The sequence below is a fragment of the Rhopalosiphum padi genome, chromosome 2 (genome assembly GCF_020882245.1).
Source record: "Rhopalosiphum padi isolate XX-2018 chromosome 2, ASM2088224v1, whole genome shotgun sequence".
NCBI lineage: Eukaryota > Metazoa > Arthropoda > Insecta > Hemiptera > Aphididae > Rhopalosiphum > Rhopalosiphum padi.
Window position 1 is genome coordinate 74,338,050 of NC_083598.1, and position 72,089 is coordinate 74,410,138.

At 33.9% G+C, this 72,089-nt stretch overlaps 1 protein-coding gene across 1 annotated transcript; it reads right to left on the reverse strand.

Moving 5' to 3' along the window:
- Window positions 1–4,373: 4,373 nt before the first annotated feature.
- Window positions 4,374–58,685, reverse strand: LOC132920717 (homeobox protein Hox-B1-like). Its single transcript, XM_060983344.1, has 2 exons — window positions 57,160–58,685; window positions 4,374–6,397 (listed from the first exon to the last, which is right to left on the reverse strand). The coding sequence occupies exons 1-2, from the start codon at window positions 58,256–58,258 to the stop codon at window positions 5,970–5,972; spliced, it is 1,527 nt and encodes a 508-aa protein (XP_060839327.1). The 5' UTR covers window positions 58,259–58,685; the 3' UTR covers window positions 4,374–5,969.
- Between the last annotated feature and the right edge of the window lie 13,404 nt (window positions 58,686–72,089).

Genomic DNA, 72,089 nt, shown 5'->3' on the forward strand with positions numbered 1-72,089 from the left:
CCCTAGTCATAACTAACAGTACGTTACTTACCGATCTACTGATGCCTAAATGTAAACCTGTATTTATCCAATATTAATTTTACCTAACCTACATGTTATTTAGACATTTTAGTTAAGATATGTTATTTTAAAAGAGTGAAATTTTAAAGGGCTTTTCAATATATTAATATATAATATAATAATATAATATATCATATTATCATATCATTGCTAAAGTTAAAAAGTTAATTTTTTTCACTTTTTTTTTTGTTCTAATGGTTATTTTTACAAATGTCTTCGAACTCAACGTCTCAAATGACTAACATTTTTATAGAAAGTGCATAAAATTCAGGTTCATTTCACATCATAATTTTGTTGGCACTTTATTGATAATTCTGTTACCTATCTTTATTAATTTCTACAGTTACCACATAACTTAACTGTACGCGTTATAATTTATATGTGATGAGTATATACAATAATATTATATTCCTCTATAATCTATGTTCATAAATATTGAAATTTATCATTTAAAAGTAATTATTTAAACTTCCGGTATTATCTTATATATATTATAAAACGCGCTAAGAAGTTGATCTCTTTGTACTAAAGACACAATATAATTTATTTATTTTCTTTTAAATCAATTTTAGCACCACGTTTCTTTGATTAAAATAAAAAATAGAATAATTAGACTAATATTTAATATGTATTTTTAAATGTATTGAGTTTTTATATATTATACGTAAAGGCAATTGTAAACTCCGCCAGAATATCGGTTAAGATAAAAAGGTAATAAAAGGTCTAATGTAAACTCCGCCAGTTTTAAATTCAACGGATATAGTTGTTGATTTTGAATTAGTAATTCATAATACATGCAAAAAAATATGTCCTAATACTCCTATTGTTAGTTTAGTAGGATGTTGATTTCATCTCAGTCAATCATGGTGGAGGACAACTCATAACTTTGGATTGAGTGTTGAATACAATAATTTAAAAGTGAATCAGAAATAACTAATAAGTAAGTGGCTTCATCTATATTTTGGATTATTGTTTATAATTATATATATATATATATATACTATATTATAATATATTTATTTAAACTGTACGAATACAATTAGTTTTAGTCAAATATAAACTACAACTCTGGGTGTCTATTAAAATGTGTGCTTTAAGCTAACTCGATGAGTTAGTTTTGTCCAATGACTATATTGACCATATTTCATCTTTATATATATTATATATATATGTTTTATTTAGTATTCAAGTAATTATAAAATAAATTCAAATTTGTAGTAGGTACAATAACTTACTTACTTACTTACTTACTTACTTACAGATAATACGTTTATATTATAATCATTATATCAAACGACGAATTGCTAATGGAAATAACTGTAGGTACATCCGTAAAATTCCACAGATTAATACCAGTGTAATGTCGGTACCTACTTAAATAGATAATATACTATTTAATCCCTTTGCGTTTAGTAAAGGACTACATGTATAATATAATATTTACCTATATAATGCATAATGTATATCTCACACTCGACTTCTCACGCAACCGATCTGGAATGAGTATTAATCTCTCAAATGTCAACTATCATTCTGGAGTATCTGCGCGTAGTTACAGTAAAGTTGTAAGTTGTAATCGGTAGACACCTAATAGATTCTATTAAATAGAAGACATAGTATAGTAAATGTATACAAATACACAATAGTTGTTATACTATTATTAACATATTATAATATTATGGTTATTACCAACCTTTTGTTTTATAATATGTGATCAAATATGTACAGTCATTTTTTTTGTCATTATCTTTTTGATAGGATCGAATTTCAACTAATAATTCGACTTTACACAATATTGAATTTCACATTTTCAGCTGATTTTTTTTTAATCACGACATTGTTGATGGGAGGGCGGACGGCATCTCGGCCCCACCCTTAAATACGCCCCTGGTTATCGCATTATTTCTATGTAAATCGTTATTGTATAAAATAATAGTAATAAAGATAGAGAAATATAATAATATAACTATGGTGATATTGTATTAGGAATCGCGATAATGACGTTGCTGGGACAATTTAAAAAAAAAAATGAAAATATTAACACACATATTATTTTAATTGCATGTTATCGTGTAGATAAATAAATTCACTGAAGTAATTTTCAGGGTTTTTATACGGGTTAATGTTAGCAGGCCAATACGCCATTATATGCCACACACTATACAGTGCAGTGAACGTGATGTTTAACCGTTGCGGCTCTTTTGAGTTTTGTACGAGCCACAGCAAAGACTATATATATATAGCATCACGTGCAATAAAGTTATTATGTCCGTATAGGTCGTAAATTAAGGCCATAGTCGGATAACAAGTATAGGTATAGGTTATGGTGTTGTTTATTAATATTCTTACTTGGTCATAAACGGACTAGTCAGCTTCTACTCAAACAATTTATCTGTCTATAAATTTAAAAAATATAAATGAACTATTTTAAAAAGAAACATATTTAAAAGTTAAGATTAAAGTATAATACCTATGCGTAATAGTAACTATCTAGTGAAGTAGTGAAAAAAGCTATTCATTGAATTAAATCAAAATTTCACCTGAAAAATTAAACACAAAATTAATTTTAAGCTCATCGACTATAATTATGATAATAATGCATGATAATTTCAATGTTTTTTTAATTAAAATATTGCATGAAAAATTGTGTTTATCAACCGAGTAATTTATAATAATATATACACATGTTTTTTATAATAAACATTTAACTATGATTATTTATATGAAAAATATAAAAATTATTTATAACTATTTAAAATGCCCAAATTGGCGTAAAAAATACAACGGGATAAGGGAGGGGGGGGGGGCAATAAATAATACCTATTGTAAGTTAAGAGGACGTTATACCCGCACGTGTTGTCTCTGTCTTACTAATGTAGATCATAGCAAATTTATGTTCAGCAGAACACATTTTGTGATGTTAGTTTTAATATTAGAGTAAATTTACTTATTATCAAATTTAAAGGTAAGAATATTATCTAGAAAATGTCATATGCTTTTATTGATATTATCATTTTAAAGTGAATATTTTACATAGCTATAACTCATACGTTATGAGCACCGTAGTAACTGGTAAATATTATACAGTATATAAGTACTTACATTCGGAGTGTTCAGGTTGATATTTGGAATTCGGTAATATTGTAGTCTATATATTAACTAGAACCGTGTTTGACATGTTCGGATCTCAGCTGTCATACGATATATGCAATGAAACCGACCCGTTCGTCGTATAATATTGATGACAATTATATACCTAACGCAGGATGTAACTATTTTTTAAATCATCATATTATTATAGTAGGTATATTATGTGCACCACGCGGAGGCCGTTTCCTATATGCGAATTGAAACAATAGCGGTCGCATGTCGATTGAACAATTATTATAATATTTATCAATAATAACATATAACATTTCTATAATTGAATATTATTTATCGGCAGTGTAACGCGATTGCAAGCTTTCTAAATACAATACAAAGGAATGCGTGCCACCACAATAATAACATAATAATATTATATGAATAAGATATATAATAATATAATGCATACGAGTAATATTGTATACGCGCGAGTACATAATGTTATCATTATATTATATTAATAATATTTGTACGCATTTCGGTGGACGCGCGTGACTTACGACTGCAGTGTATGGCGCAACAGTGAAGCTCGTGTGTATATATATATAATAATATTGTATTATTATATTATAATATTGCATTATGTACCATCTCCGTTTACATATACAATAACCACGGAAACATACGAGTATATAGCAAAATACCACTACGTGAAATCGAAATCATGATTTCTGGAGTTTAGGTTATTACGCGTGTAAGAATTTAAACGTCCGTTGTCAAATTATTTGAAGACGAGACTACAATCGAGATAATGCCGTATGATTTTGTACTATTAAAATGAACATTACAATTTGGATTTCACTTAGTGGCATTTTGTAGTAGAAAAATTGTCCAGTTGGATAGACTGCAGAGATATATTATTGCAGACGTCATTATGTATTTTGTGGTACACGGACGATTATCTTATAATATATCATCTATTATATTGCAACGATGGTTTCGATGTTTGTGGCAAAGGGAAGTCTATGATAAATTGCAGTCATATTTTATTTTTTCCGCCGACTCCTCTAAAACTACCTTCAACTGGAACCGATATTTACTTTTATATCATAATTGTATACAATTTGTACAAAAAATAAAATATTATTTATCATTTTCAGTTATCAGACGATAAATTCACCATGGAAATTGATTGGGTTATAATAAGAATTTGTTTTATAATGCGTGTGTATAATATATATATATAATATATTATGACAATTGTAATATAATTATATGTACAAATATTATAATTTATATAGTATATAGTAGTAGTTAATGGATATAATAATATAATATTGTAAACAAATATGAATACGAACAAAGTGCAAAAAATCTAAAAAAATTTTTTTGTGTTTTTTTTTTTTTGGTATTGGGTTAACGAAAAACTAAGTACGAACAAAATATAATATATATAACAAACAAACAAAATATAACAAGCGCGTAGTAATGATTTATACTATATACATTACATAATATATCTTATATGTATATTTTATATAATAATAGTGTATGAACAATTTATTAGTATAATATATAATATAAGTTTAAATTACGGGTCATTTACAAAATTAGGTACACATATACAATATTATAATATACGAGCAATCTAAAAATATATTATACAAGTTGTATGTGCATTTAGTGGCCGTCGTCTAAGCCAACGCGTTTGTACAAAAAAAAAAATTAATTTAATTTTTTTAATAAGGATAATAATATATAATAATGTATATAAATTGATCTAGTTCCTTAAATCTACTTTGGTTTTACCGAACATTAATATAATATGGTCATACACAACTTACTGGCATATAATAAATATAATATAACTATAGTAACTACACACATAATAATAATAATAATAATGAAGATTACTATGATTATTGTACTAATAACAATCTCTTAAAAACAACAAAAATTGTAATACTTATATGCCTTTAATATAAAATTAACTCGAAACGATGCATATTATATATTATATCAATCTCCCATGATATTATTATTATTATTATTATTATCATGCAACCCTACACACACTAATATCAATATTAATACCATCAAAAATTGTTCTATAAAATACGTCTATTTAGATTATTAATTTACATTTCATATTTTATTTATGCATAATGCTAATAATATTATAGTCGTATATAAAATATATATAGTGAGAAAGACTAGGACGCACGTGTCAATTAAACTTTTTGTCCGGTAGTTTCGGACAAGCGTTACAGCACTATACCATCATCTCCACCTCATCCCCTTCGTCATTATTATAATAATATACTCTTTAATCTTTATACACACAGCGGCCGAAATATATGCTATTTGAAATTTTTTGATTTTTGTTCCCGACCGATCAGATATGAACACTAAACAGTAAATACTATATTGAGACGTGGAACGTTATATTTCACACACCGATATCGTATAGGTACAGTATACCTGTTCTACTACGGTATGTAAAATAACAATTAGAAATGAGATCTCGATATCATTGTCGACCACTCCGCGGTCGACCAGCGATTGTGTTAGGAGTTGCATCGGAAGACTCGGTGGATTTAACTGTATTTATTTGAGATTGTTTATTTTTCAGAAAAATAAGAAAACCTACGAGGAACGTTATTATTTTTTTTTCTTAAATTATATATAATAATAATTATAAAATCAATGCAGGCTAAACACGTATAACGTGTACCAGGCAGCTTCACACGCGGTTGATGCACAGTTTTTTCCGGTGAAGACTCACAATATAGTAGGTATACTCGCAATATTAACGGACGAGTCGCTCATTCGTCGTATTTGACCGGCTGCTGCTGTTGCTGTTGCTGCAACAGGTGATCTGTGGGTGAACTGCACGCGGCCGACACAGCCGACGACGGTTGTGGTTTCTTCTTGAGTATTCCCATGTTCTGAGCCGTCTCCAAGAATATCTTGTGCTCGCTGAGCGCGGCCAGCGTCTCCCGGTCCTTCTTCTGCTCCTCGTAGTCGCGCTTCATCTTGGCCCGGCGGTTCTGGAACCACGTGATGACCTGCGCATTTGTCAGGCCGAGGCTGGACGCGATCTCGTCCCTGTCGGCCGGCGACAAGTACTTTTGGTACAGGAACCGTTTTTCCAACTCGAATATCTGGTGATTGGTGAACGCAGTGCGCGACTTGCGCTTCTTTTTGGGCTGCGACCGCGAGTTGAACAGGTTCAGATGACTGGAACTGGTGTCTGCGAAAAGAGGAAAAACACATTTTGTTATTAATAAAACGATTCATATAGAACGCGCAACATAATAATAATATATATATATATATTGAGTTGATGGCCCGAAAGTCACCATAGCATAAAGCACTGGATAATAGTCTGATATCGTTTATATGTAGATCGTCATCGGGGAGACTAAAATTCTGATCGGTCGTATAAAAGAAATAAAGTGTACGCGAGGACCACTGTACTAAATATTATAGATGTTAACAACTCCGATATCCGTGAGAAGATGTGCGAAGAGTGCAGGTTTTGCCCGTCTTTTTGACACGCTCTCGACTGAGTTTTTGTCCGCGATTCGTGGTTGTAGCGCCGATAAACACGAGCTCCGGATTATCGATTATCCGCGACCGCGTCGAAACGAAATTCGAACGTTCGGTGATGATTATATATTAACAGCGTAGTAGCATCGCGTACCTGTAATAGTTGCGGTGCGATATCGGACGGTTGCGCGATTCGCCAATACGACACGGAGCCCCGGCACGGCATTCGTAAATAATATTATATAGGTATGTATAATTAGGTTAAGCACTTTATAGATGGGATTTTACATATATATATATATATATATATATATTATGTGTATACTAACAGAGTATATATAACAATGTACATACAGACATTTATGTATATATTTATTTTGCCATGTATCATCGTTTGCATGTAAACCGGGTGTGCACAATCGATTGACCCGCGGCCGGCCGTGCACGATTCGGTCCGAAACGCGCGATTCCGGGCGCAGACGTTTTCGATATAATCGCGCCGCGGACACGGCTGATATAATACATATAACGAGTGACGGACTGACGACGACGACGACGAACGTATTAAAAACGGTGGCATGAAATAAGTATGAAATATGCATAATGTATAAAATACAAGACAGACGTATAACGACCGACCGACCGTCTTAGTGTGGTCTAATAATAATATTCGCGATGTTGTCGATGGCGAAACGTAAATCAAAGATATGGGACAGCGGCGCGAGAACATGGCGAAAAATATTTGAAAAAAATATAATATATAGGTACGAACATATTATATACGATATACGATCGCTCGCAAAAAAGACTTATCGCCGCGGCGGCCGTAAAAATGTAAGAGAAGTGTTCGTTTTGTCAAACGCGCTTTGCACGAGAAAACCCGTTAAAAATGTCAATTCCGATAAAACAGCACCGCGACTAATCCGCCGTTCGGACGAATAAATCACATTTCGTCCTTGCGCATAATAACACGCACGCCGTTTTAATGTTTTACTGCAGGCGGTCGCTATTAATTATTATTGTTATTATTATTATTATATTACAACTGTAATATACAAACTATACGACGTTACGTCGTCGTTTTTCGCAAATGTGAGACTCGTAAGGAGTTCTTCAATATACAAACGACGCGTAACAGATGCACTAAACCTACTAAATACGATCCCCAAGATAGACGCTCTAAGTTTGGCGGCAGGAATAGTGTTATATTATGAAGGATGATACACCATAGGATGACGCATACCGTCTTTTTATTCTTGAATAATACAGTAATTCAAAATCTTATTTTTAAATTTTCAAACATACTAGAAAATAGTAAAATTGAAGAATTTTTTAAAAATAGAAACATCAATATAATGTGTTTTGTGGATGACATAATGTTTTTAAATATATTATAATAATGTATTAGACCTAAATTTTAAAAAAAATTTCGCTGAAATTTCCTTGAGTAATCTGAATCCCCTTGGTCGTTTCCACCCACAATAAATACGAGTTTGCAGGTCAGACCTCTTATAACCAAGGTTTTGACTTTTTGTACTAAGTTTTTTAAACGTGCGCGTGCCGTTTATAAAAATATGCAATAACAAAATTAATAAACGGTAAAAAGTAGGTATCTTTATAGGCAAATAATAAAAAAAAGCGACCAGGCGCATGGTTGTGTTTTATTGCCCGAGAAGAAGCGATCTACCGACCAACCGAATTCCACAGCTAATTTGTAATCTGTGAATTTATACGAACGGTGTATAGTAGGAATTCATAATTTAACTAACGAGCAAACGACAAGCGAAACGTCTCTCTCTCTCTCTCTCTGATTTAATAGCCAAAGATTTTCGAATATAATATGTGAAGGCCGACGGCGCGGTGCGTAGTTTATGTTCGAGAAAAAAAAAATGCACTTTCACATGTATACACCGTATAAGTATAATATTTGTAGGTAGTATAAATTATTGTAAAATGTGCATTTGATAAGCAAGAAAAAAATACTTTTCCCCCCACACACACACACACCACTCACACACCATTAATTGGACGTCTTTCACGTCTCTCGGCGGCGGCATTAGTAGTGGGTGGCAAAAGATTTGTATTTTATTTTTCCTTATATTCCTTTGTGTCTGCGTTTTTACACGATTATTACTACTAAACAACACTATACACAACAACTACCCCGCGTAATGCCGACCAATGCCACGGTCCGGTAATCACTCTATAGAGGCGGCGGTCACTTCACACTTATTTTGATCCGTGGTATTTTTCGGTCCTCCTCGGCGACGTGTATAATGTTAAGCGTAAGTATTGTGTATGCCCTGAGAATATTTCTGTTTTTGGACGTCTTAACGATTTTTTTTTTTTTTTTGGAATTTGACATCGGTCAGAGAACGATTGTATTATTGTCTTACAACATATATTTATAATTATTATAGTATTATACATTATTATACTTATATAAATTTATAATAATATATATATGTATATAATAACGCGGAAAACAGCTATCTATCTCATACACGACGGTGATGGCAATTAATATGCGCTTACCGTCTTGGAAAATGGCAAACAACAGAGGCCCTTTCAAATAGCCGGGTGACTAATGACGGCTTCTCGCTCAACCGCGTAGGCAGCAGAAATGGTGCGGTTGAAAATTCCTGATTATTATCGTCGTTGTCGCCGGGCTCGATGATTTTTCTTCGTTTAACAGAGAGGTTCTTTATTAATATTGTTATTATTATAAGTAGTAGAATAAGTTTATTTTATTTTTTTGTTTTAGAATATACCGAAAATCTGGCGAGTAAACGGTATGATAATTTTTATTGTTCCAACAACAAACTGCAACCGGGAATATGACGTGTGTGTGCAATTTTTTTTTCACGATTTCAATCAATATAAAACGAGTGTTTTTGTAATCGACGTACTCGTATTTTTGACTGATTGAAAAAAATGTTTAAGTGTAATACATATGGATATAAAAGTACGTTCCTACGTTTTTTTGTAATAAATGCGATGAGATAAATTACAAAAATTAAAAAAAAACTATACGTAATTACAAAGAACTAATCTGTAGACACGCCACGTACACTGCAAGTATATGTGCTTTATTAATATATTATTGTAAAGGTATTGATACATATTTGATTATTGTTTATGACGTTCACTGCACACGACCATTTATAGTGGACGATTATCGCGAGACGCGTTCATAACTTTTAATATGCCTCTATATATTATAATATTATGATGACTGTTCTACCATACAGATGCAGACGATATTAAATTAAATTATTTACTATATATTAAACATTGTATAAGCACGATAATAACCACTTCTATTCCGTTATATAACTTGTAAAGTTAACATATAACATAACAGATACCTATTGTACACCTATACTATTGAATAATTATTAGAAAATCGATATCGATGTACATTATATATAATATAATAATAATTAATTATTAGAAAATCGATCAAAAATTATAAACAATTGTTCATCAATACCTAAATATTATAAAAGTTCTATACGACTATAATATGACGTAAAGATTAAAATATTACTGTATCTCGAAGAAAAAACATACTTAGTAATAAGTTGTATTTCATTTTTCCTCAGTGTTGGGTTGGATCATTATTTTATATTCATTGATGTGATTATCTACATGACTTAAAAATAATTAATTTCTATTAATTATTAAAACATGCATTTAATATAATAGCAGAACGGACATTTTGCGTGTAATACCAATACAAAAAATATCATCATAATTCATAATGTTTATATTGTCGTAAGTGTATTTCGCTTCTAATCTGTATGCCAACAGTCAATTACTGATGTATAACAATTAGCAATATAATATTATATAATATTATCAAGTGTATAATATTGTTATTATTATGTTATATACGTGCGGGGTCGGTGGTGGCGGCGGCGACGGCCGAACCGAGCCGAGTCCAGCCGAGCAACGCGTTACGGCGCTACGGTAAGTTACGCGGCGTGCCTCGGCGGTGGGTAATAGCCGCGGGGCGCGCCGTCTCATGTCGGCGGCCACATCAAAGGTCCCGCGCATGGCAGGTGTGACTAAACAGCAGAGGCGGCTCCTCTGATCGTATCGCTTCTTATTACCACCGCCGCCGACACCGGGGCCCGACATTCCGGTGCGCGGGTTCTCAAAATTGTGTTTGTGTGTGTGTACGCGCGCGCGCCCGTCAGGTACACGACGAAAAAAGCAATATTAGAGATAGAGGCGAGCACCGCCGCAACAGTCGTATTATAATACTATTATAATACTAGTGTCTCGCGTCAAGTCCGTTGTATATTAAAATGTATATAGTTAGAGTTTGTGTTCAGGCCAATCGACGCGATATATTTCTTTTACTACACCGGATCCGTATAATATCTACACCTACTACACCGGATAAAACCGACGAGTCTAAAAAAGAAAAAAAAATAGTTGCGGGGAGAGGCAAATTTCCATATTATTATAAGTATTTTGTATACGCCGATAATCACCGAATTCGGAGACAAGAACACGTGGTATCTTTGTAATAATACTTATGATTCTTCGACTGTTGCACGCATTATAATATGGTTATGTTTTAATTTTAAGAACATACTAACGTATTATATATTGCGAGTTGCGACTGCTATAATTACTAGTACATTTTACGAGATTATAAATATATATATAGAATGTTTTAAATATTTAAACATTTAATGATTGGCTAATTTATTTTAATGTTATACATATAAATACTAGTTATTATACAAAATAATGAGTTATAACTTATAAGTATTATAAATACTCTTAAAATAAAATAAATACATTTGACTACTTAAAATCCAGTTATGGTTTATTTTTGGTTTTTTTTATAACATATTTTTAATCACTGCTAAAATGGAATAATAATAATCAAATATTGTTAATCAACAAATTAATAAGAAAGATAGATTGTTGAAGTGCTAACACATATTAGTAGTTCTTCTTCACGTAAAAAATCCCTAGAATCATACATCTCGTATGTGTATTGTACTAATGTTCACGGATTACCTATACAATTTTCTAAATGAAAATTAAAAAAAAAAAAATTTTAATGAGTCAAATAGTAGAACAAATATTGTTTTGTGAACAAACGTAATTTGTTTTTCTTCTGATCGTATTGCAATATTTATTGAAAGTTTCATAAATAATTTGTATATATAGGTATTTGGACTTTGGACAAATACAATTTAAACATTCAAATCTTCAACGTTCGTTACTTATTTGAATAAAAACGAAATCCCAATTAAATGAACTGTACATTTTCCTTACTATATATATAATCCGGACCTTGCTGTTTAGTTTTGAGCAAAAAATTCTCCAAAGGTTTCCTTCTTATATCTTTCCCGCCCACCTGGTGAGGTTATATGATCTCGTTCAGTTTTTATTATATACTCTAACGGCCTATGTCTGCTGGTGAATATACACGCGCAATGCGCACATACATATATACACACATAATATTAATACATATTACATATATTACGCATACGATATTAAAATTGTTATAGAAGTGAACGGCTGTGCTAGTGTGCGTGTACGTAAAATTGAACTTTTTTACGATCGTCCCGTAGGATTTGCCCATATTATGTATTATTACTATTATGACGTTATTAACGAGGCCGGAAATTGTGCGGGACTCATGCACAGAGTAACCGTGACGACAAAAACGATAAAAAACAAAAACAAAAAAAAATCCGATCGGCTTCACGACCCGCATGCGAAAAGCCCGTGCCGCGCCGTAGACGTGTCCCTGTGTAAATATTTAGGTATATACGCCAGAGACAAAACACTTACTTATATTTTCGGTTTTACATTATTTGTCAATACGTGTTATCATAATAATATTATATTATATTATATTATATTATTATGTATAAAATATCATGCGTGTACACAGATCGAAGGCATATTATCCACGGTACCTAATGCCTATAAATATATATATATATAGCTAGAGTATACATATACATATACTGAATATATATATATGATATACACTACACTAGCAATGTCAACCCGATCGAGTTGATATTATACACGTATATCAATATTATCGCGTCGAATAATAATAATACAATATTTTACCTTATTATTATAAATTTTTTTTTTTTTTTTTGGTTTGAAAACGTGATCTATAATGGACCTTCAGCCGGCGCGTGGCGTGACAGACAGGCAGCAAATGCGCTCGACCTGCAGCAATAGCCGTAGAATAATATACGTTTATTAATATAATATATACGCAACACCGTAAAATTTTAGTTTACCGGTGCGAAATAGCATACTCTTGTCGTCATAGGTACGTCGTACGGACTACAGATATACTGTACAACACAAGACAACAAAAGCGACCAAAATCGGCTAACCATATCACGACGTGGCGAGGAGGTCCGTTATATAATATTATAATTATTGTTGTCATTATGTATTAAAGGCACCCGTAGACTAAACGTCGATATACAGTCGGTTATTATTGGGCGACGTGTGTACAGCGCGTTATTATCATATAATAATATATACATATTTGGTTTTTTCATTAATTTTCGCTTACAAACGGAGGGAACTAGCAATTTCTTTGTGATTTCGCAATAATGAAATCCGTGACAAACCATGCATACTATACATAGTATAATACATATCGTATATTATATTATAATAATAACATAATATTATAATTATTATAAATTTTGGGTATGTGACGAATGACGATGTGTACAATATAACTATAATAAAATAATATTATTATAATATTATGTAACGTGTGTCGCCGTCGTACGGTTTAAAAATTAAAAGTTTACGTACCTACGCAAGCGATATGTATTGTTTTGGTATGCACGCGCGCATGTGTGTGTATACTACCCGTGTAGGTAAGCAATGTCTGTGGGACGAGCGGCTTTACAACAAAGGATCCCCGCTGAACCAATTAATGACTCAGCCGTATTAATTAGCTTCAGTCTTATAGTTGTCCAAAGAGAACTGTGCGCGATGTGTATACGAAAAAAAATAATAATAAAAATAATACGGGCTCGTTGGCTCTAATGGTTTTGACTCTGATCGATCTCGTTTCGTCCTTTTGTTCAGAACGTCTCTGGTGTGCGTTCCGATGATCGTAAACGAGGCAACTACTAATCGAAAATTTTCATCATTATACCCATTACACACACACACACACACACAAAGTATATACCCGCGGTATGGTATACACATATTATATACTACTTATACTTCTTCTACTCTCTCTCATTCTCAACGTCCCACTACGACTACACCACGAGTACGTATTATATTATAAAATATTATAATACAGGTACAATTTACTTATATTATTATCATGTAACCGTCCGTCCATTTGTTGTCGTGACCGCCTTTCCGAGGTGGTGCTGCAATTAAATCGATGCAGTTTTATAGTGCACGGTGGAGTGGAGAGGGACAGAGACGCGTGAGAATAATCAGCCGGAGATATTAGTGACGGCTGCAGCGGGGGAGTAGTATATCGCAACGAGAAACAATAATCGTTATGTATCACTGTTGCACACTATGCGGCGGCAGACCAGAGAACCGATGAACATTAAATTATTATTATTGTTCGCGTTATAGGAGAAGAGAGATAATAATATGTCATTTCTATTATACATGCGAGTGTAAGCGAGTAGACGGAGACCCCCGGATCGGAGGTGTTATTTGTGAGGAGGGGGTGGAAACACTCAAATTGGTGGAGGGGTGACGAGTATCGTATTTTTAATAAGATATTGAATTAAACGTGACAAGGCGATATTAGCCGGCAGCAGTCAAGAGCGTAGTACAAAGCGCACCGCTAACTAGCACCTCCGGTTTCATAATCATCGTCGGATTAGACTGTGACGAGGTTACCGATAATAAATGAAATGCGCGGATTTTTTTTTTAAACATCGTCTTTTTCTCTTGTTTTATTTCTTCCAACTCCGCCCACACATCGTTAAAAATTCTACCACACATTATGCGAGGAATAACGAAACCGTGAAGCCACTCGTCATCAATAGAATATAGATTTTGCATACGCCGTCGTGTCATCTATATATAGACTATTAGAGACCAAAATTGTGGATGTACAATGTTATTATCATCTGTAAATGAACAGAAATTCTAACCACTCATGGATTTTGTTTTTTTAGTTTTGGTTTACTTATTGGTGATGTATAACTCGTTTTCAAACGAAAAGACAAAGGAAATACAGCGCGATAAAACGTGCGGCAAAATCTTTTGTACTGAAAATCGAACTAACTGACCGGGTTTTTCGAATTCAAATTACGTGCCATAATAATATATGTGGCGACTGTGACGACATATCCAAATATTACTTAACATGATTTGTGGGTATATTTTTGTATGATTCTAGTGTAGAATATAATTGTGTACACGTAATACAAAAAACTATGATTCTTATTTTAAGATTTATCTTTAGTTCTCGGTTCTAAGATTGTTTATCGAATCACTTGCATCCAAAACTCTATAAGATTGTCTCAACTTACGTACAAAATCACATCGATGACTTCCGTAAAGCACTAAATAAATGTAATACCTATTTCTCTCTCTATATATATATATATATATATATATTATATGTAAACTGTAAAGTAATATATAATATATTAATTACGATTCACGACCTTGCCATATACGCAAACGCGTACTTAAACTAATTAGTCGTTCGTTCCACTGCCGCGGCCCCGGTCCTCCTATCTGCCAAACCATCCATACATATATATATAGTAATATACAAACGCACACAACACTACTATAGGCTAGATGTATTATAATGCTATGAATAAGGAAAAAACAATGGCAACACCTATATCGCGTGGCACGCAATCCGCTATAATATACTACTTTGCCTACTGCAGTCAAGCCGCTGTCGGAACGTAATCCGAATCTTGTTACCGAGACCACGGCGCATTCAGATCATTATTACAACAGGCACCTATACATTATTATTATAACGCACGATATACATATTATACGTATATAGAGTCCGCCGGAGTCTTGCAGCAATAATAATAATAATAATAATTATACACTGTATATGCATGGCGTCTCTCAATCTGAGTATCGCGGGTTTGATCCCGAGACAGTATAACTTATTTTCGAATCGTCTGTTTCTTTTATGTGCCGTTAAAAATGTTAACGCTCAAATATCTGCGAAAATGATGGCATTGGTGGCAAACGGCTTTGTATACGGAACGTAAACACTATACGAGACACCTTGTATGTTTGTATGTATGAATAATACGTATACGTATATTTATGTATGTATATATGTTATATATATATATATATTCACTACTTACAATCACTATCGACGACGTCAAAGAAAGAGATATTGTTATTTTTCCCGAATGGAATAAACAATACGTGACAGTAAATCATCGGATTGCGAATTCTGCGATTCGTCGTGCAAATTTACGGGTACTTATGTATATTATTATGTTGTATAAATAAGCTGAGCAGAGTATATTTTTCAAAACCTAATGCCGACGCGATGCCGCGGGAGACAAGATGATAATACGCCGCCGCGGACGTAGTCGGTGTGTTGGTATCGAAACATCGTTCTCCAATTATTACTTATAAGTACCTATACTTATAGTGCGCTCGTATTGCAACCGCTGAATGTAGATGATTTTATTCGCGCACGGCGTGAATAATAATCGTGTTTCGCGATTCCTGTGTGAGCTGTATATTATAATAGGATAATATTATTATTATACGCAGGGTGGGACGGGGGCGTGGCTGAACGACGGCATTCGTATGCGCGATGACGTATAATATTATAATAATAATATATTGTGTAAAATCCATCCGTCCGACGCATGTTTACCACCCCCTCACCCCCCGCACCGGTAACTCACACAGCACTGACGCATACGAAGAGAAAAAAAATATAATCATCGAGTTTCACGAGGGAGGGAAAGCAAGAAAAGTAAGATTATCTATACGTGGATATTTAAGCTTACGGACGACGATGCGTAAGGGTTACACGGTGTTGGGGAGGGGGTTAGAGAAAAGTGTTAGCCTAAGACTTTTAGCAGCGGTACAACGATCACCATTCGGGAACGATCGTATTAAGAGAATCTTGCCAAAAAGACGTGTAACGTACATATTAGAACGACCGCTTCTCCTCCTCCGCGTTAATATATATATATATATATACGACTCTGAACGTAACACCGCGGGTGGCCGTTTAATTTACAATATACGTAAAATACACTGCACTGCAGCGAGCGCGGTATAGTGTAAGGAATCTCCTCTCCGCCATACATGCGCTATAAACGGTGAATTAGTTTAGGATTAAATTCGACACGGACAATTAATCGGACGAGAATCGTGTAATAACGCGATAATAATAAAAAAAAAGAATAATAATAATGCAGACGCTCACTACAGCAGCGGCGAGTGTGACGCGCGGCCGACATTTAAAAAAAGCGTCCGACGACGGCGATCCGTTATCGAATCAAACATTGTATTACTCTGATTTACGTCCGCAGCTGAGAAACGGTATCTCACGAGCCTGCGAATTCTGTTATTTAACCCACCTTTATTATATAATATAGTTTTGAATGTTTTGATTTTCCATAATATGGTAAATTGCGGACGGTGATGTAATCGTTCGAAATGTGACGAAAAAAAGGATTTTAAAATCAGGAGATGCTAAAAACGTCACAGTCCAGACCGTGGGCGTTTGAGTGTGTGTGTGTATACGTGTGTGGGGAGTTATATATTATACGCAGTAGAATAACGGAGGGGAAGAAAAGCGGTTTCTTTTCACCGATGTCATTACACATTATCACATAATATACAATATAATAATAATATAATATGTGTCGTTTACGGGACCCATTTAAAGGATTACGACATGTAAAACTAACTGGGGTCTCCGGGTATTTAGGCATCGTCACCCGGGTCTCGCGTTCGTCTCTGCTTTCATGCCGCCGACGGTCAATGATAAATCACCATTAAGCCCGGACGGGCGGGGAGATGAATTTTTTTTCTTTTTCGTCCTAATACCTTTGGTCGGTCGGTCGGCCGGGCGGGTATTTCGTTTCTTCCAGGGACAAAACGTATATACGAGAAAAATATAAGACACTGTATAATATGATTATATATTTATTACGTGTAAAAATGATGTCATATTTCCTCGGTGCCGCCGCTGGTTGTAAATAATAAAATAACCACCGTACTAAATATACCTATACACATCGGTACATGGTATATTTCTCACTATATATGTATGTATGTATAGGTACACACATATATGATGTTGTATATAGTTATAGGTATATATAGAAACGACGGCTTTAATTTTCCCGGTGCCGCGAAAGAGGTGTCGTAGATAGGAGGGAGAGGGCGGACGGGCGAGCTGCTGCGGCGGCGGTGGAGGCCACACACAAACACCCGAACCGTATAATCAAGCAGCTGCCGCGGCGGCTCCTACCTAGCCTTAATACGCTCGGGCCCGAAGCGATATCTATAATAATAATAATAATAGTAATAATAAAATATATTTAACTAAATATCCCCAGAGTGGCAGAGTGTAATTTTATTATTATTATTTTTTTTTTTTATCATTATTATTTCACTTGACTGTTGGACGCGCGCATGGCATTTAATTCCCGAGAAAACGGGTCAACAATTCTCTTTCTGCCGTGAACACGGCGGATAGAATGATAAAACGGATGCGACCCCTTTTTGCACCACTACGTACCACAATGCTACGCGCAACAAAAAGGACGTGGACGTCGACCGCCGACACGTAGTCGCGGCGTGCGCCGATTGTTCGATACTCTTTCGTCCAGCTATATCACCCCACCACTCAATTCCGCCAATAATCTACTTAATAACGACAAACTAACAGTCATTTATATGTCTCGTCTCATTGTATAGAAACGCGTAGAGCTATTATATTATTATATTATTCGAAGGTTCTGAAGTGCGTAAACGATAATAATACAATAAGTGTAACCGCAACAACGACCGAGCAAAATTGATATTATTTTTATTTTTTATTAATGTTATATAATTAATATCACATTAATTACTATTCAGCATTTAAAATAATATATTATATTTAGCAGCTAAAATGGTTTGTAGATGGGGGGAAGGGTTGGAAGTTTACAGAGTCCCCCCTTCTTATTATGTTATAAATACCTAAATAGTAACAAGCGAACTTTTTAGTTTCAATTCCAAAAATCTGAAAAGGGAGGTGGTATTTACAAATATGTATAGGTACAAATACAAATAATACAAATTAAGTAAAAAAAAAAATAATAAAATAAATACATTTTTTATGCATAATAAAAATGTAAATACCTACATAATAATATTATATAAAGTAATAACTAAATAATAGCGATTTTTTTTTGTGAATGTGTTGATTATGTTTTATGTTGAAAAATAGAAATGTTTACATAGATTGTGGTGGTCGGGTTAGGGGCAGAGGTGCCATCGTGTGTGAAATGCCGGACAAATGGTTTAAACGTCAACTTATACAGGGAAAAAAAATAAACAATGACCAATTTGGCTGCAGACATCGACACATTAATAAATAATAATAAACAGTATTATGGACAACGACCTCGTGGACCTAGAATGTATTATTGTCCCGCTCGAAGAATCGTCAATTTAATTGGACACGTACATAATATGTTTATAACATAAAAATTACTGCGCAAAAAAAAAAATGTGTGCTAGGAATTCTCAAGCCTGTTCGAATAATCTTGGCACAAGAAGTGACGTATATTACCGTAATATAATAATATATATGTATGACAGCGTCTCGATGAAATTTCGAGAATTTATCCCGAGTATACAATATATATATATATTTATAAATTAATTGGATTTCCGCGGCTATGGTGATTATTATTATAAATTGTAATGGCGGCAGACGATAAATATTTTGTTTTCATTATTAATATGTCCCTAACAATGAACCCGTCATCACATAATTTCCCTTCTTATCCAGTCACGAGTGCACTCTCTCACTCTGTCTGTCTCTCTCACACATCACACACACGCACACACACAAGCCCACACACGACCGTGTACGACACACACACACTGACACAAACCACACACATACACCGATACACGGTTAGACGGTGTTGGGAGACTTGAGATCGAGCGCGTGCGAGTGTTTAAAAATACATACACACACACACACACATGCAGTGGCGTGGCTCTCAAAACAGTGTACACCACTAATTGTGTATTAACAAAACGTAGATATACGAAGACGTCGAGACGAAGAAAGATTGATCGACGACGGCGGCGGCTAGGAACGCAAGCTAATAATTACCAAACGCCGCGAGACTTGACAAAACTCGAATAAATATATAATGCATCAACCCGGAACGAACCCGGTACTCGCGCGCAATGGGATATTATGTACATTATTATATGATGCGCGTAATCTTTCGGATAAAAGTTTATGACGTTAAAGTTTGTAAAAAGATTCGAACTGTACACGTCAGGCAGGTAAGTAGGTGTAGGTTGGTAGGTATTCTGTGTGCTGGCAGACGACGGCGATGCGGTGATTATTGATCGCAATACCGATTACCGAGAATAATTGCAATTCAAATGTATATTATTTTAATCGAAACGAAATATTATTAAAACGAGATGATAGAAAAAGTAAAATCGCCCGGCGCACACGTTAAGGTGGCGCAGTAATATTATAGTAACACATCGCCGGGCCGCCGTTGAACGTGTCGGGCGCGCTATCACGAACGGGAAAAAAACAACAGGTTCTTTTTATACCGTCGGCGTCGGTGTCCGTAATTACAGGCCGGCCTGTTGATATTAACTCCACCGTTTGCTATAATATTATACCATCTAGGCGGCGGCGGCGGCGGCGTACACAGAGGTACAACACGTATATATATACGACCCCGAGACACTCCTAGATGCTAATGAGACTTAAATATCATGTCAAAATACATCCCTGGCGGTCTATCACTCGTCCACCACCGTCTTTCAGCTCTCTTCATCGGTCCACGTACACACCCCCAAAACACCCTAAAATGGTTACACACGTCGCATGATGATTTTTTGCCTCCGACCGTATGCAACCCGGTCATTTTCAACGCCCTTTGTCGCACACCTTGCGCGCATAAAAAAAAAACAATTTTCCTTTTATTTTACTCATCTAAACTATATAACCGCCTTGCGCCCTCATACCGTGTAATTTATTTATTCACGCGAGAAAATCACGCGGGACATCCTATACATTATATATTATATACATCATGTATACGTCATCATCACAAGAATCTCGGGAACGCAAACGCCTATTTATATTATCTTCGAAATGACGCTATGTGTATTGTGTATAATATAGGTACGCGTAATCCAATCGACGGTTTATCTGCACCGTTATTTATTATTATATTAATATTATTGTAATTTGCAGGTACGTTTCGCGAGCATGCGTTACAGCGGTGCACACGACTCTTCCGTCGTTGAATACGTATTATAATTTAAGTACACGCCCCTCCCCCCCAATCATTTGTATGCGGCGTTTTGACATGATATCATCATTATCATTATACCTATTATTCGTATTATTGCCTATCCAATCATGGAGTCGTGTGTGTCTGAAACGCGACGCTCGCCCGGTAGTGTTGCGGGCACGATCGCTCGCAATAACGATGTTATTGGACATTCCAATCGCCTGAATCGGACGGCTATTAAATTGAATATTGGTTAATCGATAATCATATAATGTGCCTCTACACGATAAATTAACAACATAATAGCGCTAGTAAAACGTTAATTAATTATAAAAATTAATAACGGGAGAGTGGAGAATACCACCGAATAGACAGAAGTAAAAACTTAGCCGCGTGACATTTATCGAAGGCACCTAAATCATTATCCGGACGCGCCAGGAACGAAAATTGTTTTAAGACACTTGCAAGTCATCGCAGTAGCTGTTAATTGATTATTATTTTTTTCTGGCAATATTTCTTGTAGGTATACTTGCCAGTTGCCACTGACACACAAAAGATAAACAATGCTTAAAGAAAATATTGATGAATTTCTGTGTGCAATTGTATACTATAACACAGGTACTAAAATAAAGAACCATGATGCAGTAAATAATGGAATAACAAAACAAAACGTAAAAATGGTCGAATAAAAGAGAGGACGTGCATTGAAAACATCGACAACCCAAGTTGCGGTTACAAAAAAGCATAATATACATTATATATATATATATATATAAATCTAAAAATGCACCACAACAATTAATACAAATTAATAAATAAATATAATCACTGGTATATAAATGTCACTAATATTATATACACATTAATCGTAAAAATTATTGACAAATACATTAGTACAATTGAAATAGTAAATAAATCAATGACTGTGTTAATCATTAAAATAAATATTAGAACGCACTATTAGTATAATATAGGCAATATTGGTAGTTAAAAAAAAAACGGTTAAGTTAAAGAGAGAGATATCGCAATATTACCATTTCAAATTTTTATTGTGATTTGATCTAATAAACAGGTTCCCGCGGCGTGTGTGGAGAAACCAAGTCTGCTAACAATTAACGCCGTGATGTTAATTCGATGGGCTATAAAATTAAAAAAAAAAAAAAAATACTGCCCACAGGAAAGTAATCTTATTTTATTTCACAGCGGGTCAAACACTAAAAACGCGGATCAATTCCATTATGAAAACAAATTTAATGTTTCTAAAACAATATTCGTTTTCAAAAAACACTACTACTCTCGCTCAACACCTATCGGTGTTATTGTAAGTTCATAATATACTTTTGATAAAATACACACAAGAGAGCCCGAAGTAAAATCACGATGTAATGATATTATTAACGACGTTTTCCCGTATACAATCACGCTTAATTATCCGATCGAAATGATCCGGCGATGACGGCCTTCACAGCGCGCACACGCACACGCACACGACTATCACACCATTTGAATTCGCCGATTCATTCGAATGTGGCAATCGTCTCGTTGGCTTCGAGGGATCAATCAAGGCGTTGGCCTCGAACGCCGCCGGTCACTCGATCCAACGAAAATAGAACCGCTGATTATAAAAATTAAGGACGCACAGAAAAGACGGAATCTCGATGCCAAGTAATAATACCACGCATTGTTATATAATATGCATTGTTATTTTTTACGGATTTCTTATCACTGGTGGTATGATCGGCACATATTATATGAGCGCTAAACCAAGTCCCGATATCAACGGCGGGGGGATTAGTACTCACAAAACTGTGAAGTACCGACATCTGAACTGCGTGTTTAATATATATTTAATTCATATACTAGCCCGTCTCTGGAAGATGGATTGTCACTTCACTGTAGCGTAGGTATAAATCCAAACGACTCGGTTAACTCAACCGGTATTGATGTGGAGCGCAGTTAGAGTTTCACACGATTATATTCAATTATAATAGACTCGCGGCCAACTATAATTTGTATACATATAAGTCTATGCATAGGTACCTTTGCCGATGCCACACACCTCGTTATGAACATTAATAGAGCACACACACGAGAGCGCTTGGCCTATAATAGGGGCCCACCGGTCGTTTTTATTATTATTATTGTATTTATTATTATTATTATTATTATTATTATTACATACTTTTTTTTTTATCTTTTTACGGGGAGTAAGAAAAAATAAAAATAAGCCGGCGCGGTCGGCGACAAAGGATTTCTAACGAACCGTCGATAATTGAAATCTATTCACCGCGCGCGGAGTTTGTGAGAGAATGTTCTTGTATATAAACAAACTATCGGGACAAAAAAGAAAAATTAATTATTACGTCCGCGCGCGTCGGTATAATACGCTGCCGCCGCGTAGGAAGTGGTCGGAATATATACTATTTTTTTACTCGGATTTCGTTCCGATATCGGCCGGGGCTTTGTTCTTTGCGGGCGACACGTAGGTTCGAGGATCAATGATCCGTAGGTCGTGTACAGTCGCTAGTATACGTCTTCTTGTATATGTATAAGATGTGACTATAATATATATATAATTTTTTTATCGGCATCGCCCAATTAGATTGGGTGACGAAAATTTTTTTGTAAAAATATACACACAATAAAGCAAAACAACGCACACTATAATAGAGCGCGCGTGCGCCATAATAACGAAAGCAGACGAATGGAATACACCCTTGGGATATTGTATAAGAAATAAAAAAAATGGTGCAGAGTGAAAGAGTAGAAAATATCGTCAACCATTTCCGTACGAAAAGATCCGATATCCGACGCGGGTGTTGAAAACGAACCTAATTTTATAAAGTTCGACCTCGTTCGGTTGTAAGACTTAACATTCAGACACGGATAGTTAATGGACTGTATTATGTAATAACGCGGTATATACAAACACCGCGTATTACAAAAGTCGAAAAAGAGGAGCAATAAGAGTTTTGACTGCGCGTCGTCGTCGGTATAATTATATTCTCACGTCGAATCACGCCGTCCGGACTTTCACAACTGCAGGACTTTGACGGTGAACACGTGTACAGCGCTCAGCTGCAGTGGTGCGCACAACATTTTCCAGACCAGAGAAGAAATCATAAAAGTATGCCACCCACAGTGCTCTTACAGCGCGCGTGTAATTGTATATAAAGAAAAAATATTCTCAACCAGCGTTTTGTTGGCGGGTACATCGTAATAATATAATTAATGTACAATATTATTATTTTTAAATGCATCAATTACGAATCGACCGACTAGATCAATAAATATTATCCTATTAATCACGCGAATTCGCTCTCGATTCTCGTCACAAAAATCAAAAAAAATTATACGCACATATAATAATAATATAATATTTATTATGTGACCCCACTCTCCGAGAAATCACTGTACAGCGCCAAAGTCCGGTCAAGTCCGGTCGAGTTTTTCACCAACGACGACGTGTGCACTATAATAATGATAATAATAATAATATAATAAACCGGCGGCGGCGCGGCGGTGTCGTATAAGATCGTCGGCGTCCGCAGACGAGTTCAAAGAGTCGAAGAGAGGAAAAAAAAAACAACCTTATTGCTCGAGGTGGTTTACGTGCGGCAGTGACAGCGTATTATATTATATTATATTATATACATATTATGTATATACGACTATATATTACAATATATGTATATATAATATACGCACTCATTGACATGGACCCGCGCGCGCCGTTACATTGTGTCGGCCGCCGCCGCAAACACTGTGCGAGTCGGTGTGCGTCGCCGTGTAGCGATATTATAATAAAACTAATAATACACACGGCGGCGGTGGCCGGTCGGTCGGTCGGTCGGTCGGTCGGGCGCGTGTTCTGCGGCTCGCGCTCTCCCAAAAAAAAAAAAAAAAAAAACGAGGACGCGACGGACACTGCGCGATGCGCGCACGCACCGCGGGTGGAAATCGTTTGTTGTCGACACGTACAAAATATGACGTGCGTACACGACGATCGAGGTAAAGAATTACCAACACTAATATTAATAACACTAATATATACTACTAGTGTTACTACTACCGACCGGCGGCGTCATTTGCATCGATCCGCAGGACGTATATAATGATGTATACACCTGATAATTTACATTCGAAAACCGATCGTTATTTGTTATTGGTTTGGACGTATAGTTAAAAATATATATTTATATCGAGATGCAAATGTGCACTGTGAAATTAAAAAATTGAGAATTATACACTATCGACCGAGCGAAACTATTATATTATATAAGCCGCAACTGTATTCTTAAACGTACCTATATATGAGTGTTGACTCGGACAACCCTTTTGCGGAAACGAGTTAGGGTAATTATGTCGATTTTATATAATAGGCAAACTTATATAGTACCTACGTCGTGTATATATAGGTAAGCGAGTATGCGACAACTTTAAACCTGACTTCCAATCATTCGTTTTGAAGCTCTCCACCTTGTTAGAATCCGAAGCGGGAAGAGGTCATTGGAAATATTGTATTCGCGAATTCGGAAAATATCATCATTACCCACTATAATAGTAGCAATTACACATAGTACACACAAATATATTATATTAGAATTTATTATTAGGGGGCATAGGATTTTTATGCATTTGTGTGATTTTTTCCTTAAGTCCAAATTGATTGGTAGTCAGTTATATCCACGATTTGTCTTATTCTCGATTAAATAGAACAATTGGTTTTTGCATATTTTTAAGTGCATAGAAATCTTAGCCCTAATTATTATATATATGTACACGACATATAAAATATATACTTTAGTATTACACTTAAAGGCCGGGACGTACAAAGCGGATGACGACGAAAACTACCGACTCCGGTGTAAAGAAGGGGGTTTGGTTTTATTTCCCAGAGGGATAAAAATCGACGACATTTCCGATGCGGGGATACGCACAACACGGGCAGCAGACAGCAGCAGACGATCGCGTCTTTCGTCGCACGTATAATTTACGGTCGCCAATAAATATACCACCGCCGCCCGGCCAAGGACGTGTTTTATCCCGCCACTCATTAGGGTCGAGCGTCCCCGCGCCGATAGCTCTTCATTTGAGCGCACAGGCACACGGTTGACAGACTTATTGGTTTTGCAACGACGCGCGAGTCCCGTCGACGACAAGCCTCTGACTGTCACTCTTCCCCCACACCACCGATCTACTCGTTTGCTTCCGGTCGCTTGCCGGTTAGATTATTGTTGTAGAAAGGAGAAAAAAAACAACGTTACTATATATACATACAAATACACGAAACTCGGTAATCCGGACATGACATGACATCCCATTCCCGCCATAAATAACCATCAAACGCGTTATTACGATACGAATTCTTCTCGCAATAAAACACTGTCAACCCGATCAATAAAACACGCGCACGGTCACACAGAATTAGCGTAATTTAACACTGGACAGATCTCTCGATTTTTGTAACTTAAATAAATATATTGTAATATAGTTAAACTGTTCAACATCAAATATCCGCCGACCTTATAGTTGCGTTAAAATGAGAACTAAGTCGTGACAATCTACTTGAATTTAAAATAGATAAATTTCAGGGAAAAAAAACGGTATGTATCAAGTGAGTAAAAACATTATATAGAAAAAATGTAATGCCCAGTTTTCTTGTGAGGTAAAAATCACAGCATAGGTCACTATTGTAAAAGTTTGAGTATCAAATTAAAATATATAAAAGTTGACATGAACGAGCGTATCAGAGGTTGTCGCACATATCAAAATTATATAATATATAGATGGTTGCTGGCTTTTATTTTATTTTCATTTCTTAGCGGCTACGTTAAAAACGGCAATTCTTCGTTGTTGGTCACACGGAAATTGGTGGTTCTTTTGTCTGGACACGTTCATTGGCCACACAGAACACAAAACGATGAAATGATACATAAAGTAATAGAAAAATGAACATAAAAGACGAAGAAAACACTGAAATGACACTGACGTGTCTCTCGCTGAAACGGATGCGACCATAGCCAATTGCTTTATATAATAGCGATTTATACAACTCGAAAATAAAATATCAACAACTAGCGCCTTGTCCATACTTATCTATAGACTATAATAAGACGTGATATTAACAAAAAAATATGATAATAATCCGTCCCTACACATGTACACATGTACAGCGGTTGTAGCAACTTCGGTTTTTTTATCGTGTCGTAATTTCCTTTTGTCACTATGAAATTAAAGTTAAAACCAATGTAAATAATCATATTTATTGATACTAATACGTCATGTATATATATGGGCCGTTTTAAAATATTTGGTAACCGATAGTCAAATCATATGTAATTGCCAATCGGTGATGAAACGTCTTTATTAGGTTTAAAAAGTTGTGGGTACCTGTAAATGATTTTTATTCAATGCAAAAACAATTTTTACAATTATTTGTATGGGCCATTGTGTATACAATTCTATTAAAGTCAAATACGGTCGTAGACGTCTTCTTGCTTATGCTTACTCAGAAAAAAAATACAAAAACGTGACAGTCGTACAATCCGAGACAAATAGACAAACATGTCGGTGGCGTTAAACGACGACGCGATTAAGTAATTATTATAAATTAAGCTAAAATAAAAACGTCCGCCTCGCGCGTATTAACGATTTGTCGAAAGAAGTCCTTAAAATAACGCACGTCGAGGACATATTAACGACCAACAGCAGCAGCATGATATAGTGATACTGATCTTTATATATACATAATACATATATACACATACACACTGAATGAAGCGGTGGCTGCAATATTATTATTAAACCGGCGGCAGCAGTTTGTCAACGAACATAACGAATATTATGAAAACTCCTGTAAATATCTTCGTTTGTTGTGCGGTTATATTATATACACAAATATTATAATGCTCTATACTAATATTATCCACTTTTCTTTGTGTATATGCAGATGAGTGATAGGGTGTCTATTGAAAAAAAGGCACGCGCTGCTCGCAAACTGATCTTAATGTGTACGAAAATAGTGTAAAGTGTACTAAATTAATACCTTTCCAGCAACCAGTCGGCCAGTATGCCAGTCTGCTAAATGTGCCGATAACTCATTTGGCTCGGACATCCAAAGCAAACGTCACAACGTGTTGTGCCGTGATGAACCGACTCGATAAATTACCAAACGTTTCGAAACGGCCCGTGAAAACGACGTTTGCTTGAGAGTGCCGCCAAAATATAAAAACGACATAAATATTTTTCAATTTAAAATCTTAATGGGACAGAGTGCAGTGCGGTGGGCGGCTGTCTATTCTAAAAACTCGTGCAGCATAATATTCTGTGTATGTGAAATATGCATATATCGATATAATCTATGTAAATCGTTAAATTAATATCGATCCATATCGCGGAAAAACGATGCAATGATCAATCCCACCAAGAACAGTTGATAGTAATTGGATTTAATAAAATACCATGTTTGGTTAAGTTAGGACACGTGTCTTATAACTACGGTTCTATAACTTTATAAATACATTTCATAAAATTGTATACGCGGATACTCGGTATTTTAGGTATTTGTGTGATTTATTACCTATTATATAAAAACGTTTTTTATAAAATAGATTTGGCTCGCTAAGCGCGTTATTGCCGCGTTGAACGTAACGCAGGCGCTTTTGTCTTTCGTCCCACTAACCAAATATATATCGTCGTCGGCTAAATATACGGTAGATCTGTAAATAATACAAAACGATGATCTTGAACAATGTCCTCAATAATAAAGATTAGACTTAGGCAGTAATCAATTGCATTTATCAAAGTTACGATACTGAGTTACAATGAGTTACATATATTGTCTAATCTGCAATTACGTAATTTTAAAGTTACTTTAAAATGGGTTTTGTTATAATTGTATTGAAACTTCAAATAGATGTATTAATATTGTTGATGCTAAAATTTTTAAATTATTAAATATTGAAATATTCTGCATATATTGGCATATCGATATTATTATTTTTTTCAAAAATATCAATTTATTAGATATAATAATATAATTATTATCTATTGATTTAAAGTTAGAACACAACCATTTGATCATACATGCCATTATGTTAAATTATATAATATAGAAAACTAACTTATTTTTATTTATCTTCCGACTTCATTTTTCCTTTAAAATTTATTATACAAAGATATAAGTATTAAGTAGGCTATAATTCATAAGTGTTAAATTTATTACCTATTTTACAATTTAAAGTATTTATATAATATTGATTTGTATAAGCTAGTTGACTGTCCGTATCTATTATATATAATTTATAAGTATATGTTATCTATATTTCATATCAACATAAAAATACTGTAATTTTTCCATTTGATATTTAAATTTAATGTCCATTTACATATAATATCTATACAGATGACTGGATATTGTCTTACCAAATAACAGGTACCTAATATTTACCGTGATATGCTACTGCGCGGGAAATCTTGAAGGGAAATGCTTAAATAGGTTTTTCTAACTGAATGTAACGAGGTCGGCAAACACGTGAACTAGGCAATTTTCGTCAATATGTATACCATTATAATTATATAATATAAGGACGGCAACGCGAAAATGGTTTGATTGATAATCGTTGAAATCATTTGACGCCGCGTAGAATACGTTTGTCGGTTATCCTGTCAATTTATAGGTATAATATAAGTTAGAATAATATATTATGTAGGTATATGTAATATAATTATAATCTATGCTGTAACCACAATTTATTTTTGGAAAACGGTCGTTCGCGACTTCAGATTTTCAGATTTTCAGCCAAATGCGGTGATTTTAGCATCGTATTTCACAAGCTTGTAAGTAATAATATGTAGAAATATGTAGTACGTTGAAAAATTTTGCAAAATTAATCTTCTTGTTTTTTTTTTTTTTTGTAGGTTCTTATTTTGTTATTCGTTTTTCTTATTCTATACACTTACACGACTACGCCAATTATTTTGCTCATATTAAAATAAATACATATAATATGTTTTTGATTTTTCGCAAAAAATAGTTAATTTCCAGTATTTTGTTATACTACACGTCTTGTTAAATTGTTCGTCGATATTAATTGACCTATACTTTTATCAGGTAGGCACTTTGGTAAATTATGAAAATTATATAATAATAATGTACACATTGAACGATGTATATAAAACATCACGGTCTCTCCTAAATCATTTATATTATATTATATACCCTTTCTATTCGTCTCGCCGGCTATACAGCTAGGCCAGCACTCATGACAAGCGCGCGCGCGTTAATGCGCTTAATGGACGTATTATCCACACACGGCCGTGAATAGCCAATCTAAATTGATATTGCTTTTTCAAAAGGCACCGCGGTCCGTGATGATATTTGTTTTGCGCCTGTCAACGGTCCCTCGTTTGATTGATGTCCGGCTCCTCGCCCGGCACCAACCACCCATCGCACGGCAACGCGCGAGCCGAATGCCCGCCGTGAGTGCGCGCGTGTAATGACGTTATCTCTGGATGGATAGACAATAATAATAATAATAATAATAATAATAAAAATATAATACAGTACAAAACGCCGTCCTGCGCTGCCATATAAAATATATTTTTATAGTCAATCATAATATAATATAATACCTATACACGACGGCGATGACCAATATAATAATAATATAATGATAATAATAAAAATTCGTGACCTATAACGATACTTTGACGACACCGCGATCGCTATACGTCCCATAGACGTGTGTAACACGAGTGCTGAGTGGGTGTCGGAAAATACGTGGCACGTCCGTTGTATATCCGACACGAGACCATGATGGTTACTCTCTCATCTTGCGGCGTATTAAATTATGTATATAGCTATAGGTATATGATGATAACCATATATATATACACGCTCGGGTTATGCGACCTATCTGAACGCAGCACGTAGTCGTGTACGTGGAAACGTCTCGATCAAATTGCTATTGCGGAAGAGCTTAAATCTGTTAAACGGCCGCATAAATATATATACGACAGGCAGACCAAGAGATTTCATATCGGTTCGTGGGAGGCGCCTACTAGGCCGTCCTCGAATCGTCGAATATTATTAAAATAATATAGTGGAACGAATCTGCAGCCAATTTGTCGACAACGCTGCGTCGGCGGACTTTCGATTGTATTCTGACGTAATTATGCGATGTATTTATACGCCTTATCGAAGGGGCACGAGGACGTAGGTATAATATTTTCTCTGTCGGGGGAATTTTTTTTTTCGAAAAAAAAACACCGTTTTGTGAACCTCACGAAAATCATACAGCGCGCGTAATATTAATGCTCCTGTTGTTGTAAGTATATATAAGCATTTGTATTTATACAATAATATCATAATATTTAATATGCGGAGAAACATTCAAACAATAGCTCGTATAACAATAAAACTAAAGCTATTCTACAGGAGAATGACGATTGTGTTACAATAAGACTATAAGACGCCTGCACTGCTGCACGTATTTATAATAATAATATACATGTCCTTATCACAGTCGTCAGAACACTATAATAATAATATGTCGTTATATAGCAGTTTGCCAGTGTACCTAATATATTTTACTAATATAGTAGTGGTAGTAGTAATAGCAGTGACTATTATAATATTATTGTATAGTAGCGTAGTTATTGCCGTGGCCTAAATAGTTGAGTTTCGGTTTTCTTTTGTGTTTAACACGTCGTCGTCGTCGTCACTGTAACCTGCGGTCGCCGATGCACCGAAAGTATAATAATATTATAATAATATCGTACCTACACGCACATAAAAAGACCAACGCATTAGCACCGTCCCGCCAAGTGCTAATTGATACCAAACAGTATAAATAACAATCTGCCCGTGGGTTACTTTGGTGTATACCGCAACCGGTCTTTCTGGTAGTGATTCGTGGTGGCAAAAAAAAAAAAAACGGAAAAAACCGTACGAGAAACTTAACGCCCGGTAACACGTCGACGCGTTGGTGAAATATATTACATTGTTACGTGATTTAATATGTATTTTGAAATAAATTGTTTTCCATATTCGAGATCATGAAATCCTTTCGAAGTACCTACTTATAAGTTTTGTATAAAGCACCGCTACCACACCGCACTATATATACCTGACGTACGTTAATTTATTGACGAGTAGTATAAGCCACCGCGCCCCACTCTCTCCGTTTTACATGGTAGGCATATTATATTCATTAGTGTACCTTGATGTATGATAATATTATAATGATGTATACATTATATATATATTATTTGCAGATGATTAATTGTTAAACTACCGTGTGCAATGATATGGTGTAATATCCTCAAGGATAAGATGATATAATTTCTAAATATTGTATTTTTGATTTTTTTTTTTTATACGACACGCATCCCACACGCGAACATAACGCGACCCTTTATTGGCATTGTAAATTTAGACTTGGAAATAATACAAAAACACAACCCTTAGTGACCGAGTTTTTGGCATTGTAGGTATATCATATAGGTGGCGTGGATTACAACTGGGAACGGACATTTTTACGAGGCTCGTACTATACATTATGTTCGACTATACACTGCGCGTTTGCCAAACAGTAAACTTCTCCACCCCCTAAAACGGTGATCCCACCCTTTTTGAAGGGCCCATACTCGAGGGGGACAACGGTGCGTGGTCTACAATAACGGGCCCCGCATAATAATAATACACATATATATATATTATATATAACAAAACTCGGGTGGCGTGTGGTTATCGCCACGGAGATAACCAATCGCGGAATGACTGTGTAATTGGGTAGTTTGTTTACCACGGTATAATAATAATCGTAAGAATGCGCCATCGTAGATAAGGGTTATTTTTATTATTTTTTTTTTATATGTGTGTGCCTGGATGTATACTTTCGGGTGAAACGGTAATAATATTATAAGCGCGCGCGACCAGGTATAACGACCGATGCGTGTCCGATAACAATAACCTTTTTGGTTACCGCCTCCCACCCACCGGTACCACACGAGAGTCTATTGTTTTTATTACCCTTCCACTGTCGCGGTATACAGGGCCAAAACACCCCGTTGTCGTCAACGATTGCTAAAACTTACGAAGAGAAACATTTGAATACATGCGAGAACACGAAATACTTATTTATATATTGTTATATGCACCCGTGTTTGTGTTTGTATGTGTAAGTGAGTAGTACTGTGTGTGCAACTGAGACATACAAACAACAATAATAGATCCTAGAGAAATCCAGTGTACCTATACCTTCTGTATAAATCATACGATTGTACAACTATATTATTATTATATGCCATATTGCCATCTATTGTATTCCGACTACGACTCGCGGTCGAAAAACGCATAAACCGTCCGAATGCAAACAAAAAAGCGGCAGTGTTTGCTGCTGCAGAGTATCATAATAATATAATCATCATGCCTATATAATAGTAATAAATAATTACATAAAAATATCGTACAAAATATGTAAACCTATGATATATATTTATATATATATATATACACGAGTATACCGCTCGGTGGCCGCTTTCGGGTCACACGATTTCTAAATAATAATATTACGGTGTGCAACCGCCGCCGCGCGCGCAGGAAGCCGGTAATGGTTGTGCGCGCGAGGCCGGAATACAAATTGTGGCTCATGAACTCAGCCATTTTGTAAACGCCACCAACACACCACCACCGCGTCGCCGTCGCAGCCGAGTTTGTGTCAACACCCCTATGGGGTTATGTATTATTTTTGTAATGTTAATAATTCCGCTCCGAATGAACACCGTAATTGCTGCGATGGCGAACAAATTATATTGTTGTATAAAAAAAAAATACGTTTCGTCCCCCCCCCTCCGAAACGACGTAAACCACCGGTCGGAAAAACTATTATTAGGTACCTACAATACATTTATTATATATTATACGCTGCGAGACGATCCCGCCGAAACGATTTCCACAACGAGGGCGAGTGTACTGTGCAAACATCCGTTTTGTAAAACGAATTCCGCTACGGGCTAGTGATAGCGGCTGAAAAATCACAATTATCCCTTACGTACAAAAATTGTCTAGAGGAGTGTTCACAGAACAAATGTAATATATTCCAACATTTTCTTCAATATAATTTATATATATTTAAATCTACGAAAGATGCGTATAGGTAGGTATAGTAGCGTATAGTGTACGAGCAGGGACACAAATGATTACCGCGAACTTGGATGCACAAATTATAATAATAATGAATGGTATTCATTCCAATATAGAACCAAACAAAAACGAATTGAACATAATAGGTACATAAAATAATGTGTAGAAACTATAAATATATAAATAGAATAATAAATTAGTGAATGGAATTATTTTTATTATAATTATAGGTGCGTGTTATTAGTAATTTTATTAATTTACTATCAATTCCAATATTGATAGGATATTATGTTAAACTATACTTAAAAAAAAATTAAACTTCAGATATATATTAAAAAAATTGTGTATATAAATGTTTGATATTTTAAAATATTACTGTCATAGAATCTAAAATAAATATTAATCAATGAAATGTTTTTTGCTGAACTGCAATCTATTTTAATTTTATGTCTATTTTATTACAAATCAGTTTCATGTTTACGAGTTTAATCGCGTAAGACTGACCAAAAACCAATATTGTTTAAAATATATATAAAAAAATAAAAAAAGTCGTTTTGATTGCATAATTTTGAATTTTAATAGCTTACGGGCATTTTAATTTTAATCATTTCGCAGCTCTGTCAATAAAATAAACAAATGGCTTTAACATCCATATTTTCGGTTTTTTAGAACTATTTACAAAATAAATTTACTTAAACCTATGACGTCAAAATCCTAAATACGTTCTACCTATAATAAAATATGCATTGGTAAATGTACGTATACGTAGTTTTATAACAACTATATGCACGTGCTTTGACAGACTGAAATGCTACGGCGGTGAATAGTATACATTTATTTTTATTTTTACATCGAAATAATACTATAGATGTGATATCTTGACGCACGTACCTACAATAATTAAATACAAAATATATATAATGTTCACGCGACGAGAGCGTGTTCGTTACCACTTGAAAAAATCTGTCACCACCCATACCGCTGCACAGATGTATATGTATATACTAAATATTGTAATATATCACTGAAATATACACGACACGACCTAATAACGGGAACCTATAATAACTTCCGCACTTTACGTCACACATACGAGAAAAAGATTTGTACGGTCTTCTTCCGACACGCACACCCGCACTGCAGCGCACCATACACACAGACGTACACGTCAACACGGCGCGACGGTATAGTTCCCGGTTCCGATATAATGATGAACGTGCGCCTTGCCGGGGTCCCGGAGAGTTGCGGGTAGTTTTCATGGGAGATTTTAATCACGGTGTACATTATGCCAGACGCCGAGAGTCAATTTTTAAAGAGAGAAAGAAATATGTGTGCTATACCGTATGTAGTAGTACACCGCAGAAGCGTTAAACGCTGCAGTATAATAATAATATATACCTATATCGACGCGCGGTATCGAGTGATATATCCTGAGGGACGGTCGTTTACCCGGACGGTCCAGACGGGCATACGACACACTGCACACCGCGAGTTCACACAAATTACATGTGCGTATATATATATTATAATAGTATAATACACGGGTGGCAATCACCGAACCGACAAACCGATGACGTCAATGTCCATCGTATATAATATAATATCATATCATTATGTGTATATGTGCGTAAACGTTATTATTATCATATATATATATATTATGACGAACTATATAATATATATATATTTATATTTCACAACGACGAAGAAGACGAGAGAAGAAAAACGGATAGAAAAACGAATGTTAATAGGTATTTTGTATATATTCTGCTACGGGGGTTGGTCCGGTTAGGTTCACATACACACTCACACAAACTTGAAACTACGCACACACACTCGCTGGCACGTATACAATAATACGTGCCGCGGTTATATATATTATATTACCTACCTATAAATGATATTATGAACATACGTTATTGATGAGTCCGCCACCGAGGCGTCGCGACGATTATAATTACATTTCCCGCGTAGTTTCGTGTATAATAAACGTTCGTAGGTATATTATCGGGTGCGGTAGTGGCGGTAAGTTTGTAAATTGCTTCCGCGCCCCCGATAAATGTTTTCATGTGCGATTGGGTTGGGGTAAACGATCGCGAAATAATAATTAATTATTTAGACGCGGACCCGTTTTATATATAATATATATACGCAGCATTAAATGCTATAATATACAGCTATTATAGCGGCTAACCGGGTGTGCTGCAGGTATATACACGAAGTATGGCCGCCGATTAAAAGGGCATATATTACACGGACACACGTATATATCATAACGTATTACCTCGGAAAACCATTCGTCGATGGCTATCGAACATCACACGATATAATATAGCCGCTCACTATGCGGGGCGCTGTAAGAAACAGATGGTAAAGGCGTGTTTGTTGCTCCTCTTGAGGTTTTTTTTTCAAAATTTTATCTCATTTCGAATTAACGAAAACACATCATCGCACCCTATTATTAAAGTCAATTAGAGGAAGTTTATGTAATTGATTGATTGGCCATGTTTATGACCTAAACCGACTAATACCTCGCGCGTTGTGTGTTATACATGTATATACCTAAAACGAACTAAATTTATAGATATAATATTTCTTTATTACCAGGATATAATATAATGTATTATATATGCATGTGTATCTTCAGAGTCAACAGAGAGAGAAAATTGCAGTTTTGTTGTCGACGCCGTAGTAGCAATCTATCATTTTACAATAATACTATTATTATATTCAACGATATAGTATAAGTATATATATATATATATTATACATAATTTGTTAATACAGTCCGTTATCCATTGCCAAAGGTTTATAGCTTTTAGACACGAATGCCACCAGACATTTTGGCCACAAAATATCGTGTATTTTTTTATAAAAATAAAAATTGCCATAAGACTATATTTAACGAGTCGATTTAAATTTGTTATACACTTACGCGCACAACCGTATTCGGCGATCAAACGTGCGACACGATATATAAAGCGAAGTGACTACCGAATTAATATCATTGCACAACGTATAATACAACGTGGTCAACGCACATAAATTACTATAATACGAGATAGCCCTGAACTCCGATAAACGTATTATAATGGTATTAATAATAACGGACTGTTGTATGTTGTCCGCCGGTCGTGCGAAACTGGTAGCCGATAAGACCTCCTCGGCGCCATTCATATAGAAGAAATATAATTTTCACTATATGATATTATTATAGGTAGTCGGTACCTATATAATAACGTTTCAACGACAAAACCGCGTAGGTATACAATATATAATAAAAACAATTTGACACACACACACACACACACACACACACATGTACACAATATTATATAAACTTATTTTATTTTAATAAAAATATACCGCCGCGAGAATTCTTAGGTCAAATACCGCAAGCAACATACATGATCATTATACGTGTTTTATAATTATGTGCATTATTTTTAAACTTCATTATGGCGCAACACTAAACAGCGTGTTGAAATTTATAATTAAACACACGGTTAATTAGACTGGTGCACTTATTATATTTGCGTACTTGATTTCCAGCATAACATTATAATGTAGTACTATATTATAATGTAATAAGTAATAAAAACTAATAAGTATACCTACGTCTTTTTTGAATTCAAAATATTTGAATAAATTTACTAATTACTCTGCAAAATAATATGATTCGATAACAATTGTTTTGCATGCATAACGATATGTAATATACTCGACGTTGTATTTAACGTGGGCGTATATAAATAGGTGTAACTAGGCAGATACACACACGCACACATACACAACCGATGGTGTGGAGGACTGGTTGGCACGCATTTCTGAATTTTAATTGGAAATGACACAAAATTAATTGAATACGATTAGAAACATTAAAAATCCGGACGGAATACAGTGACGTGACCTGCCTTGTTTCACTCTTGGCATAGGACATTATATTGTAATAATATGTAATTTGAAAGAATTGATTACAACATAATACACTAATCGTCGCATCCTAAAAATTATTTAAAATAGAGTTTATAATTAAAAGTAATAATTAATTTCACTCCGCTTGCAGATATATCGTCTAGACCACGATTGAGCTGACATTTTCACAAAATAGTTTTTTTTTTCTTGAAACTATTTGATAAATAACTGGTTCAAGACCATCCCAGACTAGATAGAACATAAAAATTATAATTTTAACACCATATAACAAGTAATTAAAGCTATAATTGAGTTCCCAGCATAATATAGACGATTCATGAATTATAATCTAAGTGTGGTAGAACGACTCTGTTTTACCTGTCATATTATCATAATATATCTTTGAACGTACATCCGAGATTTATAAACATATTACATTATATCCACGATATGAGATGGTCATGTGTACCCCTTGGCCCTATATAATATTACATTCTGATATGTTGCGCTGACGTGCTGTGAGTGTAGGTGTTTGCTGTTGGTCATTGCGGTGATAATTTTTCCGTTATATTTTGATTTGTGTTACTCACACATTTCTCTAAGTATTCGTCAATTATATATCATAAAATATTACACGACGCGTACGAAAAAACCTTAGTCTGTACTCGGCACGGTTTTCCATTATTTACACTCATCATATCAATAGTGCCTTACTTATAAGAAACAATGAACGGAAAAATTATGTCGATAGACGGCAATCGTTACCCGCAACTATACTGCTGAACGATAGACTTATCACTTATGGCATATATATCCGGAAATGAAAATCCAAATTGTACATAATATAATAATAAAAATAGAAATAATTTAGTGTACTCGACGTCGGCGGGATATCATTAAACGCGGAACGGGCGTAACGAACCGCCTTAGGGGAAGGGACTAAATATTTTCAATTAGTGTGTCCATCGGTGCGTATTAATTTACATGGCTGCACTCCTCCACTACTGCCGTCCACCCAAAACTACGACGACTCTGAGGCGTATACACCGTATTATTATTATTATTATACATATACGATTAAAACGTATCGACCGGAGCCTCCGAGGAAATTCCACACGGGGCGCGCACGAAATCAATGCGCAGCTGTGTTTGTTTTGGATCACGACGCGCGTGCAAGTATAATAATATTATATGATGTAAACAGTTTAATGTGTGTTGTTATAAATGATAATAGTGTAACAAACTCTCCTCCGAGTCCTCCCGCGGTAACAATAATTAATAGCCCGTCGTCGTCGTAGTGACAAATCACATGCACCGACGACGACCGCGTCATCGTTTGTTAACACCGTATCCATGTATATTACACATGCAATTCAAGTAACCAAAAAAGCACTACGTAATATAGATTACGCGGACACGTCGATAAGTGAAAAAAAATTATAAAACTTCTATTTTAAAAAAAATCAATAACTTAAGTATTTTTTTTTTTTTTTGAACATAGGACACGACAATAATCCGTTTCCGGTTATGAAACCCCGCATACAAATATATATACATAATAAAGTTAAAAATTTCACACATTTTAAGGGTGGTTTTCTGATTTATTGGAGTTATACCGAGGGGAAATGAACGAAGGCCGCGATATAATGGACGAGGTTCGTCGTTGGACAAAACGACCGTGTTTATCATCGTAGATCGTCGCCCCACCTCTACCGACACTATCTACGGATTTTATAAGGCGTGAATTCGTTTTTAAAGCTCTACCAAGCTTTGTTAGCAAACTCGGTGCGGGCCGACGGACATATATTATAGTGTACGACACATATATACGTACACAACGCGGAAGCTGAAGAGGTGTGAGATGGAGAGAAAGAAAAAGTAATAGAGTATGTGTGTGTGTGTGAGTAAGAGAGAGTGAGAGAGATCGCGCGCTGCACCCTCGCGCAAACTAGATTGCGGGTTAATCGTCCGGAAAATAGCTTGCGCAAAGTGATCGGCGGCTATGTGGAAGGGAAGTGCAGAGTCAGGCGTATAGTCAGCAACTCCGACGACGACGAGGTATGCGGCGCCGAGGAAAATCTATTATAAATACAACACGTCCCCGTCGACAAGACTGACTGCCACCGCGCCGCAGTATATATACTACTACCGTGTTTCTGTCACCACCGACGAAGTGTTTTCCGGCCCGTTTCCCTTTAAACGCTTTTACCCGATTTTAACCTTATACCCACCACCCGTCCTGCACTGTGCTGCTAGCTGTATAACAACACAACACGCCCTTTAACAAACAATATATACCATCGTTCCCGCCGCATAGCCTCCCCTAAACGTTGTTCCCGGGACTTTGCTGCAGCAGTGCACATCGCGCACGCGAGACCAATTGGCAAATCAGAAATTTTAATAATCCTGGTGACGCCGCAAACTTATCGAATTTGCCGTTGTTTTTTTGTCCCTCTACTATAATATAATATACATATATAATGAAACAATACCTACATAATGCGGAGATAAAGATGGAGAGAGAGAGAGAGAGAGAGAGAGAGAAAGACAAAGCATGATAGTGATAAAGATGATAGTAGGGGGTGAGAATCCTGAACGGATTTTTTCCTCTTCATTGACTCTATAGGAGGGTGGTAGGGGAAGTTTTATTAGTGTTTCGACATAATCGGCTTATTTTTAAAAGACCTATTTTTTCATCGTTAAACTTTCGATTTTTGTTTATGGTTGATGAAATACTAAAGTTTTGAAATTATGTACAACTATTGTATCTTTTTTCCGACGATTCCATAACGAGTTAAACGGCTAAACAGACATTCCAATTTGACACGATATTATCCGGTTAATTTTATATCCCTGTTCCTGTGTGTTTATTTCAGAGTCGGGGATGTCGTAAAAACAAGGATCAACGTCGGCCCCGTGCGTTCTCTTCAAAGGACAGCCGCGGCGGCGGTGCAAGGGTTTTAGACTCAATAGAAAACAAGTATATAATATAAATAAATTTGAATAAAAATAAAAGGATGAATTGCCGACACGGTCCTTTTCACGCGTACACTGTGGTTTTGAGTTTGCTATCATCATAATCATCGTTATTATTACCTATATATTATGTTATTAGGGTTGCTTTTAACGATTACATACGTTATTTTCCTTTTGAAATGTTGCGCACGGCGGCGCTCGCGATATTTTATAAGAGACCGGCTCGGCGGTACATAATAATGTATAATGTAATATAATAATATATGTAATAGTAATAATAATATGGTGTAAAAAAAAAATTCCCCCCGACACGGTTACTGCCGCTAAAGCCGACACTGCAGCATCAGCAGTCGACCATTACCGGTCCATTTACGAGATATTACACGATAGTAGTTGTAAGTAGTGGCGGCAACGGAACACTACACGCTGTGCTCCTATTAAACGAATCAAATGACAACAACAACAACAACAGCAACTACAACGTTACACGCGTTTACGTCTCAATTAAACCCATCGTGGTCGTCAACAAAAATATAATAGTAATACGCTGCCCCCGCCCCACGGGTTTGATATTGTATTATACACACCGCATGAATAACATATAACATTATATTCTGTAACACGCGTAATATATAATGATAATAATAATAACAACGCGATCCGGTGTTTTGTTGCTAATCGTCTGGTTTTTATTTTCGGTAATTGAGATTTGAGCTATACCTACCCACGCCGCCGCGTGGACCGCGAAAGACCGGACCCGAGAGATCATTATAGATCGGCGCGCGCGGTAACCACCGCCGTCTAATATAATACCTAACAACGATAATAATGATCGAGGTGTATTATATTATACTATACTTATAATAGTGCTCTTCTCGTGTATTTCGGACAGACGACGGCGATGACGATGACGACGACGACGACGACGATGGTCTTCGGCGGTGGTGTTCATTACAACGACGAGAACATAATACTCGCCAAGGAAGTCCCGCCGATGACTACTACTATTACGACTATAATGTATAATAATAATAATATAACGAAATGATTAATACAGCGGCGGCAGTTCATTAGGATTAAGGTAGCGGATCAATTTGTGTGCGCAAACGGTATCCGTGTGTACACAACGACGACCGCGTGTGTAAACGACTCTTCGTATATTAATAATATTATTATCTCCTCCGGTTGTTATTATTATTATTAATATTATAACTCGAACGGCGGTGGTGTATATTATACAGGCAGTGCGCATTACACGTGGTTTAATTTTTTATCCCATTACACACTATACAATAATATTATTATACGGACTACAGCAGGGAGGGCTTTTCTTTTGTTTCTCCGCTTATTCTCTCCAGGATTCCCGAACAAAAGGACGCGCGCGTGTCCTTATTATTATATGTAATATTATTATACACATTATGTTTTTCGCGCTCTTAAAAAAATATATGTATATATATATTATTTACGATGTTATTATAACAATACGAGTATATATATATATATATATATAGATATAGGTACCTACGTAATATGTAAATAACACTTTTTAATTATTTTTCTAATGCGCGTATATGTTTGCTGATCTCGATGTTTTTTTTCGGTAAATGTTTATATTTTGACATATTCTAACCCAAGAGTGTTTTTTATACGTTTCAAATCAATACAAAATTAAATTGAATCACGTTTTTACGATTAAATAAAATTTAAACAAACATTTATCGCTTAAAAACCCGAGGGTGTATACACTTTCTTTTTTCTACATTTTAATAGCAAAAATGTATGTCTTATATTTAAGTTTTTCATTCATCAATTTTTATCTCCTATAGTTACTACAACGTGATGAAAATGAATCGAGATAGTTCTGATTTTTTTTTACACACATTGTATTTATGATGAATCACGGTCGTACATGGCAAGCGAGATTGTTTCCTCCGAGAACGGTATCTCTTAAAGCCTTCATCGTTAATGTCATCAACAATCGCCTCTGTTTTATTTATTTTTTCAGTTTTATTTCGTAGTTCTGACGCGTGAAAAAAAAATAAAATATACGAATGCAACAGTGTTTTTAATGAATATCCGGTCCTCACATGTAAGGTTTCCCCATCTCATATTCTGTACAATATATTATAATGTATACACCTATGTACGCATCCATGAAAATAAACGAAATATCGCCATAATTTTCGGTGACTAGTGTAGCAGGCACTTTAGTTTTCTTACGGTCAAGTACCTACTTATAATATGCTACCACATACGCTTTAAAAATAAAATAAAAAAAAACAATAATAATAATTATATTACGCTAAATTAAATGGATTTTTTTTTATTCTAATGTATGTAGGTACTTAAACATAAACAACTCTGTGTAATTTTACGATTCGGTCAACCGTCATCAACAAAGTAGGTATAATAGGTATAATGTATTTACCTGATGCGTATAAAAAAATTCACAATTAATTTTCAATTAATTTCTCATCAAAAAAAGTCTATCTAATTTATAAAACAATGTGCTTTAAGATAGCATAATTCTAACCACGTAGCGCGTTACACTGTATTTCCCGGCAATATTGTCTATTTAAATCATATTACAGATATCAAAGGAAGGGGATTTCTAGATGGTTTCGTGTAACAATAATATGATGGCAGACATATTACACGGATACACCCAATGAATTCGTATATTATTATTTATTACGCGCAGGTGGAAACCTCGTTTAAATTGCTTGAAAAAACGTCCAACGTTGATATTATAATATACACATAGGCACACATAGCCGCCAATGAAATCCGAAAGGGTGAGTTGAGGAGGTTTGGGTCGGAACGGTGGAAAACATAAAATATTAAACGAGAGACCGGGGCAAAAACCTAACCAGGAACTTGTAGATAACCGGACTGTAGTGGGCCGTAGTCATTGGACAGGGGTGTGTGTGTGTGTGTGTGTGTGTGTGTGGGAGGGGGTCTCGATTGTTTTCCCTCGCGGTGAAGGAGTACGAGCCGCGATTACTAATAATAATAATACGCAATTGTACACACACACACACGTAATATATATATATAAATATATTATATAGTCATAATCGGATCTGGGCAGACAATAGGTAATCATAATCATTAGCCGACCATGAAGATTTCGTTGGTCGACTTCGAAACCAGTGTTTATCCCGCGCCCTAAGTAGTTAATAACACAGGCCGATGTGTCCAAAAACAAAATAAAGGACGGGAGGAGGCCACAAAGGAAAACGCGGACGTCGGCGTCTACGTAGAGGGAGTAGAAGGATGATGGACTCCCCAATTAAATTTGCATACAATGTGTATGTGTGTTTCCCTTATGGTGTTGTTCTCCCGTAGATAATGCGATAATATTATTTTGTTATACGAAATTAGTGTGTGTGTGTGTGCGCGCGAGCGCGCGCGCGCATGTATACGGTGCAAAGTTAATTACACGCCGGCAAACGTGTATACACACACACACACACACACACACATAGCAAGTATCACGTTTACATAATATATATAATACAGTTTGTGCGTGCAAGAGGTACGGGCCGGCATACCACCCGATTGTGTTGTCGAAAGCAATATATTATTTATATATATATATTATACGACATTACGGCGTATAGGTCTGTGTATACACACGACGGACGACGATAATCACTATACTATATTATTATTACACCACGTGGTGGGATCTGTTCGACCGTTATAATTATTATTGTTACCGATCAGCCGACGACCGGCGATGGCGTACGGCAAAAGGTATGGCAAATATTTTTTTGTCAAACAAAAAACCGCCCGAGATGACGCGTGTCGGTATTACAATAATATGACGTCGCGCTCTTGAGTGCACACTAATGGGAGGTTGAATTAGATCATTATTTTCCATACACCTATATATACATAATGATATGACGTACCCAACACTTATTTGCTATTAAACAACGCGTGTAGCCACAACGTGTATTATAATCGCATTAATTGATTACCAAGTGTAGGTATGTTATATATATATACTTTTGACGATCTCTCTCATCTCATTATTTATACAATTATTCCACATCGATCTATTCAAACGGCACGCGCGACGTGCTCGATATAGTGCCGTTGTGATGGTTTCTCTCGGTAGATACATGTACACTTATGACATATAACTGAAAATTCAGAATCATTGATTATTATCGTTATCGTTAGACACTTAGATTTTGCCACTTATATTATTAAATTTTATTTTTGCTGAGAATTTTATTTTATTCATTGAATATGAAAAATATTATTTATCTTATTATCTTATATATATAATTTACAAGAGCTTAAATTCAAAATTGTTTATCTTTATAATTTTCCTTTAAATCGGTTATAAATTAAATTATTACATTATGTACATTTACATACTATACAGTTCTTGCAAGTTAATATTCTGAAATTATGCGCACGCTGCAGATACATTTACATAGTAAATATATAGTTTAATGGTTAATGTATTTTATAAAATATAGCGCTGTGCATAAATATAGCACCTATACTTGTTATCTACCAATGGGGGTGTAGGTAATTAACAATATTATTATATTTATAAAAAATGTTTGGACACAATAAAAAATAAAATAATAAAAGTTGGCTATTTTTAGATGATCGAGGGTTACTGCCTACAATAAAATAAACCACGAATTAAAAACTTAATAAATTTAACTAATTCAACGCCCAAGCTTGCGTTACGTGATTGGACACTATTTATCAAAATACATACTATACAGCTAGTATATACCTACTATAATCTAATATATATTATTATACGAAAGAACTTAAAAATACATCGCATGATAATCGTGTATAATGAAAACGAGAGCGAGGTATTTAACGGACGCCAAATAAAACCTGTACCTATACCTAAATTTTTTTACCAAACAGCAGCGTGCAGCGCATAGGTATCTACAATAAAGTTTTTAAACGCAATTCTCGTAAACGTAGTTTAAAGGACGTAATTTAAAGATTCCACAACGATAAAACGAGGATTATTACCTGTGTATAAATAACGAGAGCAAATCATTTCAGGAATAAAATTGTAAAAGATACGCATGGCCATATTATAATATCTTCAGAAATAATTTTCGATATCTGATCAAGCGCGCACGCGCGTTACATGCATAAATCGTTTAATAATAAGAACAAGACTTGAAGTAATAAAAAAATTACAAATTAAAAAAAAAAAAAAAAACCGTATAATAATACAACACGAAGCCTGTGAATGTGGGCGTCCGGATATGAGGATATATAAAGTTATTAAAAGTCCCGAGGATCACAGGCCGGATAAGACACACACACACGTACCTATATATCTGTATATTATATTATAAGTAGTGAAATGTATATAATATACGCGTATAGACAGTATATACAGTAATAATAATAATATACATGTACCTAATAGTGTATATATATCGACGCGAAGAAGTCGTCGAGGCGGTATATAACATATTATATATATATATGCATACACGTATATAGAGAATTGGTGAGCTTGCGGAGGCGCTCGCGGTGGTGGTGGTAGGGCTCTGTCAGGTTGTCGGTACCTTTGAGACCACACACCTCTGCCTTCCAATTAGAAGGTGCCGGTCCGGCCACTCCTTTAGGCCGCCGCCGACAACAAACGCGCCGGCAAATCGTACGGATTTTGTTTCGTTCCTATCCCCTTATACACGATATTATATATATATATATAATAAAAGTACACCAATATAATATACCTATAAGTATTAAGTGATGTATATATATATATAATATTGTATGTGTGCACTCTGTCGTCTTATATTATGCTCATTACTCAATGACCACCGCGGCCGTCGCAACTGCATCAGCCTCCGGGCCGATTTGCAGGTACAAAACGAGAGGAGTATATTAAGAGGAGGAAACAGACTAGTTTTTCATTCACCTCCCCCCTATCGTTCTGACGTGTGCAGCAGTTCTGTAATATTAAAACAAATTTAAATTTCACATTTACGCACGGGGCAAAATTCCAGTTCCGCGCATGTCTCGGAAAATTATACAGGATTTAAATATCTGTGTTTTATCAACTATTGTAATAGTAGGTATATGAGTCTGCGACCAGTCTCGACACAGTCGAATTATGTACAAGCGCATTTTTATAATATTTTTGTATCATTTAAACATTTTAACCGTTTCTTAACACTATAGTAATGTAATGTATTGGCTATTGCCTATTAAGTGACTTGTATTAATTTTAAAATTGTATTGTATACATCGTTCATAAATCATAAATCGCTAAAAACTGGTCGAACTTAAAACGTCTCCTCCTTGTACGAAAATGAAGAAATAGATTATGCTGAGAAGCTTTTAAGTATAAATTAGGATGATCTAGTTTGTATGATGAAGGTCCGACAACATTTTAAGTATAAAAGTAGAATCTGGCGAGGTTTAAATTTAATAGTACCGTTTTTCATACTATATAATATCTAGTTATCTATTTCTACCTAGTATAATACGACTAACGCGGTCATTCGAATGCGGCGACAGTTATAATAGCAGTAGGTTTATATACGACGTGTATAATAGGTCTAGTCGTGGGGACCGGTCGTCTTCGTAATAATTATTATGATTATAATTTATAAATCGGCGTGTAAGTATGAAGAAAAAAACACATAATATATAAGAATAATACTGAATATTATTATTATTATTATTATTATTATACGGCGGATAGAATGTGTAGATGTTTAGTAATTTGAAATAAAATAATAATATTACTATAATTGAGTCTACGAGCATTTCCTTCGACCACCTTGCACTATTTTTTTTTTTTAATTCCTATAATTTAATAGGCTATTCATTTTTAACACAGGTAATAATTACTCTCTTATAGGTACCTATATATTATTACGCATCGTCGGTATAGTTGTATTGTCCCCCCCCACCCTTCGCCATCTAATTTTTCGACATGCTTTAAACAAATATAATATTAATGAATTTTCACGTACAATAGCTCGTATACATAAACATTGATAAATTGTAGGTACCTATATATTGTGATGAAAATTTTAATTGAATTTTCACGTAAGTTATTATTATAAATTATGATTTGCTTGCAGATTTATGCGGGAATTTGAACATAATAATAACTATAATTATTGTTTTAAAACGATGAAAGTTTTTTTTAGCTCTTGTTAATTCATCTAGATTTCTTGACGTATGGCCAATTAAATTATTTTGGTATCAAACGACGCGACGATTAGAAGAGTAGATAAATAGCGAATTAATCTTATCCTACAAGTATATGTCTCGCAAGAATATCGTTTGAGGCAAAAAATATAACCAACATCCAATAAAATAAAAAGACGTGAGAATATATTATGATGCAGTCCATCTTTTAGACTTTCTCGGTGGTGCGAATGTTGCAGCGTGCAGTTAACCGAATCAGAGAACTAGATTTATGTAAAAAAAAAACACCGCTGTGGTCATGATACGAGCAGAATACTGGTAGTGGTAAAACCATTTACTTCGAATATTATAAATTAAAAAATAAAGCCACAAAACGGGTACACGCGATCACGGAGCAGGAGTCTGTGGCTTCGGCTGTGGGTGTGGCTGCGGCTACCCGTCGACGAGGACGGAAAGACTTCCGCCGCGAGAAAGCAATCTCTGCACCGTGTGTGCGATACACGGTCCCTGCACTGAATGATGATGATGATGATGATAATAATAATAACAGACGAAGAACGATAGCTACAGTATAGTACGTGCGCACAAGAGACGCGGGAAAACCGGATAACTGGCGTGTGGGAAAAACGCGGCTGACCGACCGCACTATAGCCGACTTGGCCACCGCAATAGCGTATATAACAACAACTCGGTAATAATAATAATAATAGCAATAATAACGATAATTTAATGTAATAATATTATTATAATGACAGGCAGCATCCGTTTGGTTCGTGCCCGCGTCTTTTTCCACTATTATTATTACCGGTCGATAATCAAATTCACACGGTGCTGGCAGGTAAGGTACCAGCCATCACTGCAGGTCGACAACGACGACGACGTTATTTCACGTGCTATTAACCACCGCACAACTCGAGATGATGATTCTGCGGCGGCTACCGGTCATCCCAGTCTCAATAGGTACTTCGTAATAATAATAATATCATCGTTCATCTATAGCGGGCGCCCTCTCATCCTTAGAACTCTCACACTGACCACAACTCTTACACACACGCGCGCGCACACACACACACACCAGTCGGTTTTCCTATAGCATACGAGAAGAAAACATAATTTCGTTTATGTCGGTAAACGCAATCGTTTTGTATAAAATATACATTTATATTTCGATTGATATCGAGAAAATTATATAAAGTAGTCGTCATTGCCGCGTGGATAGCCGAAATATCACCAAAAAGACATTATATTGAAATCATTTCACGAATAAAAGGGTATTCTACAACATCGTCTCGGGTGTTGTATATTAGTATTATTTTTTTTATTTTTTGTTACCAGCGCCGTCGCGTGAAACCAATGCGCACGCCGAGGTCAATCGATTCGCAATGACTTCACTGCACCACACCGGCGATCGCGTCGTTTGCCCGTCATATCGCAAACGAAACAAACCTTTGAACGCACAGTGCGTGATTTAACATACTTAAAATTCAAAACCTACTACAGATAACAGACATTGTATATTATACCATCGTTCGAGTGGTAATATTTATACCAAACGGTCACACCCACCTTACAGTAACTAGTGACAATATTTGCTACATATACCTAAACTGTGCTCAGTGCACACCGTTTCTGGTGCTATACTATATATTACATGTTTGTCATGATAAAAACTAAGTAAAAATGTGACGATACCACATTACGATGTCATGTTTGTCCTACCGTAAAGCAGGGAGCTAAGGTAAGAGTCGAAAACATTTCCGGTTACTGCATTTAGGTTTTAAACAGACAACGCATTTTAATTATTTTGACATTCGTTTTACATGAGCATTATATTAATACGATTATAATACGCTGCCATAGTCAGAATGTAACTTAAGATTTGATCAAAAATCATTTAACATATAGCTACACGTTTGATCACTGATCCATAAAATTTGCGACATATTTAATCATTTCGTAACATGTTTCAAAATGTTATGCACGTATCAAAAAATTAGTTATTATTGTAGCCGGTATACAAAATCATATAATTAAAACAAAGTACAATTGATCACTTTTTTGTGTACCTAAAAATTAAATATTTTTTTTTACTAGTTGGTACTTTATTATTATAAATACTAATTATTATTTTATACACTGCATTAAACCTAAATAAAACTCTTTATTTAAAACCAAAAACTCAAAAACGCTTATTTTAAATATAAAAAAAAAACGTAATAAACGCAATAGGTGCTGTATAATATTATATGGACGACGAATGCCTTTATTCGGGTTTGTAAGTCTTTTTTCTGTTCTCTAAATTAACGTGGTGGATTCGGATTTTGATTATTTGAAGAACAGCCACAGAATACGCGTTTTAGATTTCAATTGGTTTTCCTTTTATTTACCTCGTCGCATCAGTGGGAATTACGCGGAATGGAACAATGTTCAACATAATAAACGCCGGTACTGCCAAACGACATAAATTTCACTGTTGGACCGGTGACGAGGGGTTAAAGTTTGGAGGGATATATAACCATCAGGGCCGTCTAGAAACAGATTTGTTTTTATTACCCCGGTTTGTTGGTAGAGGGAGATGACGACGACGGGATCCGCACACGAGAGGATTTATTAAGCTAAAAATCCAATGACGTCCCCTTCGCCACGCGCGTTACGGTATACGAGAAAACGGTTTATTAAACGTTTGTTTTAACAGAGTCAACCATAGTAATAATAATAATTACCACAACCCGAGAGCACAGAACATTATGTGCACTAAACGAAAAAAAATAAAACTTGGAAATATACGACTTGTATGCGCTAAAAATATACAAACAGATATCAGATTTAACACAAAATTGTACAGTGTTTTTTTTTTTCATTAATTTAATGTTTTTAACACACTTACTTGACAACAAATTTAAAACAATAAAATAATGTAACGTATCTAATGTGACTTAACTCCAAATTTACGACTGTTAGTATATTATTATGTATATTAAAACGCCGACAATATTGAAAATGAACGATAAACGAAATTTTTGTGTTTAAAAATAAATAATCCGAATTAATGAATAATTATTTATCAATAAAAAATAAAAATATATATTATGACATTTATTTATAGCCAAAAAATATTGTTTTTAGATCGTTTTTTTTAGTAAGGGCAATTTCTTATAACGGATATTTGTATTACATAAATATATACTATATATAGATACTATATTATACCGTACGTATGCAATATTAAAACAATATATTTTAAACTATTGAAACCCACCTGACATATTATACATTATTCTAAATTACCAAAGTATTATGTTCGTAAAATTTAAAATTTAATATTCACGGAATGTATACAAATTGTATATCACAAAACATGTTTATCGACAGATTGCAAGTCATCGAGTCCAATCGATCATCGAGTTAATCTATTATATATTCTGCAATATAGATTGACATTCGAAAATAAAAATAAAATTCTGTATTCATTTATATTTGATTGCCGAAAAATGGTACAATGTTGAACTTTCCGTTCAAAAATCAATATCTGTGTACCTATTAGTACATTATGAAAAATACTCGGTGAAATTGTGTTCTGCTTTACGACGAGATTGACACGTTATTCGCGTGTCGGTTATAATTTGCTGTCGGCTGCTTAGTGAGGGAAAATCGATATTATACGCTACTGTATAAACAAGGTAGGTATGTATTGTATTATATTATGCTTACAAACATCCCGTGCGCGTTTAGGACCGTTGAAAGTACCCACGTATACTATATGCTCATTATTCAAGGCTCGGATTTTCTATAATTTATAAATAATTATTACTACCTGAAAAAACTAGCGGTGCAATACCATGCCACGCGTTTTAAGATTTCGTAGACTTAGTGCTACACATTGTAATAAATAATAATAGCTATGTTACGTTAAAAATGCATACTCTTTATTTAATGTATTTTTATTCATTACTATTTTCTATTTAATTCGAATAAAAATATATTCGAGTTAAAACACTTAAAACTCGCGACATCTGACATGCCTAGTTAAAAATAAATAGATAATAATTACTATCATGTCTTTTTAATTTAGCTAATTACTATGGCATATTACAAGATGTTTTTTGCTTGTAAGCTAAGACACTCGTTATATCAGTCAATTGTTCGTATAAGTTTAACAAAAATAAAATGTTACGTTGAATTAGGTAGGTAATTTATATTATACTTAAATAAAACTGTTTAAAAATAATATAATTTTTTTTTTGAATTTTATTGTTTACTTGTTTTAATAGAAAATAATTTACTTTGGGACATTCTGAAAATTAAAATATATCTTTTAGTGTTAGATTGGATTGTTTTTTCATGTAAGAGTATGACAATTAAAGCAATTAAAGCAATTTGAAAATTTAAAATTTTGAGATTATAAATCGAGTTTTATTTTGTTATAGATGTTATTACAATAGAACATATTATAATATTTTAATGTTTTCAGAGTGCTTAGAAAAAAAACCATGACATATTTTTCACATTATACTAAATTTGTTTTACTTAATATACAATCAACATTAAATTCGTATATAAATATTGTAGAATCCTAATGTTGATAAGCACGAGTTGAAATAAAAAGATTTGGTGCAGAAATATTTTCTATAAACGTTTGTAGCCTTGTAGGTATACAACACCGTTCCGCTGTGCTTTACCTTATATTATTAAGTACTGTTGCCATCGTAATAGCCTCGTGCGATTATGTAATATCATATTATAATAATAACACAGTAGTTAAATTAATATAGTATCATCTTAGTTAAGGTAGTTAGGTACCTACATATTATCAACATGTTGTATAAAATGTAGTCATCGTAACGCATTTAAAGACAACGTTAGGGGGCCGTAGAGATGGTAAAAAGACCGCACAACGTACCTATAAGTACTATATATGCCGCTGTAGTGGAGGGTGGTCCGCGTGTAGGCATAATGTAATAGAAAACGGTGCTAAAGAATAAAATTTGAATCACAAGACCACATAAATTAGGCACGACAAGTAGACTAGGGACATGGAAACCGAAAACGCTGCGCGGCGGGCCGTCAGAGGGTAACAACAACATCTGCTCTATGTCCACCTCGCCGTGTAATATAATTAAATTTCCCGTATAATATTATTGCTCGTTGTTATTATTATTTCTTCCATTCGGCGTTATTAATACGTCATATACAAATAATGTTTTAATTATACACGGGGCTCAGAGTTTAGGCGTTATTTATTGTTGTTATTACATATACGGTGGTGCGAAGCGCAACACATATACGAAACACTATATAGCATATAATAGGTATATTTTGTATTAACCTCCTAATGACGTCGAAGACTGGTCGGTTATTCTATTGTTCCACGCGCGCTTAAAGAAAACCCACGTTCATGGGTACCTTACTGCGGGGTGGTCCGTGAAGGGCGGCCGCGGGACGTCAGAAGGGCGGTTTTATTTCTCACCTAAACAATATTTATGTGTCCGCGTGCACTGTGTGTGTATGTGTGTTTGCATGCGTGTGGTATGTGTGTGTGTGTGTGTGTGTGTGTGTGTGTGTGTGTGTGTGTGTGCGTGCGGGAGCCCTCGATTTTCGAGTATTGTTGCAGACGATCGATCGATCGTTTGAAGATTTTTGTTTTCCTTGCACCCCTTTTATATTGTATAGTGCCTACACATTATACCAATGCTTATTATATACAATATTATAATACACGCATTATTTAGCGCCGGCCAAGTGTTCGAGTGTGATTCGCAGCAAAGCATTCATTTGCAATCTACCGTGAAGAATAACATGAAATTGTGCCCCTCTTATGGGGTTGTTGAACATTCGTAAGACGCATAAAATTAAACCCTGGAAAACGCCCGGTTGCCTACCCCTTTGTTAGGATTTACCCACAATTAGATAATTTAGACAATCAAGTAGCATATAATATATATATGATGAATGATGAATCGATTCGCGATCGTGTTCAACGGGCAACCGCGCGAGGCCATGAATTAATAATTATAAATAATATCATTATTAATTGTACGGTATATATCTATATATAATAATATATATTTCGGTTATTATACGTATTGTAATTATTTTATTCGCTTCTTAAATATTTTAATGATGTTACCGTTATGTTCTGATACCTACACATAATTATGTTTGCGGTTGAAGTAGATATATACACGTGAATTATTTCGAAAAGCTAAACCGAACAAAATTATTATTGGTTATATAGTATATATTAGTTTTAAAGACCTCATTAATTTTCGTTCTAATTGTGTTAATTGTCGATGTTTAAAGTAGGTATATTTCAATTGTGTGTGAGTGTGTTAATGACAAAAATGGAAAATGTACGCATCAACCTCTTTATATATGTAAAACGTCATATAATATATTATAATGCGTACATGATTTTATTATTTATTTATTATTTACAACTATAGATTAGAAAAAAATATAATGATGTAATTAATTAATATTTTTTATCGTAAAAAAGCATATATTTAAAAAATGAAAATAATAAATGTATATTTTTTTGTTTTTATTGCTGGATTAATTATAGTTTAAATAATATTGTTTACCGGGACTTAATGTGACATTTTATGAAATTATTAATAATAGTAGAAGTTTAGGTTTATAAATACGAGTCGTTTAGGTAATTAAATAATTTATTCAACTGGGTAACACATCAAAAACTTTAAAGTATAAAAGCTAAACATCAATAATAGTTGTCGGTGGAATTTACAATTTTTATTTACCTAAGTAAAAAAAATCATTAGTAACGACTAACCGTAAAATTTACAATTTTAAATGCAACCCTTAAAATCAACTACCTATTATAATTGGTGTAATAAACAATCACTCAAGATAAATCTATTATTTGTTGTCGTATAATATTTTCATATATGGGTCTGCCATAAAGGTATACAATTTAGTTCCAAATCTAGAATTTTATTTAGGGATATGTTCCGAACGATATTCGATAATTGTTGAGTTCGATAAAACGATACAATACTGATATCGAAATTTCCTATTGTTTTCTTATTCATATATAATTTATTTAAATAAATATATTAAATAAGTAGGATGAAATGACTATTTTATACAACTGTATGTAAAAGCTGAGTAATACAATAAGTAGGCTTGCAGTTATTTTTTAAAAAAAAAACACCGACAAATTAATTAATGTGTAGCAAAAGTGTACCTTATATAGCTTTTATATGTTATTGATTGATTTAAATTTAATGAGTTTCACAAAATTCCGATAATAACGTTATTTATAATGTTTGTTGTATAAATATAAGTGGATGTCCACCTTATTTAAAATTTCCCCATAAACAAAATGATAAAAAAGTTATTTAAATAGTCTTAGGTAATCATTAAAAATTAGATTTAAAAAGTCAAAAAATCAGTAATAATGTTATCATGTACCCATCACTGTTTCTAAATTATTAATTGTCAATCATTGTCACACAATTACTCATCGTTAATGTTAAAAATTAGCTATACTATAATACCTACAAATGTAAAATGAGTATTTAAATAAATATATAATTATTGTCTGGTGTCAAATGGTCTTTGGAGGGTGTCAAACATACACTAGGTATATAGTAAATACCATAAAGTGATGTCTAACGGTTGGGTGATAAATTTCCTAGTTTTGAGGAGAGCTAATTATTGAATTGCTAGTTATAACTTTTTCACGGCATAGCAATCACACAAATGAAGGGAATTCAAACATTTTTCATGAGTCGTATTACTATTAATCAATATACAAAATACATATTATATTATATTTTTTATTTATTTTTTAATCCCAATTGAATGTAGCAATACACAATATTTACGAATTAAGAATTCTAGTGTGGTGGATAATTTTTTTTAGAGTAAATTTAATAATATGATATTATATACGTCCGACAAAAACTAATGCGTTGGTTCTGTTATTATTTTCATCTTTTATTTTTATTATTTCAGTCTTCAGATATATATAGGTGTCCCGCTGAGTTCCGACTATATGTAACACAGTCGACAATAATATAATTTAGGTACCTAAGTATCCTAGCTATAGGCCATAGGCTAAATCGAAATGTGCGACATACCGGTGCATGCCAATTATAATGTTTTGAATGGGAAAAAAATCCTTGAAACGTTACAATAAAAACCCATTAACACGACAGAGTCGGAGTGCCGTCTCGTGTGCATAATAATTTATACATTATATATAGCTACTGCAGTTATGACAGAATTAACGAGTTGGATATTAAATGATACAAAACCGGGACGGCGCTTGACAAAACCGATTTCCTATTTTTCGATGTAGCAGTAATATTGAGTCGACGATAAAATCGATTTATGATTTGGAAACCTTATAGTTCAACTTTTATAGCATAATGCACGGCGCGTAGATAAATATAAATTTATCTATTGGAACAGTTATGATTCTGGTTATGATATTATTATAACGCATCGCATCAAATGTGTTTGGTCATCGCGTACCTCAAAAATGTGACTAGATTTTCGTAAATTATAATTTCTCGTTCCGGACGATTAAAACAAACGATGTAATTTCCACGATATCGACCGTTATTGGCGGGTAAATATAAACAATGAATATTGGATTTGTCAACACGTATGTGGTCCCTATTACCTAATAAATATTGGAAAACCCCTTCGTTTTCTAAATCCAAAAACGAAACGAAACAATTTGAAAAATATATTGAACGTTGCACTTACCGGCTCCGGACGGGTCACCGTGCAGTTGATCGAACGTCTTGCTGGTCATCTGGAACAGAGCGTCCAGCGGTGACGAGTTGTCGTTGTTCTTGCCGGCCGCTTGCTGTTTCCTGGCCGCGGCCGCGGACGACAACGACGGGTTCGATTGGGTGCAACTCGCTATTTCCGGACTGGTGCAACACTCGCTTCCGTCCGTGCTGGACCGGCCGCTGGTGCACGTGGAAGTCTCGTAGTCTGCCGACTTTGGCCGGTGCTGGTGGTGATGCTGATGGTGATGGTGTTGCTGTTGCTGCTGCTGGTGCTGTAGGTGCTGTATGAACAGCGAGTGCGGGAACAGGGCACCGACGACAGGCTGTCTGTGAGCAGGCGGCGGAGGAGGCGGCGGCGGCGCGAACGAGCTGCAAGGTGGCTGGTACTCCTCGGCCCACGGTCTCACGATCTTGGCCGCGTCGTCGGCAGCCGTGGCCGACGGCGGTTTGCCGCCCGCCGACGACGGTTCGTGGCTGAGTATGTCGGCGATGCTGAACGATTTGACGCCGGCCACGGGCTGCGCGTCCTCGGCAACGGCCGAAGAGCCGGCGATGGTCCGGCCACCTTGTTGCGTGGCCGTCGTCGTCATCGTCATCATGTCGACGCGACCGGACGACGGACAGCCGTCGAGCAGCGGCGGCGGTGGTGGCGACGACAAGGACGGCTGGTGCTGCTGGTGCAGCCTGTGCGCCCGACGCTTTGGCGCGTAGCTCTTGCGGTCGCTTATGCCGTAGCTCACCTTGTCAATCTGCACGGTGCCCAACTTCTTCAGCGGTTCGAAGTAATCGGAACCGCCGCCCGACGACGACGTGTCGGACCCATGACCGCCGCCGTCGTCGTGCAACCGGGCGTAGCACTCGGCCGACGCCGGCGGCGACGGCCTGCCGACGCTTATGTCGTCCGTGTCGTCGGCCACCGGGCTACGGGGCGATCGGCACCTAGCGGCCGCGGCGTAACCGCTCAGGTCGGTCGGGTAACCGCCGTAGTAACAACTCTTGTTGTTGTTGTTGTTGGTGGTGGTGGTGCGCAACAACGCTATGGATTTCATGCTATCCGCGACTGGAGTCATCAACAGCACATGTCCCGAACGCGATCGGCACCGCGAGTACGTCCGATCTACGGAGAGCGCGAAACTGTAAAGGTATTATAATATATAGTCACACCCGCCGAATGGATTGACGTTATCGTGACGTACGTACACGGTTATATGATGTTAGACACGCAGCGACGACGCGCAACTCCGAACGACAATATTTATAATAATAATTATATAATATTATGTTAAACGAATCGAAAACACGAAACCGAATTGACGTGGACGTGAAACCGTATTATCTTTAGTGAGATAATATATTTCTTACAAAACAAATCTGTAAACGGCGGCGGCGGAGCGAGACGAGAACGTGTGTGTAAAACGCGGGCGGTGCGCACTGACGGCGAGTCCACTGAGTATTAATCCGTCAGCGGCGGCGGTCGGTCGTCGTGCTGCGGCGGCGGCGGCACCTCCGTCGTCGTCGTCGTCGTTTGTAGCGCGGGACGTCGTCGGGGGGAACGGCGGCTCCGGCTGTGGGACGGCGCGCGCCGGGCGGCGGCACCGGTGCCGCCGACCAATCGACGGGCTCCGCGCCGCCCATACGCCCGTCCGCACCGACGAACACTCCGCCGCCTCAACCCTTTAATTACGCCTCCTTTGTCGGCTCGGCGGACGGACACACACACACACACACAGACGCCGACATCGACACCGTCGGCGGCGGCGGTGGCCCTCTCCTCTTTTAAACACTAAATTATGTTTTCTTCATCGCCACCGCGCTCGTCTGTATATAATAATAATATGTACATCGCTATATCGCCGCCGCCGCGTTAACCATCACACGATACACCAGGCCGATTCATCTCGGACGTAATTTATTAGCGCGACACGGCTATATCGCCCTCCCCTCGACCGCCGCGTTCAACGGCCGTCGGTCCGATCGCTCTGGTCGTAGGTAGGTACACCGTGCGCGGCTATATAACTCGCGGCTCGACGCGCTCGCCCGTCGCGAGTTCTCTCTTTTCGTTTATAATAATAATAATATAATATAATATAATATAATAATATTCTCCCCGCGCACACGCGGCGGCGGCGTTATAATAATAATACCTAATCATTATTATTATTACACGCGCACGCGCATTCACGACGCGTTTCTGAATAATATTATATATCGTCTGTGTGTGTGTGTATGTATAATATATGTGTATATGTATATATATATATATACTGTAGTTGTAGCATTTATGTGTTCCTATCGTGACGCTAACTGGGTGGCCTAACGAGTATTAGTATTCGTCGTCGACGTCGTCCATGTATACGCGCATCGGCCCACCGACAAGGCTTGATTTTTATTATTATTTAGGTATACTCCGACGACGACGACGATGCCAAACGATTTTCGTATATATATATAGTTATATCTAATAACAATTTAGTGTATTTCCGTTGATACCTCTCGTGTACTGGCTAAAACTTGATTTTTCAAGACACGCGAAAAAAAGTTTAAAAATAAAAAAAAAAAACATTATAAATATATAATTTACAGAAACAAATATGTTTAAGTTAAAGTACCTATACATTTTAAAACTATCTAAATTAATCTTATTTCGACAAATATAATATAGCAAAAATTCAATATTGTAGTGGAAATATTGTATAAATTGTCAATGTTTAACCACATTGGAGCTATAGATTTTATATAAGTTAATGTTTTTTTTTTAGCAAAGCGTTTAGACATTTATATAAGGCATTACATATTATAAACGATTATTACAGTAGGTAACATATTATATTATAGGATGAGATTGTATTTTTTTTTTTTTCATTAATTTTACGATATGGTGATAGGTGATATCACGTATGAGATATTATCAAACGTATTAAAAAATTATCTAAGCTTATTATTATTTTTTTTTTTAGGCACCAAAACCCAAATATAGGGTGTTTTTCGTGCCTATGGATCCACCCGAGTATACTTAATCGTAAGTCATCGGCCATACGGGTTACATATATATATAGTTCGCTCTCGTCCCATCACGCCGTGACAGCCATTATAATATTATATCGATAATAATAACACGATTTTAAACATCTCTGCACTAGAACAGCGTAGTCACAGCAGCAGGCAGGGCTCATTAGAATCGTAATTTTGTACCTATTATACATTCTCTCCTCTTTATAATATTATATTCCGACGTCGCCGTTGTGGTGGCCTACAGCGGTTTTTATTTTACGCTTACCCGAAGCAGCGTATACCTACGTATAGTATATATAATATTATTTAATAGGTAATATAAAAATATAAATATATATTAATTTTAATACGATGATAATCTTGTACTATAATGGGTAGTTTATTATTATTATTATTATTATTATTATTTAATATTTATGCGGAACAACTACACTATATATTCTTTGAAGGAAAACTACAAAAATTAAAAAAGCAATCTCTCAAAAAGCACGAATGTTTTATTTCCGTTTTCTAACGCTTCTATATAATATTATGTGTTATATTACGATGATATTCGTTTAGAAGTAAGTACCTACGGCGACAGCCCACTGAGACACCGGGAAAATAATATTATATTATATGTGTATATGTAGGTAACTTCAATACTTGTAATAATTATTATTGCTGCTGAACGTGCGGGACAACATTGATTCGCATGAGTCGTCTATAGGTTCGCTTTTGGCTTTGTATATGTGGGTTGAAAATTGCATTGTTTTATTTGAGGTGAACTTTACTATGCTCAGTCTCGGGCAGCCTACTTTATTGTTTAATGTTTAATAATGGTTAATAATTTTAATAAAAGTTAAAAACAGAAAGATGTGAAACATTGAATTCCAAGTTTCAAAATGTCGGTCTTGGGTTAAAATGTTCATTAGCGATTGTAGTATTAAAATATAATTTTGAAAAAAAAATTCTGTATATTTTATTTACCTGCAAATGGTTCGAAGTCACATTCCGGAAAACATTTTAACTGATTATGTGGTAATTTTTCAAAAACAATAAATATTTCTCAAAACTTCAATAATTAAATTTACTTCAAAATATCACCATTTGATAATAATAGTGTTTTCAAACTTAAATTAAATAGAAAATCATTTTTTATGGTTATCACTTTATCAGTGAACATGTTCTTATTACGGAAAATCATCAATGCGCAGTATGATATAAAAACATATTTTGCTAATACTAAATACTTTTCGTATGTCGAATAATTTACAAATTACACCTACCTAAAATAATTATATTAGCTATTATACATACTATAATAGGCAAGTAATAATTTACAGTTTTAATAATTATGCCATTATGAACTGATTGTAGAGATTACAGATCGCAGTTGCACCTAAAGGTATTGTTATTGTATTATTATAATAAATACACAGTACAACTATATGTAATTATTGCTGTGCATAATATTTGTAACAATAACAAAAGATGTTAATACCTAATCGTTTCCGTGATATATTCGAAGATAAATTATAGAAAATAGTGAACGGGTCGTGACGTAAAAAAAACCATTTAATGTTGGGTTTATTTTTGGTAGTTGTATTTAAAATATAATAATATAAATATATATGATAAAATTATATACCTGCTACATGAATTCCAGAGCATCTTACTCAGAACCATGTTTGTTTTACATCATTCATTATATTTATTTTAAATTTGATTATTTAATATTTATAGACTCGTGATATTTTTTTTATGCAAATGTTTATTGCTTTACGACGTATATAATACGTAGTGTTATGTTCATAATTCACAATCAAATACATATTTAAGACTGTAAAAAAATTATTTCAAAAAAATCTGACCCATTGGTCATATCATCTAAAATTATTTGCTTCGTACAATAATACAACGATGCGCAACGGAAGGTTGACGGTCCGACAAGCACAAGCGACTTTCAATTTCCATAATAACATAGAACACAATATTATATACTTATCCAAAATAATCGTATGTTAAACACCATAGTGCGCCTAGTTGGTGCTTATCTGTGTAAATATCGTGTACCGACTACACTTAACATATACATGTAGTATATAAATAATGTATAGAATTGTTACGTAAAATTAATCCAAATAATCACTAGTTGAAGGGATGTAACTGCAATTGCACCGGTCCCGGGGTCAGGTGCAGTGCCAAAAACATAATATTTTATTTATAATAAATTGAATAATTACACAATTTGCTTTACATTAGTCGTATACAGTAAAAAATTATTACATAGCTTCAGGTATACTTAAAATTGTTTATTTTATGGGAATGGAATGCGTTGAGGTGGGCACCCTTATTTTCTTGCAATGATCTATAATATTTCGAGTGATATTATATTTTATTATTACGGAAATTGAATTAAATCAAAGATTTTATGAAGTATAAAATTACGTATATCTTATTGCTCAAATATTTTGAAAAATCGTTCAATCTATTCTTTCTGAATATTCGGACTGTCTTTGGCAAGTGTTAGAACGAAACACTAATTCAAACTCTCCCAAGAAAAATACCTAAATATACCACCAAATTAAGATTAACCTATTTATATGTATTCTTATTTCTTATCTTTATGTCAGCCACTATAAAGAAAACAGTTATTATTGTGGACAAGTCTTCCGGGCTTTGACTGAATATCAATAAAAAATATATAATTTAATATCTACGTTTTTTTTTTGGCTACACTATTATAGCTGTGGCCTGTATTATAACAAGCCTGTTTTTTTTTGCTATGGTTGACTCGTTCATTAATTTGGGGATAAACGTTGAAATAATATATATTTAGCATTAACCAAAATTTTTTTATGTTTTTCACATAATTCAAAATATATGATCCAATATGTCTTTCCTAGATTATTTTAATTTTTTTCTGATCACTATAGAGATTTGTAATAAGATTAATTCATAGAGTTCAAAGCGTACCTTTACATTTTCCCCGACGTTATTTAAAAATAATACATAAAAACAAGAAAACTCGTTTATCATCACAGGCTTCAAACAATGGAATATAAAATATTATGTAGGTACCTATAATGCAACACGTATAATTTTAATTAATATTTAACATATTGCTATATTGGTATACTATTCTAATGTGCATAAACGTTTCTAATCGAAACTAGATAATGGTAATTGGTAACTGATAACAAATACAACTTAAGTCCTAAGTCGGTATAAAATTAATATTTATAAAAATATAAGTAAGTATTGTGAATAACGTTCATACAAAGCATGTGAAGATGTAGTTTAGTAGAGGAATAATTTAACATTTTTACTTGCTATCTGAACACTGACTACCTAATTCGACTCGACTCCATGCACACCTATACAATAATTCTTCTCTTTATAGTGTCCACTACTGTCCAGGCTATAAAGATGTTTTTAAAACAAGAATGTCCTTTTTCGTCCATTGATTAGAGTACAATAAACGATACACAATAATTATTAAGCCCCGGCCAGGCAATAGGTATTAGTATATTTAGTAATTTCATTTAAAATTGATTTAAAAATGTAAAATAAAATAGTATTATTAATATATAAATTTTATAATAAGTAATATATAGGTTTCTAATTTTGTTTTATTTAACTATTCAAGCATCTTTAAGGTGCAGTAGATGAAGCTGTTAATTATTTTATTCTTATTATATCTATATTAAAAACTAATAATAAGTAATATAATAATATTTTAATGTAATAAATTAAATATACAATCGTTTAAATCCTATATTATAGATACAATAAGTATTAAGTATGAGTGTATAGCTATAACATATAATATATAGATTATCGGTAGTATATTATATCTAGTATATTTATACTGCATTATATAAATTATATGTACTCTATTTATAGTGAAGTCCCTTTATCCTGAAATTCTCATCGTAATGTTACAAGGGTAAATTATGTTTTAGCTTATATATATATATTATATACGTAGCAATTATAAATAAATGACGGTTATATGGATTAAGGGATATATTAATTACCGTTAATGGAAGATAATAACATTACTAACTTAGTCCGATAATTCATCACGTTTAAATTATTTCGATTACCTATATGTATTATTATATTATATTATATATACTTACACATTATTTTATGCAGCAAACGGTTAGGGTGAATGGGCAACCAAACAACGGACAAATGTCCATGCATGCCCGTGGATATATTATAATGCAGTTTTTCACCCCTTATGTGCTCAACATTTATTGCGAGAAGACAGATTTTGTTCAAAACAGGAAATTATAAGGCCCACGGGGAACACATTTTGCATCGTTGACGATCCCCTCGGTGCGGCTGCCGCATTAATTGTGGTTATTACCAACAGGAGGGTGTAGTCTATAATACGCCTCTATACGTATATATAGTTAATAAGTTATATATAATAGGTATATATACATTTTTTTTATATTGCCGTTGCGCAGTGCGCACATATGTATTATTTGCTTGTAGCCTGTAGGAGGTATGTATTCGAGTCGTGTAATTAATATGGCGAGTACCTCCTTTCTAGTATAAATATATATTATATTTATATATATATATATATATACATAATAATCGTCACATAAAACAACATATTATAATCTACAGAAATTCAAAGTTAAAAATACTGCAGAAATGAGACGATTGCCCTATGAAAATGTCCTTTATTATATAATCCTGCTGGCTATTGCAATCACACTTTATAGGCATATTATACACATATAATAAAGACAAATAAAGAAAATATAATTATAACTATATAAGAAGCAGTTGTTGTATTAGTGCATGGGCTCTTGTAAATTGCTTTAATTTTTAGGTAGTATGTATAGTATCCGCGATTTTAGATACGAATTTAAAGTAATGTATTAAAGTTCAATGGTAGGTATAGGTACATTTTTCAACCTGTAAATATATACTTCACCGCTAATGAATTAATGATAAGTACACTTAATAGGTACCAATATATTATAAAAAAAAAATCCAAATGTGTATGCACAAATATATAAAATAAATGATATATTTAATTAAATTTGACAACTACCTATAATATAGGTATATAGATAGAAAATATTATAGCATTATATATAAATTCTATAAAATCAAGAACATCACACATTTTACATTGATGCATATTATTAATATTATAATCTATACGATGGTAATAAATAAGAATCAAATATTTTACCAATAAAAATAATAAACTATAACAGAATTCAATTCAAGGCTCTGGAGGCCTTCTTATTCTATCTGGAAGAGTGTTGGATTGATACAAAAAAATTAGCTTCTGAAAAACAATGCCAATATAATCCCATTAATTATCCAAATTCCAAATTATAAACGACTAATTCTAAGTAATCTAATCATTATAATAATTATACATACTAGTATTAATCTGTGATGTGATAACTATGTGTTGTAGGTATCTTGTATAATAATATAATATGTTTATTAAAAAATAAAATATGAATAATAATATTTTTTTTCTTTAAGCGGCCCTGAACCTTTATATATATGTGTAAACTGATCAGCTAAATACAAAACGTTAACGTTAAATTGGACCACCCTGCAGGTCTATGACATTGAACACGTTATGTAATTGATTGTGTCCTTAAGCCGGAAAGAAATTACATATAGGTATGTCATTATAATCAAATTTAGTTTCAACTTGAAATTTAAAAATAAAAATAATTATTATAAAATCGGTCAAAAATAATATAGGTGTGATTATTACGTTTATTTTACAGACAAAATAAATGTCAGCAGTGGTCTTTATATAAAAAAAAATTATAATCGGGTGAATTTCCATAATCACTTTGGTGTATTGATCAAGATGGAGGTTGATGTACAAACTTTATTGCAAATAATTTACCAATATATGTATAAAACCTTTTACAATGTATAGTGTAAAGTAAACTACACTGCATATAATATGAATTTATATGATGTATTATATTGTTCATTCTATGAATGTTATCATTCATATCAATGTTAAATTTTATAAGGTTTCATTATACTTTGTAGTATATTTTGTTTTCAAATGAAAACAGTCAATCAAAAATAAAACGATAGACACTTCTGCACAGCTATAGAACCTATAACTAATTATTTATACATAGATAAGTATTTCATAATTTTTTGTTAATTATACCTATACTTATGTGTAATTGGAGGCGTAACCATCAAACTAATTATTTTCACATTTTTATAACATTAATATAATTATTCAACTTTGTATATCCCGCCTACTAAATTATAATAAGGTAGGTATATTAAAAAAATATTAAATATTTAAACCTACCTATACATAAATGTGCCGACAGTCTATTATGTAAAATTATTAATCATCATGTACATTAAAATAAAAATGAATAATTGTGATAGCAGTAGTATATATATTATATGATAGTATATTATTTTAATTATTAAGTATCTATAAATATTATATATAATATACGAGTATATATATATAAATTATAAAACATTTACCAATGTAGTGTGAAAAATATTTATTTTTTTCAATTGTTTACAACCATTATCGTATATAATAATATATTATAATATTATGTTTATTGTGGTATTGCTGCAGCGTAATATAATAACCATATAGTATTAATCTATAGTACGTATTAAAACATTAAAAATATTATGATACCTATAAAGGCTATAAAATATTTGTCGTAAGTGCTATAAATTTTCACATTACAATCGCAATTTTTATTAAAATTGCATGTTAATTTTTTTATTATTAATAATAAGGTATACCTACACATTAAACATAGTAATTAACATGGTTTTATAATACGTACTCATTATATAATAAAACATATATTTTTATTTTTAAATTAATTTGATTCACTGCAATTTTTATTGAACAAAATATTTTTATAGATAGTATAAGAACTACCTATATAATATTGCATGTTTAAAATTAGGTATAGGTATTATTAATAAATAATAAAATAATACAAACGACAGACTATAAGATATATTACTGCTAGAATTTCACATTTATACGTATTTCCTAGCTATTGTTTTTTTTTTAATTTTAAATAATTTTTTGATTTTGTCTTTTTTGAAGTATATGTGTCTACAACTGTCTGCGACTGTGATGTAGCTTCTATTTATATTGGTACCTATACCAAAACTCAAAAGAAAAAAAAACGAATAAACAGAAGAGGAAACGATGTTGGTGACACTCGGATACAATTAGTTAAAACTTAAAAGATGAACAATATTTTTAGAAAAATGAGAAAAAAGAAGACAAGTATAATAATAATTTATGTGCATGGGAAGCACATGTACTAACGTGACGAATGTTTAATGGGGCGATTTTCATTAGGTAAACCCGGGGCATATTATATTCAATAACTGTTTGCGGTAGGTACGCATCATATATATTATTATTATTATCCTCTACTAATTTCTGTTGTTGAAACATCCGTATGGTTAGTTTTCATTTTTTTTTTTGGTGTTCATGTTTGAATAAATGCGTTATAATATTGTAATGTAGCAATATAGGTGTAATAATACTTACACCATTATACCATATATACGATATACTGAATATTATTATTACAAATAGTGCTAAATTTGTAATGTGTACATTATTGTATATTCGTCGTTATTTAAAGAATAAATAGTTTTAAGTATAACACCTAACTATAATAAATAATACTTATTTTATAATAATTCATAAATAAATCACACGCAAATAAAAACAGTAGAAGGATAATATTTATTCTTGAAATAATTACATTTTTTGGTTTTGAATATTATAAGGTTAAATGAAATAAAACGTTTCCAAGTTATGACGATAAACGTTTCTTCATCGATTTCAGATAATTTACGCCTTTACGGTCAAAATACATATACCTACTATTATACAGTATAAATATAAGATTTCACAAAGTAAGACGTTACACTCGTCGTTAGTGGCGACTGGCAGTTCGGTTGAATAACGACTGTAATATTATAGTCGATGCAGAGCATGCACTACCAGATTATCTATAAAACCACACTATACCATAATATTATATTATAAAATAGCCTTCGGTATATTATATTAATAATAAATTAATAACCATTTAATCGTGCATAAAACCTACGCAGTTTTCGTAATGGCCCATTAAATCGGTTAATCAATTATTTCGCACAAGTACTGTACGCAATGCCAATGCGTAAGTACCATCGAGCGACATACACCACAACACACACACACACACTGTACATAGGTACTATATGCTTATAAATTATAAATTATATTATAATACTAATACACCTGCACTCTTGTATTGGCGGGCGGAACGTAATTTGAAATTTCGGCATAGTTTTAATGTGCCTATTTTTATACTCTATATTATGCATCATTATATATATATATGTGTGTGTGTGCTGCGGAAGACCGGTTCCGCGGGTTTTTTTTTAATACGTTTTAATGCGCGTAAACCTACCTGTACATAATGTTATATTATCATTATTATATTGTGTATTATTTTATTATACCCACCATATTATAATACGACGGCGACCGACGACGACGACGACGACGACGGCGGCGATGACGACGATCTGGTGGCAATTATAATAATAATTACACACGATGATGTAGGTACACGTAACGTAACTATCGCGCATAATTACGACGGACGGACGTGATGGTTAATAATGCGCACGCGTACAATTATTAATCGGAAAATGATCAAACGCCGCCGTCCGGTCAAACAGAGTCAATTTGTTTCGTCTCGTATCATAGCCCAACGTCCTTGCTGCACCGCCGTCGACGCGCGGTAATAATATTATAATATTCTATTGACGGATGTACATATATACATATATATATATAGAGAGAGAGAGAGTACAAGGAACGTTTGAAATGTTGTGCTACGGAAATTTTATCGATAAATCGAGTAGTACAGAATAATGTCGACAATATTCAATAATATACGTTACTCGCTGCAATTGCTATAATCATTGTACGGTTGCTTGTACGGCATTATAGATTGGTCTGTTATAAATATTATAACAAACGTATTACTGTGTTCTCGAATTGCATGCGTTTTAAATTGTCAAAATTCATCAATAGGCTTAAACCTTCAACTGTGATATTATATTATATACCTACCTGGTTAGACTGCAGGTACGTAATGCATTTTAATTAATTATAATTACCTATATTGTTTCCAAAAAATGTATTGAAACCCTATTTAATAATTATTATTTATACACGATTAGTGTTTTATTCTAATATTTTTTAAGTTAATTAATTATTAGTCGCCAACATAATATGAGAAAAAACTTTCATTTAGAACTAATTTGAGTAGGACATATCACCATTATCACCACTATTACCGTATAATAAATATTATTAATAAGCTTAAATTAGGTCTTTATTAATCCAATAAAACAATCAATTTTTATTTTAGATTTTATTTCAAATGTAAAATTGAAAAATATTTAATGCACCATAAATCAAAAAGTGTATAAAATAATACATTATTATTAATATTAAAATTGTCTAGCCATGATAATATATGACGTGAAATTTAATGGTTATACAAATAATTATGCACGAATGCAATTTACTCGCGTATAAATAATTTAAACGAAAAAAGAAATGAGTTTTTTTTATAATAATTAATATAATTTATAATTTATTTGTTTTATGAAGGTAATTTTCAGTTTTTACACATAATTCTATTAGATCATCATCCCATTCAACAATTTAATAAGATTATACTTTAAAGTAAATGGAAAATTCAAGGCAGGGATGTAAATATAGTTTACCAGTGGCCATAAATAATTATAATATGAAAATTCAAAATAGCATAAACAAAAAAATAATATAGTTTGGTTAGTTGCCCACCGCCAAATTTATATTATATTACTAAAATAATTTAAAGGAAGTTTTAAATTTACTATTGTCACATTGCATTTAATGTGGTTTTACGTCAAATCAACGTAAATAGGACCATTAATATCCAAACTTTATAACGTCAAATGTATATTTAACTAACACAAATGTGACGTGTATTTTAATATCTAAAAAATAACATCGTAATAACTGTACTATTAATTAATAATTATAAATAACATCAAAACATGTGAAGGTATATTTTACAGTACCCACCTATTTTTCTATTACTAGACGGCGTTACATGTGGTCATTTAACATAAATATGTGATAAAATAATTAATAATATTATACTTATAAATTACTAAGAACAAATAATATATTATATAAAAGTAAAAACCGTAGACAAGTGCACTTCAACATGTTGAATTGTTGAATATAAAATAGACTATCGATTTGTATATTTCGCTAATAATAAATTATATGGTGTATACCTACATATTATAAATACTTAAGCAACTTATCAAACTTTTGCCAAGCAGATATATAATCAACGATCTTATACCAAAAATAAAATAAATGCATTATTCGTACATATTGTCAATTAGCACGTCATGTTTTTATATTTTATAGTTACATATAATAAAATAAATAAATAAATAAAAAAAATAACAAATAAGACAATTTAGTTTTGATTTAACTATACATTTTACTATTTTAGGTATATCAGATGTTGTGCTATGTATATAGTTTAAAGTTATTATAACTGTTATATAAAAAAAAGTATATTTAAATTTAAGATCATTAAAAATAATCAATATTTATCTAAAGTTGAACAATTTTTTTTTAAATCAAAAACATTAAAAAATATTCATTTATTTGTATAATATATTTTAAATATTATATTAAACAAATTATTTCATTATCATTAAATTTAAATATATTAAAATCACAATATTTTAATATGACACATTTATTATTAACGTAATAATTAATGTATAAAATTTTAATCACACAAAATTACTATTTTCATGTAATATTTTACCGATATTATCGTAATATACAGTGAAACCTTCCCCAATGTCTAATGGACATCTTCCAATAATAGTGGACGTTTTTTTTTGGAACGAGCAGATTTTCACTACTTTTCAAAAGGAAATCTTCAGGTAAGCGAACATATATTTAAATATGAAAAAACGCGTTTATCGCTTAGGTTTAACGATAAAAAACTCGTATCATCTATGCATTCCTTTTTAAATATTTATTTGTATTATTAAAATTATTATATCATTAAAACATTAAATAATAATTTCACTGTATTGGTATAGTGTATAATATGAATTATTATAATTTTTTATTTGAAGTATTGGATATTATATATTTAATAATCATCAATGTCTATATCTATTTATTTCATTGTATGTTTTCTATAATTCTTTGTTACTACCCACAAACCCACTTGTAAAGGATAATATTATTGACACAGTTTTTCCTTTTTTTTTTTTTAAATTCTTATCTGTAGATAATTTTCATAATAAATATAATAAAGGCGTAAAACGAATTAAGTGATCATTATTTTCATAAATAATGATCACTTACTTATTTCTTTCTATACTTTGTTCACACAAAGTAAGACAAATGAAGATTAAAAATTGTTAAAAAATAAACTATAATAGATAATAATAAGAATGGAAAACTAAATAGACAAAAAACTAATACGTCTGCTCGGCGTATACTGCAGTCTATATATGCCATCATAATAAATAGCGTATTTAAAAAAGTTGTATTATATTTGGTAATTTTAGTGATAAATATAGGATTTTTGCTGCTTTGCACAGATTATTAAACATGTAAAATACTTTCGTTAAATAATGTATGGTTTTATCGATTATAAATCGAAAAACATAATTTAAAAAATAAATACATTACGAATATACAAAAAATAATCAACGCCAATCACCACGCTGTAGTTTCTGAAAACAGATTTATAAATAAATTCTAATAAAATAATTTGTGGA

Excerpts from the sequence above, each read along its gene's own strand:
- LOC132920717 (XM_060983344.1), bottom strand. The coding sequence starts at position 58,258 with ATGACTCCAGTCGCGGATAGCATGAAATCCATAGCGTTGTTGCGCACC. Across the intron at positions 6,398-57,159 it reads CGGTGACCCGTCCGGAGCCG|ACACCAGTTCCAGTCATCTG; the intron begins GTAAGTGCAACG and ends CTCTTTTCGCAG.